At 41.5% G+C, this 68,680-nt stretch overlaps 1 protein-coding gene across 1 annotated transcript; it reads left to right on the top strand.

Annotated features, from left to right (window-relative positions):
- The first annotated feature begins 18,962 nt into the window (after positions 1-18,962).
- LOC128097696 (cholesterol 7-alpha-monooxygenase) lies at positions 18,963-68,314 on the top strand. The gene is made up of 9 exons (XM_052718357.1): positions 18,963-19,071; positions 31,577-31,668; positions 57,810-57,944; positions 58,684-58,821; positions 60,444-60,684; positions 61,447-62,033; positions 63,051-63,181; positions 64,908-65,083; positions 65,625-68,314. The coding sequence occupies exons 5-9, from the start codon at positions 60,577-60,579 to the stop codon at positions 65,922-65,924; spliced, it is 1,302 nt and encodes a 433-aa protein (XP_052574317.1). The 5' UTR covers positions 18,963-19,071; positions 31,577-31,668; positions 57,810-57,944; positions 58,684-58,821; positions 60,444-60,576; the 3' UTR covers positions 65,925-68,314.
- Positions 68,315-68,680: the final 366 nt, after the last annotated feature.

The following is a 68,680-nucleotide window of genomic DNA, read 5'->3' as shown; positions in this document are numbered from 1 at the left end:
GATAGTTATCTTCTCATTACATCTGAAAGAAAGAAAGAAAAATGGGGGGGGGGGGGTGTTAGGGAAGAGAGGAGAGTTCATGAATCACACTGCAGAATGGGCTTCAATGTAGAAATGTGGGGTTAGAGACTCAACCATCCTGCTCAAAGCAGTACTCAACACAAAACTTCCTTTGATGTTGTAGTAATCAAGAGAGTAGATTTGATAGGCAAATGCAGCATAGGAGTAGAACCAACAAATACACTGAATAGATCTTTGACAAAGAAGCAAAATCTTTCAAAGGAAAAAATTAAAAATCTGCTTAGTGGTAGAGCACCTGCTTAGAACGCACACAGCCTGGGGTTGACCCCTACCCACCCACCCCACCCACCCAGTATCATAAAAGAGAAGATGAAGAGAGGAGAATATAACAGCAGCCGTTTCACTTTGGCTATGGGGAGAGGAGGAAGAGTGGAAAGGAGACGGAAGATGGGTGCTTCCTTACCAAGTGGGTTTCCTCAGATAAACCTAGACGTGGACTTTAGATCCTTTATAAAATCCACTTTGAGATGGATTATGATCCTAAATGTAAAATGCAAAACTCTAAAACTCCTAGAAAATAATATAGGAGAAAATCTATGGGAACTTGGGTTTGGGGGAAAGTTTTTAGATGCACATTCTGTGGAAGGAACACCAGACAAACTGGCCTTCATTAGAAGGAAAAGTGCTTTCACTGTGAAACATAGTCCAGAGAAAATGGTACAGACCAAGAGGGTAAAGAAGGTAAGAAACACATCCGAGAAAGGATTTATCTTCCCAAGACGCCAATTACACTTAAACTCAGCAATAAAAAAGTCAATGAGCCGGGTAGTAGTGGTGCAGGCCTCTAATCCCAGTACTCATGAGGCAGGGGCAGGAAGATTTCTGAGTTCAAGGCCAGCCTGGTCTATAGACTGAGTTCCACAACAGCCAGGACTACATGGAGAAACGCTGTCCTGAAATAAACAAACAAACAAATAAATAAATAAAAGTTAAGTCATTAAAAACTTGACAAAAAGTCTGAACAGACATCTCAGCAAAGAAGATATAGATGGAGGCAATTTGTGAAATTCAGAATCCTATTAACAGTAGGAGACTGCAAATTTAAAAATGAGATCACAATACACATCTGGCAGAATGCTGAAAATCCAAAGCGTTGATAATACGGAATGCCAGCTACAATGGAGCAGCATTCAAGGAGCATAGCCACTGGACAGCATAGAACTTTCTTACAAATCTAACTGTAATTTTGTCAAATGTAATAGCCATGCTTCTGGGCACTTAAATTAGCTGAAAACTTAAGTCCACCAAACAGCTGCGCATGAATATTTATATCAGAGTTATTCATAATTACCAAATTTGGCCACTAAGATGGTCTTCAATAAGTGAACAGAGAAACAATGAAGTTTTATCCATCAAACTTAAAAAATGAGCTATTAGGAGAGTGAGATAAATCCATCAGTGAAGTGCTTGCCTTGTAAGCCCAAAGACCTGAGTCCCATCCTCAGAACTCACACAAAGAAGCAAAGAGTGCTGGTGTGGTGATGCACACTTGTAATCTCAGCACTCGGGGGGCAGAGACAGGTAGACTCTTGAGGTTCCCTGGCCAGTCAGCCTAGCCCTAGTCAGTGAGTTCCAGACAGTAAGAGAACCTATCTCAAAAAAAGGAGGAGGATGGTATCTGAGGAAAACAGGGTATCTATGTGTCTTAGTTGGGGGTTCTATTGCTGTGAAGAGACACCATGACCATGGCAACTTTTATAAAGGAAAGCATTTATTTGGGGGCTTTCTTACAGTTCAGAGATTTAGGCCACTGTCATCATGGTGGGGAGCATGATAGCCTGCAGGCAGACATGGTGCTGGCTGCATCTTAACCAGAAGGCAACAGGAAAATGAATTGTGACATTGGGACCCAAAGCCTGCTCCCACAGTGACACACTTCCTCCAACAAGGCCACACCTACTCCAGCAAAGCCACACCTCCTAACAGTGCCGCTCCCTATGAGACTGTAGGGACCAATTACATTCAAACTACCATACTATGGTTGACCTTTGAGCTTCTCATGCATGTACACAAATGTACATATGCACCTGAAAACACAGGTGTATGTGTGCACTCTTGTGTGCACATGCCCATGCATACACACATACTCACACACACAAGCACAAATGAGCTATAAAGCCACACAAAGGTATAAGAGAAGTCACTGTGCAGCACACGGCTATAACACCAGCACCAAGGATGCAAGGATGGGAAGATTATAAGTCGGAGGCCAGACTGGCCCACCAATAAGACCTTGTTTGAAAGGAAGATACTTCAGTTAATTTTAGAAACCAACCTAAAATGACTATAATGTGTGATTCCAACAATACTAAATTTTGGAAACAGCAAAATAATAGATGATTAAAAAATACCAGGGATTACCAGAAGTTGAGGAAGACAGAGAAATGGTTAAATATATGGATTACAGGAGATTTTTAGAGATTTTATGTGATACCATGACAGTAGATACATGATATTATGCATTTGTCAAAGAACATAGGACAGATGAATTGTTTTATGTGTGTGTGCATATATATGTGTGTGATGTGATTGTTTATATATGATATATATGTATGTGTATCTAGGTACCTATGTGCTCTTTTTCCCTAGTTCCTATCACAAATCTTCAAAAACTTTTAAATGTAGTGTTCTGAATGATAAGGGACTTTGTTAACCTAATGAGATGGTTTATGGCTAGACTGTGAAGCGCTCTAAAGAGCTTCAGGCTGAGAGTAGTCACCAGAAACACCAAGTATGTGGTTAGGGCTGAGCTCTCAGCCACAACCAGTGACATCCAAAGAGGAAAGGTCTGAAGTCTGAGTTCGTGCACTTGGTCAGACCATGAAATCCCAAATCAAAAACCTGTAGGCATCAAGGCTCCCGGCTACTTTCCTCAAGCATACAGGCCTTAGCCATTGGAATCTTCCGGATCTTAGCCTCATGTTTTTTCACTTGTTCAGCTGTATCCTCCATTAAAAAAAAAAAAAAAAGCAACCCTACAATCCTAAGTACAGTCCTCTTGGTGAGTTCTGTGAGTCATTCTAGCTAATCATTAAACCTGCGAGGGTAGACAGGTGGCTACCTTCAGATGGATGCCCTAGTTAGAGAACAGTGTGAGCAGCGTGAGGAAGCCAGGGCAAATTTTGTTGGAGATCTTTACCAGATGGGGTCTGTGGTGAACTGGAAGCACTCAATATCAGAGTTGGATTAGATACTAGAACACTCAGTAGATGTCAGAGAACTGTTGACAGAACAGAACATACTGTATAACACAGAGAGGGCTCTGTGAACACTGTGGTTTTCAGTTAATATTATACCCATATTGAGTCATGAATTATACTAAATGTATTACTGTTTATATCATGGAAAGCTGTGTGCTTTCCATGTGTAAAGGGAGTGTATGTGAGCTCTCCATAATATCACGTTAATTTTCATGTAAACACAAAAGACTGGTTTTTGTTTATTTGTTTGTTTGGCTTTTTGTACAGGGTTTTCTTTTTCTGTAGCCATGGCTGTCCTAGAACTCCCTCTGTAGACCAGGCTAGCCTTAAATAGAATAAACTAGTGTCAAGCTCATAGATCAACCAGTCTCTGCCTCCTGAGTGCTGGGATTAAAGGCGTACTCCACTATATCCAGCTCAAAACACTGTTTTAAAGAATAAAAGTAATACAAAACCAAAATAACTGTTCAAAACTCTGATAGAGATTTGAAGAAAAAAAAACTCAGGCACAATAAAATGATATTACAAGGTAATCAATTAGCTTAGGAGTTCACTAATGCTTGCTTGGAGTTGTAGCTTTTAGCCTGATGGGTAGGAATTAGCCAAGTAACTAATGGAGGGAAAGCGTCCCAGGCAGAAGCTTTGCATTTGATGAACTGAACCTTGATACACTCAGAAGCTGAAAGGCCCCTGTGGTTAGAACATCAGGATAAGAGACAAAACAGGCCAGGTGAGGTCAAAGAGTAGGAGTGCTTGCTGAACATAGAGGAGCATGATCGGTTACGTTAAAAGCAACTTGCACTTCTGAGTAGGGGACAGATTAGAGGTGCAGACAAGTCTGCACTAAGACTTTGATGTGGTCTGGCCCCTGAAAGCAAGCCGGTCCCCATATGGTGGTATTAAGACGTGTTTGGAGTCTTTAAGAGATGGGGCTTAGTTAAAGGTGATGGATCATTGTTGGCATTGTCCTGGGAAGAAATTCACATCTGGCTTGTGAAATTAGTTGATTTAAAAGACCAAACTTCTCAATCCTGCACTGGCTTCCTGTCTGCCCATGTGATTTTTCTCTTCTATACTTGGTGACTTCTTTCCATTTTTATGTCAGACTGTGACACAGCCCAGCAAACTCTCATCAGAAGCTGAACAGACAGGACTATCTGATATCTTGGACTTTCAGCCACCAAACTGTGAGCTCAATAAAGTTCTCAATGCCTAGCTTCCAGTATTGCACCATAGCAACTGAAAGATGAACTAGCACAGGGAACTACTGCAGCAGTCTTTATGTTTCAGTTACTGCGAGTGGACATGTAGAAACTCAGAGTTGAAGTAACTCTAAGAAAAGGAGTTAGAAAGACTCAGTGATTGGTCAGGTGTGGATTAATTACAGGGAGATATCCAGATGGCTGCCAGTGTTCTGACATAAGCAAGATGTTGATAGTGGCACAGGTTCTGAGATAAGGAACACTAGGATGAGCACATACAGAAGGAAAGAAGATTAGAATTGTAAAAGGTACTTTGAAGATATGGTTGAGTTTAGCATTTTGAGATGGGCTATTGTTCTGATTTGAGCATACTGAGGGAATCCTTTGTCTAGCAGAAAGCAGAGAGACAGATTAACAATAAGAACTTAACAAAGAATGAAACCACAAACACCCCATTTGGGCTAAGGACACAGCTTAGTGTTACAGTACTTGCCTAGCATGTGCCAAGCCCTGGGCTCAATCCCTAGTACTGGATTAAAACAAGAGGCAGAGAGTGGAGAGGGAGAGACTTAGAATACAAACAGTGTCAGGTCCCAAAGAAAGCCCCTGGACAAAGCTCAGTACCTGTCGCTCTTCCCAGCACTTCTTACTGTGCCCCTACCCTAACCATCTCCAGCCCAAGGGCTTAGCTTCTCTTCCCCCAGCTTCTCATTCCTGTGTAAGCTTGCCCATTTCAGTCGTGCACTGTCTTGATTCTCTCTCTCAAGCCTCAGTCTTGGCCCCTTTGCCCTCCTGGCTTCCTTCTCTTCTTCTCTCAAGCCCCCACCCCCTTTTTCATGGCCCCAGTTCAGTCTGTACTCTTTCAGATGTCTCTGGTTGTACTCTCCCTCATATCCACAATAAAAACCTTCCCCTCAATCATATCTTGGAGCAGCCATGTCCAAATTTTCATTCAAGCAGTAAATAGTAAATGAGGCAAATTGATCAAGAAAAGAAATACCATCATCCTGATATGGGACACATAATCTCAACACTCAGAAGGTTGAGGCAGGAGGATCAGGAGTTCAATTACAGTCTGTGTCACATAGTGAGATTTTGTCTCCAAATTTTTACTATAAATGACTCTTGTATTTGAATAATCTTTATGTAAACACAGTAAGATTAAAGTATTATTATTTTAGGACCCAACATGATTGCATTAGAGTAGCAATGAAGGCCCACTAACAAACACTCCTCTGGTCAAGAGAATAGGATCTCTGGTACTTAGGAAGGTGGAACCCTCCTAGGAAAGTGGATCTACCAAAGCTATGCTGAAGAGGCAGGCAGAACCATTGTCCTTTAGTTGGCTAATATACTTTTAATTTCCCGAGTTCCTGCCCCCAGCACAGATCCTCACAGAGCACAGCCTGCTGCTAAGTCTGCGTGCTTTTCTGAATTGTTCAGAAAAGTGTAACTTTCTTTTCTTCATTCTATCACTTTCCTGAGCATGCTTCCCTAGTTCTTTGGGCTTCCCCCTTTCTTCAGAGCACCCCATCTCCACCATGTGTCTGCCTGCCCCCACGCCAGCTAACCCCCAGCAGCAAAGCAGCATCTTTTCTCCTCCATGCTCCTCCTTTCCGGAGCTTTTGAGGTTTACAGTTTTCCTCACTTGGGTTATTTTTCGTTTAAATTCTAATAAAATTGTCCTAGGCTTCTGCTTGATTCCACCTTAAAATTATTTTATTAACAGAATTAATAGGTGACCCTGATTTCCCTGGTATCATTTACTGACCCAAAAGGATCCCCCCAAACCCAGTAACAACCACAGGTTGGCTACAGATACTAATTTATTTTCCAGAACATGTTCTTATTTAGGATTTTCAAGAGCCTGATATAACAAAAAGTTCATAAATGTGTATATATCCTAGCATTTACCCTGTAGGGCATGACCAACCAAATGTACAGCAGTTTATAAAAACTTCCTTAGCACTCACCTCACACTGTGCCTAAAGTGCATTACTATTTATTTGAACGAGTAAAACTGGAAGTAATTATCATAAAAATCTAATCTTCAGAACTGAGATTTTTCTCGTTTGAAATTGCCTGGAGCCACTAAAATTAGCTTCGCAGCTCAAAAGAGTGGACCATCCGCAGGTCACTTGTTCTGCTAAGGGATGTAACTTCCGCTTTCCAAGAGTCTCAGCCACATGACAAACAGCTTCCCCGAAAGTCCTTAGATCAGCCTTTGTTCCAGAATCTTGACTCCCTGCTCCCCACCCCCGCCCTGGGGTGATGCAGCAAGACTGTCAACTTTGTGTTAAACAGTAAGAACACCTAAACACACTCCCCAGCCACCCTCCTCAGGAAAAAACAAAACAACAACAACAAAATTAACTCTGATTGTGATTTTTCTATAATACATATGTTTTCTGAGAATTCTATCCATTCCCCTCCTAACTTCATGTCCTCTTTTCTGTTTTTTATAACCCAATGAGTCCAATTAGAGCTTCCCATAAGTACATGGGTCCAGGGCCACCAACCTGAGCATGGGCAACTGACCAGGCCACACCCTTTAAGAAAATTGACTCTGCATCTCCCAGCAGTCATCAACTGCCAATAGGTCCTCAGCTAGGGGTGGGGCCTTTTGAGCCCTTCCCCAATTTTTCCTGGAATCGCCACTGACTAGATCTTGGACAGGTCCTACACAGCAACCATAGCTGTGCACTTCCTAGAGAATCTCATGGAGAAGAGAGTATGTGTCTGAACACATTGACTGTTGAATGGCTCCCTGAGTGCACTGGGTAGCTCCATATTTAATAAGAACATTGAAGACAGGCAGGGCTGCTCAGTGGTAGAGTACTTGCCTACCATGTGAGAAGTCATGGATTCAATAAATAAACAACACAAAGAACATTGGAATAAATCATTGTGATTGTGTAAAGCTTAAGAACTTGTGAAGGTGAATAATTATTCCTTAATATTATTGATCACATGGATTTAGCAGAGATGATACCCGGGTAAGTGATAAAGTCCCTGTTGCTAAACTAAACATGTTACAAGGCTATTTTTAAAGCTGTTCTATCACAGCATATTTTTTTCATTGTGAAATATATGTATACAGTCACATGACCCATACCTCTTAAAGGTGGTAAAAACATTGTTAATCAGTGCAATGTATGTTAATCACAATGTAAGTTAATTTATGCAACACGTGACTCCCCAGACCTTTTAATTGAACCCTCTCTCAGAAGTAATGTATTGGCTTCTGTGGCTACCCCTGTACCCACCCACCTCCACCTCAGGCATGTCAAGCACTTTAACCACTAAACTATACCTCTAGTCTGGCTTCTGCTTCTCTAAGAAATTAAAACAAAATTTTCTTAGTTTTGAAATATCTCCCTTGTACAAAATATATTTTTTAACATATGAAAAAGTTTAAGACAGTGCTAAAGTGACTGTGACTTTTTCTACAAAGGGAGTTTCAATTATTGCATAAACCGTTAGTGACTCAGTCATTCACTGTATTTCAAAACTGTCTTCTTGAGTAAGTTGCCATGAATATACTTATAAGGAAAGAAAATGTAAAATGTATTAGCCCATTTGAAACAAGATTCCTATAACAGAAAATAAAAAGAAACGATAAAAAAATGTGCAAGGATATAGTACAATAGCTTTGATATTGCCACTTTAGTGAAGAGGATGGAATGCAACAGTGTTGAGGACAATTTTTACAGGAATGCTACAATGTTTTGTGGACACTTATATTCAGCTTAAATTTTAACACTATCTGGACTATTTAAGAATACCTAAATAAAGTCACTAACAAACCTGATCACATCTGTCCTTTGCCAGGTGTGTGCCATGTTGACATTGGTGCCATCGTTTATCGACATGGTCAGGACTCCTTCAGTATGCTGACCTTTCTGCTTTCAGCTGTGGAATTCTCTCTGGGATGCCACCCTCTGCTGTGAATACACACACCCTTAGGGAAGGTGCCAAAGGCTCATTTCCAAGTTACTCAGAGCAAAATGTGTTCCAGATGCTCAGCCTCACACAGTTATCTACACGTCCAGGGGGATGCACAATTTTTGATCATATTCCTATAGAAAATTGTATATCTCTGTTATTCATTAATTTTCCCACACATAGATAATTAAACAACTATACTACTTTGACCACTGGATCTTAGCCTTACCATTCAGTTCTTGCTATAGTCTTCATACAGTTTTACATTTTATCGGGAGTGGTCTTCTCTTCCCTGCTGTCTCTTGAGTATTAACCATCCATTCCTATCTGCCTGAGAGCTCAGCTGGTTTTACTTCTGCTTATCTTTGACACTGGAGCAGTGCCTGAGGAATTGAATAGCTTCGTGTCTCTAATAACAGTGTTTTCCTTCTTATAAAGTCCATAGTATTTCTTTACATCTTAACACTTTAGAATTTCAAGTTTCTGTCATCATGGTGTCTGGCAAAAAAGTAACTTGAAGATGCTTTTTTTTTTTTTTTTTTTTTTTTTTTTTTTTTTTTTTACCAGTTCAAGTTTATCATAAGCTGTAGTTGTCTCATGAGAAGACTGTCAGCTCCCTTGCAATATTTGCAGTCACAGTATCTAACTGTTAAATCTTTAACTTAAGTTAGGATTCCTTTCATCAATAAAGCTACCTTAAAAAAGTTTGTACAATGAGGTAACTCAAGACCACCAAAGGTTACAAATGGAGGCCAGAGAGTCCTGTGCTGTCAGCTTTGTATAAAGACCTCGTTCCTCTTTCAGGGTTCTGAATTCTTCCCCAATAACTGGCCTGTGAAGGAGCCTTACATCTCAGTGCACATAATTGGCCCGATGCACAGAACATCTATGTGAGAGTCCTAGAGAATCAACAAGTGAATCTTGGGAGCAAGAGGTATGTGGGACTCCAGGAAGTCCTGCCAGCATTTAAAGGCAGAAGTCTCCATGAGCAGTCTCAGTAGTAGCAACATGAACAAAACACAACCAGAACTGTCACTAGGCTTTCTACAAGGAAATGCAGAGATGGGGTCTTGACCATATTAAGGGAAGGTAGATTGATCCTCTGAGCTAGGTCACTGGTATTAAACTGGGCTTGTATTCCCTGTATTTAGCATAAATAAACCTGTTGTAAGTATAAAGCTGGGAGCTGGAGTGAAGAGCCTCTGACTTATGAAGAGCTCAGTACTCTGTCCCCCCCCAGTACTGGTAGAAACCGGAGGATCCTCGCTGCTCGCCTATCAGTTAGCTTAGCCTAACTAGAAACATATAGGTCAACCAATGAGAAACCCCAACTCAAAAACAAACAAATAAACAACAAAATCACAAGGTGATGGCTCCTGAGAAAGAATGATACCTCAGGTTGTCTTCTGGCCTGCACACACACATGTGTGCAAAAGGGCACATGCATACATGTACTCCCCACATACATACACAAAGCATTATTCTTAGGAATAAAGTCCCAAGAGCAATCCCAGGACCCATCATCCATTCTGCATACTGAGGGGATGCAAGTATCATCAACTGTCTTCTTTTGTAAATCAAGTTAGAACTTGCTGTTCATATCCTCACATATTATTTATCTCAGTGTCTACCCAAAAGTTAGATGTCACTTTTCTTATATTCAAAAGTACCCAGGCACATTATGCCTTCCTTTATTATGGTTTTGGTGCCTTCGTTTTCAATTCCTGAGAGTAATAGTAAAAATGTTAATCGAAATTTCTAGAAATAAATAATTTACCAATTTTAAATTGTTCTTTTGAGTGTGAGATGAAATCTCAGACCATCTGCTTTATCCTATTGTGTCCCATCCAAGACATGACTCACTCCTGTTCCAGTATCTGTGCTGCATATGCCACTTACCTACTAATCCTTTGCTCATGTTGATTACCAGACTGACTAAGATACTGCAAAGTGCATGCTTCAGTCACTTTTCCACACTAGTCCAACAAGACATCCATGCCTACAGCATTTACCTCACATCTCACTTCATCTCAGCATGGACAACATGGCACTGGTGTGGGTATCCAGGTAGCTGCTACCAGATATCCAGGGAACCATGAATAAGCAAAAAAATGTGATTGTTATGTAACTCATTATGTAACCAGCTTTGGCAAGACGCCACTTTTGTGTGATTTTTTTAAATAAAATGTCTCTATAAAATGGGACTAAAGGCACATGCTCATATTTTCCAGTGGATCCAGGAATCTTTTTAAATCTCCCAGTTCTTCATGATCTCCACCCCTGACCCCTGAACTGAACCTCACCATTTGGTATAGTGAAGGGCAGGTCCCCAGAAATAAATGAACCATCATCCACAGTGGCTGAAGGAGGCACAAAGGAGTGTGGTGGTCTTTCTTGCCTATTGGGCCCCAAAAGAAAGCTGGATGAGGTGCACAGAGTTTCCTCATCCTGGGGAAAGGTCTGGGGGTCCCAGTGGATGCCCTGACAGGAAAGGAACAGATGGAAGCAGAAAAGATATGCTGACTCGTCATAAAGATGCCCTGTAGTGGGAGGCCAGGGAGTGAGCTAAGATCTATGGAGGAGCTGGAATCCTGGGAATGTGCTTTAGGGACCCACCATCCAAGGTGAAGCAGAGTATGAGGAACTGCCCCACCTACTTTTGCAAGCTCCACTGGTAATTAAGCAGAAGATAGAGGCAGAGCAGCCCCCTGGGTCAGTGTGGTCAGGCCCAAGGCAGAAGTCAGCCAAAGACACACGTCTTACATTCCCTGTAATCTCACAGAGCTGCAGCTGGGAAAGCAGAAGAGTCCAGGGGAGCCAGTCCCTACTTGACTGCTGTACTTCTGCAATGGAGGTGCAGACCGTAAAGTGCAGAGTGGGTGGAGAAACTGGCCTCCATCACCACCCATTCCTCTTAAGGAAATGTTTGTTTGTCCTGAGAACATAGAGTCTGGGAGAACACTTGGCAATGAGCTGGATAACAGCTGGAACTTTTCTGGTATGGTCTGGTGCTGGCAAATTGCCAGGGCCTATGACTAAAAGGGCGTTGTACACTGGCTTTATTCAGATAGTAGGGGCTATGTTTGATGTGAACTCCTGTGGCCTGAGACGTGGCATTTCACCACCAGAATGAGGGATTTGATTGGGTCTTTGAATGCAGTACTATGTGGGCCAGCCTATACAGGAGGTGACCACAGCCCTGGGCAGCATAGAAAGCCAGAATGCTAACATTCTTCCCTTTTTGATTATTATAAAATGGTGAGTTATGGATAGCAAGTGGGGGGGGGGCAAATTCTTGAGACTGCTTCCTGCTGATTTGGGGGCAAAGTGGGGAGGGGGAAGTTGGGAGTTATGCACAGCAGGAGGTATGAGTGAGAAGCATTCAGTAACTGTCATCCTGGAGACCCCTTGAGGGAGCTGAGAAGCAGGTTGCTAGGGAAAAAAATAGATTGTTATCATTGACCTCATGAACAGGGCTAGCCATGGGAAGAGTGATAACTGCCAGAAAGAATGGGACAGAGAAGTGCCCTGGTTGTTCAGAGGAGGCAAGGGTGGATGATCCAGACATAAGAGCAGATATGCCCTTGAGTCTGGAGTGGTAGTACCAGCAGTGAGGTTCCAGGAGCTTGGGGAAGTGGCACACCAAATCAGGAGTACAGGAGCCACTACATCTGCTGTTTCTCTGGAGAAAGGAAATGCCCCCATCCATCCTATAAAAGTGTTAATGAATTAGGAGATAACAGAATTTTATGAGTGGGCATGTGGGTGAAGTTAATCTGTTGGTATTCGCCCAGTTGGTGTCCTTGGTTGGTACAGCGACTGGTGGTGTATCCGGAGGGCCTTTGAGGGTCTGGCCTTGGCATGAGTCAGGCAGGAGGGGTGGATCTGTGCAGGAACCTGTGTATGTAAAACAATTAGAACAGACCTACATCTTGGTGTCATCCCAAAAGCTATGGCCTTGGGCCAAAAGGTCTGAACATTTTCTAGGGCCTGGTTTCAGCCCAGTGAAATATATCTTTAAATCTATAACCAGAGGAAATTTACTGAATGGAAGTGGTTGAGTGAGTGAAAGAAGAGCAGGAAGGCTTCCATACCCTCTCAAATGCTAACCTGTCTCTAAAAGCTGGGACTAGCAAAATCCAAAGAAATTTAAGGACTTCTAAAAACTGTTTGTAATCAGTGATCTATCAGTTTACCAAAACTGCATTTATCAATACTAAAACTTTGAACCTCCGAAGTTACATCTGAAACTGGTTTATCCTGTGCCATGAAGTCTGTGAATGAGGCACACCTGTCTGTACTTTTAATAGGAAACTTACTAAGGAGCTACCAAGGTGCTTGTAGCCTTGGGGTTGGGGAAGAGAGCTGTTAATTGGCAAATCTATTAGTACCCTGGTCACCAAACACCATCAAATCTGAGAAGGGTAAGTAAATGAGCAGAAGTGAGACAGCTTTCCAGCTACATAGGTAGTCCCAGTTTTCTCTTAAAGGGGTCCCATCCACCCCTTTAACAGGAATTGGCAAGGGAACTGTGTTACCCGAGGAAGAAGTTAAAACCGAGTAGGTAGCTCCCAAGTTCAGTAGAAGTTCAATGGGCTTACCCACTATCCTGTAGCAGCACGTCAGGCTTGGAGAGGGAATGGAAGTCACCAAATCTAGATGCTGTGAGTCCTCCACCAGGCTTAGGAGTTCAAAGGCCCAGAGAGTCAGATGCCAGTGTTGATGAAGCTGGACCTCCATGGCATGGCATAAAAGACGAGTCCACACAGGGCATTCTGATCTCCAGTGTCCAGGCTGTCAGCAGACAGGGCATGACCTTAGGTCAGGGCAATACCATGACCAGTGGCCCCCGGCTGCATTTGATGCAGGCTCCTGGCAGAGGTGACTTGGGCTGGGCTCTGGCAGGATGGAGCCTCATAGTGCACTTCCCTGGTGGGTGAGGGGCCCAGTGGCTTTAGGGCAGCTGCCAAGGCATCGGCTGGGAAAGTAGCCTTCTGTTGCAGGTGGGCCTATTGGGAAGGCTGTCTCTTTTTGGGTGTTAAAAAAGGCCATTTTCACCAATTCCTGTATGGGGATTGGAGACCCTCCTCAGCCCCTTTGAAGCTTACCAGTATGTAAGTGAAAGTGAGAAGGTTAGGCATAAATTGGTCTCTGTTAGCCTGAATATACCTTAGATAAGGAGAGACATTTTCTGTAGTTTTGTCATTATTAAGAATCTCAATACAAACATCTGACATGCAGGTGGTCCTAGGCTACTCCTGTAAAAAGAGGCAAGATCATTAAGGGGCTGGGTAGGGCCATGAAGTTTCCAAAGACCCCTGAGCAGTTAACATAAAAATAGCATTGCTCACCTAAGGCCTTGCATAGGCCCCCTTGTTGAAGGAATGATAACCAGGGGGACCATTTGAACAAATTTTAGCTCAAGGCCCCTTCTATCCTGGAGAACTATTTCAACTAGAGAGTAGAGAGATTTCTCTAAATGTGTAACAAATTTTTCTAGGGCAGCAATATCTGCATCTACTGCCATTTTTAAGTCCCTGCAGTTTTGATCTGATCTTTAAGTACAGCCAGATTATAGTCCTGAATGATTTATATAGAAATAACAATTTCTTGTGGCCATATAATACCTCTTTGGTTCTGTATAAGGAAGGCCAAGTGTCTTATCTTATTAAAGAACCATTTTAGCTAATAAGTCCATCAACTGACAATTATGGGCCCAGTCTCCTAGTTTGTAGCCATTTTGTTCCCTTTGTCAGGGAGTTTTTCTTTGACTTAGCCTTTTTAGCCTGTTTCAGGGGTAGGGACAATGTACTCTCTTCTATAGCGGCTCCATGTAGATGGTCAGAATTCAGGAAGTCTGAAAGGCTAAGCAAAAGAAAGGAGGGAATTTCGGCAATGGAGTATTTATCAGAAGCACCTGATTTGACCTAGTTGGAAACAAGGAGCATTTATATCAGCTGGATTGGTTCATATCAGCTTTTAGTAAGTCTGTGGCTCACAGGTTGAAGTCAGCAGGTTGCAGTCAGCAACTGATACTTGGCTGTGTCTGCCAGCCAAGTGGTAACCTGTTGAGACAAGTTTAAACTAGGAACAGAAGTTAAAATTTATAAACTTATTTGGAACTTTTAGGCCCATAGTCTTAGTAATTGGACAGGTGGGGAAAACTCAGGTTGTATCGTGGAAAAGCAGGTAATAAGTATCTGTAAAACAGCAGGGATAGAAGCATACCTTTATATTTAGAAGACAACAACAACAACAACAAAACCTTGAGCTTGTGACCCAAACAGTTCTATTAATGTTAAACTTTGAACTTTTGAAATCTTTATATAACAATATTATAGAAGGGGAAAGTAATCTGAAGAATTTAAATCATCTCTCTCTCTCTCTCTCTCTCTCTATATATATATATATATATATATAAAATCTTTGTAACTGGTATTTATATCCTGAATCATTTTTGAGACCCTTGCATGGACTTCTATATCTTAGAACATTTTTTTATCAAGAGACCTAGTAGCTTTAGAAAAAGTGAGGCTTGACTTTTATATATAAACTGAGCTGACAAGTTGGCCATAGCCTTAAAAATTTAAATGTCTTAAAACTGTTCTTAAGAAAAAGTTTAAAATCTCTCAAATGTCTTCCTGTAATATCAAAAATAAAGCACCCTCTTTTATTTTAAGAGGGAGAAAACATGGCATAATCACAATCTAACTACAATAGTGCAAACAATCTAAACTTTGATGTCTGGGATTTATTCATAATCCTCTTGGACACTTCTTTGAGCCCATCCTTGGCAGCAGATACATAGACTACCTTCTAGATCTCCATTTCACTCTGGCTGGTGCTTCTGGAGGTGCACCTGGCAAAACTGTGAAGGTCCATGTAGGTCTAGTGAAGGAAGAGCCATAATGCAACTCTAGAGCCAGGTTTTTTTTTTTTCTCTAAATGAAGAACAGCATAAAGCAATTTTAACATTATCTATATTAAAAAGACATTTGAACTTGTGTTAGCCCAAATTGTAACAAAACTTACGAATATACCAGAAAACATTTTTTAGAAATAGCTAACTTTTCAACAAGGTAAGGAAAACTTTCGGAATCTCACAAGTATTTCAGTGTTGTCATCCTACCCTGGAATAGGAGAGCCCCTGCTCCCAGCATGGGAGCGGTGGCTCCAGTGGAGGGGCCAGGAAGGCGGGTCTTCTGGGGCCACAGGAGCGTGCTGCCCCACACACAGGGAAATGCAAGCTGGTGACGCCCGTGAGGGAGGGAGAGGATGGTTTTGACAAGGCGGTGTAACCCTCCCCAGGGCAAGGCCTGCCGGAGTCTCCAGGGTCCCCGTCCTTAGGAGAGCATGGGGGGCCACAGAGGAGCACCAGGCTGTGACCAGAGCCCGCAGGGGCCTGCGGAGCTCCAGGCTCAAGTCCTCAACCCGGTAAAACAATGCACGGCATGCCCCGGAGATTTCCTGGGCACCCCACTGACCTCCCGGTGCACAGATGGAAGCACCGCCCCACCCTTCCCGCCAATGCTTGAGCCACAAATAGGAAGTGACTTCCTGCTGCTCTTAGTAAAGATGGTGCCGGAGTCCTGTGGTGATGAGGCCATATGACCTGTCTTTGACCTTAGTCAAGATGGTGCCTGACAAAATGGTCACGTGGGTTTTTTTTTGTTTTTTGTTTTTTGGGTCTTTTTTTGTTTTTTTGTAAGACAAAAGGAACAAATACAGAACATAGAATCTCAAGCGTTCAAAGATCAGTCAGAAACACAGTCACATGGCCACGTCATTCATACATTCACATCCATACAGAAGAAACAGACTTTTTTTTTGACAGAGAGATCCTGGGAAAGTTTCAGCTGACCAAGTTGAAAAATCATAAAATAAGAGTTTACAATATAAAGGCAGCCTGTAAGGAACATAAGACTGAAAGACATTTCCTGCCAAGGTGGTGGAGGCGGTGCCCCTGGGCGCTGCAGCTGGGCATTGTCAGTCCTGGTGCGGCAGCTGAGGCTGCAGCGGCCTCAAGAGTGAGGAGAAAACTGGGAAACACAGTCTTGGAGCGGTGGGAACGAGGGAGTCCCCTGACTGCAGCGTGGTAGAGCCCAGACCAAGGCCGTGGGAGGGTGGGCTGCCGGGGGTGGGGGTGGGGCCTTGGGGTGAGTCATCATGAGGGCAGCCTGGGGTCTTTGGTCCTGGGGCTTTTGGACATATCGAAAAGTTGAGAAACCACAGTCAAGCGGAGACGAATCCTCACTTGTGGAAAACGGCCGGAAGGGAGAGGCTTACCGCTAGGATGAAGGGTCCCAGGGGTCCTCCAGTTGGAAAAGTGATGGTGTTGGGAGGTACAGGGTCCCAGCATTTCTGAGACTGCCACTGGGTAGGAGGAAGTGCCAAGAGGGCCTGCTGATTCACGCAGCACCAAACAGGCCTTGGCAGGTTTGAGCCTAGGTGCCTGATGGGTAAGGGAGGCACACCATGTACAAGAGGAGGGCGGCAGCAGTGTACCTCGGTGGAAAGTTACTCACACCATGCAGACATGGCATCCATGTAGAAAGTGTTATTATTAAAGAGAAAGGAAGAAGGGAAGGGAGGGAAGGGAGAGAGGGAGAGAGAGGGAGGGAAGGAGAGAGGGGGGGCTTTCCTCTTACAGGGGTCTTTAATGACGTCAGGATGCTTGGCAGGTCCCCAAGGGGCAAACCAGAATACTAACAAGAAGGACCCTCAATTGAGAAACTGCCTCCATCAGATTGGTCTATAGGCATTTGTTGTTTTTATCTGTTATTCTATTTACCAATAAAGACTTGGGAGTCAGATGTTGGTGTGAAAACCTGCTAGGTCAGAGAAGTGAAGAGGCAACCAGCTGACCTCCCCTTTTGGCCAGAGACCCAGCAAGAGAGCATCTTTCCTCCCATTCCAAACCCAAAAGGACTGCAAATCTCTAAATCTCTCCCTACTCCTTCCTGCGGATCTATCTATCTGTAACAAGGTCATCTGTACTCTCTATAGCTAATTCTTGTCAACTAGCTGCTGGCTCCATTGATGCTCCTGATCCAAGGTTAATTTTATTAACACAGTCTCAGAGTTTCACGGTGTGATCAAATATCCTGCAACAGGCATTTTTTTTTTGAGGGGGGTCATTCTCTTAATGACTGATATGGGAGAACCCAGCCCATACTGGTAAGGTGATTACCTTGGGCAGGTGATCCTAGGCTGATAGGAAAGAAAACTTAGCAATCCATGGAAAGCAAGCCAGTAAGCAGATTTCCTCTGTGGTTTCTGCTTCAAATTCCTGCCTTGAGTTGCTGCCTTGGTACCCTTCAATGATGGACTATAAAGCATAAGCTGAAATAAACCCTTTCCTCCCCAAGTTTCTGTTGGCCATGGTATTCATTTCAACAACAGAAAGCAAACTGGAACCACAGGGATTATAGAGATGTATAATGGTCTGTTAAAAGACAAATCATGTGTGGAAACAAATGCCCTGTCCCTCAAGGAATGGAATATCTGCCTGAATGGAGCAGTGCATATCCTAAATGAGCTATCTGGGAAGATCAGCCACTCCCATTTGAGGTTCTGCTATAGAGCATGATATTCCTAGAGACTTTCTGTAGGGGGAGGAGGAGGATTGCCTTTTCACCCCATGTTTTGGGCCTCAGAGTCAGTTGTTGCCGGCACATACAGTGATGAGAAAAGAGGAGGGTTATGTATGGAAATGGGACTAAGGGAAGAAAGCTCTGAGCACCAATGGTTGGGGTTTGTGACTCCTCAGGGCGTGGGAGAAAAGTATGGTGTGCAGATACAACCTTTCATAGTTGTGGCACACCAAATATTGTGTGTGTATATATATATATCTCCCAGACAACCAAATACATATAACACCTGCTTTATAACTGCTTTATAAAAAGTAGACAGTGTGGTGCAAACTATCTAGCAGTTCACTGGAGATTCCCTAGAGCAATGCTAGAATAGCATTTCCACTAGCCTAAAGTGGACCGCCCTAGCTTGAGCACACACTGTTTATTGGTCATATGTTGTTCTTCTCTATAGTGTCGCTGTAGACTATGGATCCAAGAAGTGTCCTGGGGCTATTCCAATAAAGTGCCTGGTGTGGCTGAAATGAAGGGAGTAGACATGGCACCAGTGTTGGTTTTATGCGGCAGCGCAGTGTTATTCATTAAGCGGCGCTGTTACCATGCGAGAAAAGTCACGAGGTATGACAGAACCCACTATAAGAGTTTTGTTAGGAGAAGGGAGGGGCAGATGAGAACATGACCAGACCTGTGGAAGACACGTGCAGAGAGAGAAGGTGGGGGAGGGGAGCAGAAGGAGGGAGAGGAGTCTGTGATCTGCTTCTTAGGGATTCCCCTGCACATGTGCATATGGGCTTATGGAGCTGCACCATGCATGCGCACAGATTGCATGATCATGCTGCATGCAAATTACAAGATCTCGTGGAGCACAGATTACGCAGGACGTAAGATCCCTTGCCTAGATACTAAACTGCGCATGTGCTGTCTTGTAGCTGGGGAGTGGCCATGAATTCCAACGTTCCAGACTCTTTGCTTATTATAAAAAAAAAAAAAAAGGCAGGTGAACAGGAATAGGGTCACTCTGTCTCCCAGGAACTGCTTCCAGCTGACTTGGTGGGTATTGGTTGACTCTTGTGGGGGCAGGGGGTAGGGAAGGGGGCTTCTGAGGTAGCCAGGCATCCTAGGATGGAGGATTGTCGTCTACTGCTCTGGAGCAGTCTGACAAGGTGCTGTCCAGGTAGATTCAAGCTGGCTCTGGAGCTTGCTGACATGTCCAGGTAGATTCTATGGAGCTGGGAAGAATTTTTAAACATATTAAGAAGCAGCCATGGGAAATTTAAAATCTTGAGCTGGTGACCATGATATTGTAATGTTTTAGTAATCTGCTGTGTTGGTTAGTGTTAGTGGGGAGGATATTTGGAACATGCTTTTAATTTTTACCTGAAATAAGCCTTATCTGAGACAGATTATTTTAAGGCACCTGTTTCCTTTATTAGTTTAGCATCCAGGAGACACAAGTGATCAATTGCTGAGGGCTAACAGTAATAGATTGTTATATTAAAGTCTGTTTTTTGCAGAGCCCAGACCCTTTTGGGTCAGGGGTGTAAATACCTTTGGACTGTTACTGTTCCTTACCGCCTGGGTATACTTGATAGTCTTGGCCTTCAGCTCTATGGTGATCCTGTAACAATTAGCTGAATAGTTAATTAGAAGATGGAACCAGGGAGGAAGAGCTTGTGGGGTGAGACCTCATTCTTCTGGAATTGGGGACAAGGCAGTGAATCCTGGTGTCCTCTGGAACTTGAGGGAGAGCAGGGCCCTCCCTGTGCATGAGGAGGAGAAGCACTGCTGACAGGTCTGGAGTGAGGCACACGGAGGGAGCAATGCAATGAAAGCTCCTACCTTCCCATTAGGTACCCCTGAAATGGGAAAATCTCTTCCCATTAGGTACCCCTGAAAGTACAACTAAGTGGTGGGGTCTGGTGAGGTGGGTAAGGCTGTCCCCCTACCCCAATGACAGGGAAAGGAGAAGGAGAGGTGGGGCCCCAAAACTCCCTCAGGACTGAGTAAGTGGCTTGGTGTCCAAAAGGAAGGAAATGGTTGCCCCAATATTGCAATGGCTACCCTGGTTCCCTGTGAGCCTGTGACCAAGCCTAGGAGATAGCTGGGGGGTGGTCTTGGTTTGATGCCCCCGTGCCACGAGGTTTGGGGGGGCGCGGGGGGGGGCAGTCAACTGACCAGTGTCCCTCTCAGTGGCACTTCGGACAAGGCTCAGTTGACGGCCTGCATTGGGCAGGACATGCATAAGCCCAGTGGCCTTTTCTAGCCCACTTAAAACAGGGACCTGGAAACCTTCAGGCAGCTGCTCAGATAGCGTGTGGCAGCATTTGGCAACTGTTCACCGGCTTTCTCATCTCTCTCATGGTACCTTAAATGCCACAGCAAGGGCTTGTCTCCTCTTTTTCAACAGATTTGTTTTTAACAGATCAGCATTATAAAAATCAAAAGCTTGAGAAATGGCCATCATCATTTTTTGAAACCAAGAGGCATTCTTTTCTCCTTTTCCTCTCCCCCCTCCCCCATCTCTCTAATCATTCTTTCTTTGTCTTCTGTCAGCTTCCTTCCCGGTCACCACACTTTGCAGACCATTTAAACATCAATACACTCACAAAGTCATAGCAACTCCTGAAACCACCAGCTTAGCCTTTGATTCACTAAAGGAAGGCACCACTTTTAAGGGTTTTCTTATGAGTTGAGGTTTGTTCTTTAATTGTGGAGAAAGGTTGTCACTGATTAATGGAGATGCCACACTGGGAACATCTCATGCATATGACTCAAACTGCTTTGATATTATTACATTGCATCACTTCCCCATTTATTAATTTCTTGTGAGCTAATTCACATGATTAAAACACATGGTTTGCTGTGGTGGTCTCCATTTGCTGTAAAGAAAAGCCTCTTTGATGAGAGTTGGTAGTTGGGAGAGGGGGACTGAGCCTCTCCCGGGGATGAACCCTCTTATTGGTTGTTCAATACAAAGTGTCAGCCCTGAAACCTCATATATACAAACAACAAAAACAGACTCAGCAGGTTGTATTTATACATTTGTGCATAATACACACACACACACACACACACACACACACACACACACACACACACACACGGATATCAAAGAAAAAGAGGCTATACATTTTAGGAGGGACCTGGGAGGAATTAGAGGGAGGGTACCTGGGAGGGGTTGGAGGGAGGAAAGGGAAGGGGGAAAGTGATGTAATTCTGTTTTAATTAAAAAATGACCCCTTCCTTACCTTCAAAGCAAATGATTAAACTCTGCTTTTGTGGTCCTCCACACTCTCCAGGCCCCAGGAATTTAAGAGCCTGGAGATTACACTGATCCCACTCTAGTGATTCAGGATAATAACCCCATCTCATAATTCGTAACTGATCCATGCATTCCAAACTGGCTTAGGTCCAAACCCTGAACTAGGTCCCAAACTCACATGGTCAAGGTGCTCCACTCTTCACCTGCTTCCTCTCTGAGTCTACATCAGAGCTGGCTCCCACTCTGTAGTAATGCTATTTCTAGCTCCTGTTGCCATATCTAACCTCGTATTTTATCTGTGTCATACTGGAAGATTCTGGAAGATATCTATAACTTCAAATCTTAATAAACAAACATTAGGACTTAAGTTCTCTTCCTCCAGGAAGTGTGTGAGCTCGTTAACCAAACTGGTTCTTGATCTTCCTACATGAAAAAAATCTTCCCTGACCCACAAGTGGATGGTAATTAATTACACAGAACAAAATTTGAGCTATACTCTGGATATATACACTACCATGACTGAATCCTTGTCCTACAGCCTTCTGTTCATTCTTGCATGTTTGTGCACGTGTGTGTTTATGTGTAAACTTGGTTACATGTGTACATGTGTGTGCATGCATGTGGAGGCCAGAGAACAACGTTAGGTGTCGGTCCTCAGCTACTGTGCACCTTTTTCCTTTTTGCCAGGGCCTCATTGGCCCAGAGCTCCTCCTGTAGGCTGAGCTGGCCGGCCAGTGGGCTGGGGTTGTTTGTGGGATCTGAGGTAGGACTCAGGAAGCACTTCATCAACTAAGCTGTCCGCCCAGCCCCTCCCATGAGCTTTCATATCACAGGAGATGTGTCTGAAATGGGAGGAGCCAAGTTTGAATTTCCCACCATGTAGGCAGAGCTTCTCTGTGTCCCTACAGCTGCTCCCAAATAACCACATTGAGACTTATTATTAATTATAGATGCTCGGCCAATAGCTCAGGTTTGTTACTAGCTAACTCTTATATTTTAAATTAACTCATATTTCTTATCTATGCTCTGCCATGTGGCCATTCCTTTTTTTCAACATGGAAAGTTCATCATGTTTCTCTCCGTGTTTCCTCAAGACTCCTGAGACTCTTTGTTGCTGGAGTTTTCCTGCCTGGCCCACAGTCAGGACAAATCTCTCTCACCCGCCAGTCCCAAGCCGCTCAAACCCGATCAAGTAAACACAGAGACTTATTTTGGTTACAAACTGTATGGCCGTGGCAGGCTTCTTGCTAACTGTTCTTACAGCTTAAATTAATCCATTTCTATTAATCTATACCTTGCCACGTGGCTTGTGGCTTACCGGTACTTTACATCTTCCTTGTCCTGACGGCGGCTGGCAGTGTCTCCCCCTCCAGCTTCCTGTTCTCTCAATTTTCCTCTCTGTTAGTCCCGCCTATACTTCCTGCCTGGCCACTGCCAATCAGTGATTTATTCATTGACCAATCAGCAACACATTTGACATACAGACCATCCCACAGCACCTCCCCTTTTCTTTTCTTAAAAAGGAAGGTTTTAACCTTTACACATCTCCAAAGTCAGCTTGGTATATTTGGGAATTTGGGCGTAGCTTCTCTTACTACTTCCTGCTGGAGGGGGGCGCTGTATCTTCTGGGGAAACAAAGAAAATTTTAGGATCATGGAGTAGTCCGTGAGGCTGTATCATCTGAGCCAGTTGTCTTGAAACGGTTCTGGATGTTGGATCATCTGGGCCATGGTGTCATCGGAGACCTTTCAGGGGGTCTTGGCTGGTCAAACCTGATGTATCTTACTCTGGAACAAATCCATAGCCTCTTGCTTTCTGTGGAAACAAAAGAGACTCTTTTCCAAAGCAACATATCCTTACATCCAAATTTTGAAGTCAAAGTATCTTTAAAATATACATACTGGTTTAACTCAGCTTCCTTTACAATCAAATATCTCTCTGTAGTTAAGAATCCCAAAGACAACACAATCCAGACTCTCTGTGTAATATTCATCTTCACGTGGCTTATTTTTTATATTAATTTTACTGTCTCTTTAAAGACTTTATTTTTTAAAACCATGTATTTGTTTCTATATTGTATATATCACCTTTTTTTGTCTCTTTCAAGCCTACGTATATTTTACACACATTTTAAACTATTACATCTGAATCTGTCTTATTGTGAATCTATTGCTTTAAGATGCAGGAGCTGTGGCTGCTGGCTCCGCCCACCTCAGCTTCCCAACATGGCGGCTACTGTAGTTTTCCGCCAGCTCTGGGAGCTTTTGTGGGTCTATGCTTTTATCCAAGCAGCGTGTAGCCCAGAAACCTCTTTTTTTGTTTTGTACTAGCAAAGGCTAAATTCACCAAGCAGCTTAATGTGCCACTTGCAGAGGCCTCATTCCCGCCATACTGCAGGTCGAGCGCACACGCCAGCAACCCGCCAGTAGCTCAAACCGGCAGCTGCCGCCCATTTGAGAGAGACCATTAGGAACTGTTTTTAGCTCCGTTTTAGAATCCTTTTTCTCAGTTTTTAGGTGGAAACTCTTGCCCCACGTTGGGCGCCATTTGTTGCTGGAGTTTTCCTGCCTGGCCCACAGTCAGGACAAATCTCTCTCACCCGCCAGTCCCAAGCCGCTCAAACCCGATCAAGTAAACACAGAGACTTATTTTGGTTACAAACTGTATGGCCGTGGCAGGCTTCTTGCTAACTGTTCTTACAGCTTAAATTAATCCATTTCTATTAATCTATACCTTGCCACGTGGCTTGTGGCTTACCGGTACTTTACATCTTCCTTGTCCTGACGGCGGCTGGCAGTGTCTCCCCCTCCAGCTTCCTGTTCTCTCAATTCTCCTCTCTGTTAGTCCCGCCTATACTTCCTGGCTGGCCACTGCCAATCAGTGATTTATTCATTGACCAATCAGCAACACATTTGACATACAGACCATCCCACAGCAACTCTTCCCTCCTTCTTCCCTGCATCCTCTTAGTCTGGTTCTCCCACCTAACCTTATTCTGCCTAGCTATCAGCAAGTCAGTGTCTTTATTAAACTAATCATAGTGACATATATTCACATAGTGTAAAGGAATATTCCAAACCACCGATTCATAGAGCTTATGGTATATGATATTTACACTTTGAATTACAGTATGAAGCAGAGAAAGCCAATTATCCTGCAAACATTTGTTCTCTTTTCTTCCTTAATAGTGGGACCTGGGAACTCTGCTGGGCAAAGCAGAGAGATTTCATACTTTTGGTAGCTAAATGTGGCTGGTGAGACATAACTCAAGTATTTTGAAGCTTCCAGGAGGTTTTGACCTCATTTGCGTTAGCTCCTTCCTGTTATCTGGAATGTGGGTGTGGTGACTAGTGGGCAGGAATTTTTGTATCCTGAGATTTCACTTCTAGATTTCTTCTTGTGTAATAACAACAAAAAATGTTGACCTTGCTTAAGCTACTGTATTTTAGGATTCTGTGTACAACCAAATAAAATCCTAACTAGATCAAACATTGTTTCCCTTCACTTGTTGAAAAAGAAAAAGAAAGATAGAGGGGGAATTAAGAGCATCATGGGAACTCCCCCTCCCCAAATATGCCAATCCAAAATGTGTTGGGAGCATGGGGTGATGTAGCAAAGTAATCCAGGCAACAAAACATCATGTGTCAAGGGATGTATGAAGCTTCTAGAACTAGAAAAAGCAAAGAAACCAATTCTTTTCTACAGTATCCCAAAGGAACCCAGCTCTGGCAAAACCCTTGATTTAGTCCATGGCTCCATTTCAGAGTTCTGATTTTCAGAATGAAAAATAATATACATTTATGTTGTCTTAAGACACTAAAGTTATAGAAATTTCCCACAGCAAGAAGGAACTAGTATGGTACAAATGGTCCTTCTCTCTGTCAATAGTGATGCTGTGGGTTTAGGTCATCTATTCCTCACGTTATGTCCAAGGACATTTCATGCCACCTGAACTCACCAGAGTTCTTCAGATAAGCCCCTGCTTCTCCACATATTCTCAAGTGCCAAGGACATCTTTAGAAGACATCATTCCGTCTGCTCCATCACTGCAGTGCCTGGATCTACTAAACTGCTGTCCACGCCCATGTTCTCCATAGCTGGCAGCCCCTGCAGCTGAGAGCAGTAGGAACCAGTGAAACAAACTGTTTCCAATGACACTCAGAAGCACTCAGTGACATCGGTGGTAGTGAAGTGGCTTCTTTGGAAATTTCTCAAGGCAACCACACTGAAGGGAATTTTAGCCGTAAGCACAGGCAGAAGAATTCTAACTCGGATCATATCTATTTTAGAGCAGTTACAGCCAAAGATTAAGCAGATGAAGTAAGCAAGAAAGTTAGAATATTCAGCAGGATTTGCCTGAGAAACTGGAAGTGGGGCCCACACACCTACCCAGCCTTCCTCTCCTCCCCTTCTTTGGACAACAGGCACAAGCAATCAACTCAGAGATTAAACCCCCAAGTGAGGAAACTACGGCCAGACAAGCTGCAAATTGTTTCTGATGGCCAGTTTCTGGAGAAAAACAGAACAAGCTTAAGAAATCCTCAAAGACACACCAGGAAAAATTATGCCTACACACTCTTTTCTAAAAGAATTGAGGCTACGTCCTACCATAAATAAAATGCAAAGTAAGCAAGTTAAGATGACCACAAGAAGCAGAATAAATGTAAGATTTTTAAAAGTAGTGGGTTTTTTTTTTTTTTTTTTTTTTTTTTTTTTTTTTTTTTTTTTTTTTGGTTTTTCGAGACAGGGTTTCTCTGTGTAGCTTTGCGCCTTTCCTGGAACTCACTTGGTAGTCCAGGCTGGCCTAGAACTCACAGAGATCCGCCTGGCTCTGCCTCCCGAGTGCTGGGATTAAAGGCATGCGCCACCACCGCCCGGCGGGTTTTTTTTAATACTAGTAAAATCTGTAGTTGAATCTAATGGCTGGTATATAATATGGAAAAACAAAAAATTTAAAATAACCATTATATCTACACAGTTTACAGGTGTTGAGAGTGGGGAAATTCAAATCCTGTTCACTTCATCTCATACTAGAGAATGCTTTAAAAGGGAACAGATATGTCTGGTCTACTAGAAGGGTATAAATTAAATACACGTGTTAAAGATGTATGACAAAAAGTCAGGTATGATGGCTCACACTTGTAATTCTAGCATTCTGGAGATTGAAGCAGGAGGATTGCCAAGAGTTCAAGGCCAGCCTCAAGTAAGAAGTTCATAGTGAGTATCAGGTAAGCCATGGCTATATAGCAAGATCCTGTTCCCCAAATCAAGAGGAATATGGGTCTAATCACCATGTTAGTTCCTTTCCTATCGCTGTGAGCAAACACCAAGACAGAAGCACTTAAGGAAGGAAAGCTTGTGTTAAGAACCCTTCATGCATCGCAGCAAGGCAGCAGGCGAGCATGGCAGCCAGAGCAGGAAGCTGAATGCTCACATCTGACTGCAAGCATGAAAAAGAGAGAGAAAACTAGAATAGGGAAGGCTTGTTCATTCAAAAATGGTCCCTAGTGCCATACTTCCTTCAGCAAGGCTAGACTTCCTACACCTCCCCACACAGCACCACCAACTGCAGATCAAATGTTCAGCTGCTCAAGACTATGGGAGACATTTCCCATTCAACACTTATGTTACAGATTGAAAAAAAATGACATATGAATGAGAGTTCCCTAGTCCAACACAGGAAGAAAGAGACAAAACACAGTGGTTTTTGAGAAACAAACAAATAAAAAAGTAGGATGAGCGGGCATGACAATGTTCACTAGCACATGAAAATAATAATTTTTGTTGTTGCTGTTTTTGGTTTTTCAAGACAGGGTCTTACTGTGTAGCTCTGGCTATTTTTTATACTATATCGTATATAAAAGCAAAATAGAGGGACATTCTTACCATTCTGACAGGGTGGACTTGATTTTTATCATCCACCACTTGGGTTAGAATCAAGCTTTTTATTTGTTCACTTTGTCTTTATGAGTTTCTATTTGCACAAGCTGGGGAAACAGTTAGATAGCAGTCTACTGAGTAAGTCAGGATCAGAACTCACAGCTTTTCTATGTGCCCCAAAGATTCAGTTTATCAAGGAAAGTTGACTTTATTCAAATGCGCAACTTAGGAACTAAACTTCAGGCCAGAGTCTCCATGGCAGAGTGGTCAAACCCCCGATGAAGAATGTATGGTGGGTATAGTCTGAGATCCTGTGCTCACTGAGCTGATCATAAAACTGAACTTCTTTTTTAAGTATGCTTACCCCTCCACACACACACACAGTATCTATGCTCCAAAAACTGTAACTCCAAAATAGTATTTGGAATGATATTCTTCTTTCTCTGCTGATAATAAAAGGACTGATAGCTATGTGATAAATCTTCACATTTGGGAAAGTCTTACTGTGTGTACTTCTTCTCTACACATTAGCCTGCGTGGTGGAAAATATCCCAAAACTCTAAATTAAAAAAAAAATACCCAGAATGTAACTCAGTGGTAAAGTGTATACTTAACATATATGAGACTGGGTTTAATTCCCAGCACACACACACACACACACACACACACACACACAGAGGCATACACACAAGATAGACAGATGATAGATAGCACCAGAGGGACACTTGGGAAGTATATGAAGGAAAAGCTGAACTACAGAAGAGCAAGTCCCATTATAGATGTGATCATACTTTTTTAAATAGTTAAATGAGAAAAATGTGTATGTTGAAGTAAACAACAGTCCTCTGAAAGGTTCAACCTGCAGTACCTACATGATGGTTAACGAACATCTGTAACTCCAGTCTTGGGGGAACCTGATATCCTCTTCTGGCCACCATGGGCACTGCATGCATATGGTGTCCAGACAAACATACAGCCAAAACATGCATACATATAAATAATAATAAAGAAAAATTATTTTTAAAAATTTCTGTGGACCAGTGAAACATTCAGAGAAGGAATAAGTGGGTTAGAAAATAACCAGCTTTGACATGTCAAGAATGTATGCAGGACGGGGAAATGGGCAGAAGAAAGCTCTAGGCACATTGCAACTGTGCACTGCTCACAATGCAATGCACAGGAGCCATCAGCAGTACTTAGCTATTTTTATGGGTTCAGTTTTTCAAACTAGCACCTGTGTCCAACCCAGTGACACCACAAACTAAGTAGAGACAAGCCGTGGAATGCTGAAACATCTTCATATAGTTGAAAAGTGGTATTCGTAGGAAGGGATGGTGTGCTAAGGATGTATGCCACAAAGGAAACAACATCAATAAGTGCAGAATAATTGACAAGAGACCTGAGAGTGCCTCAGTTCGGGAAGGTGCTATCAAGAGCTGTGGTATCTAAGCTATGAGATCTGCCCAGGCAGTTTACACCTCTGCTCATGTATCCATTCTCTATTTTTCCCCAATTTCCAATTTTTAACCTCTTCAGCTGATCCATATCCTCCCTTCCTGTGTTCATTTTTCTAGAGGACCATACAGTTTACTGTGAAACACTAGCAATCAGTCTCTACAGTTTCTGGAAAAAACATCTTTCCTTAAAGCCTAGCAGGCAAAGGCAGCCATAGCTTAGGACCACAGTGAAAGGACCTTGCTCCACAGAGCACTAGGGCACCAGGAATGTTAAATACACAGGGGCCTCTCTCCTCAACAGAGGAGATAAAATACCTGTTTTCTTGCCCAGAAGGCTGGGAGTGGATATCGTCAATGACCTGGTGACATTTTTGCTACCTGTGACAGCAGACCTCACACAGCCTTTGCTAACCTTCTAGGTAGATAGGTATTGCATTTCTTCCCTTGAAGAAACAACACTGTGTCTCTGAGCACAAAGACCTCCATGCCTCTACAAAGGAGGAACATTCTGTGGTAAAAGTGGACTATCCTCCATCCATGTTTTATTGAGAAAAGATCCACCGGCCCCTTCTGGCTCTTCTCATGGGCTATTTACAGGAATGCCAACAGGAGGAGCAAAAGACCTCCCCCTAGCTCAGCCAAGTGCAGATCCTTCCAATCACCTAGTAACCATGCACAGGGTCAAGCAATCCTCTAATGCAGTCTGCTGGGTAAAGAAAGCTCAGATCTCACTCGGGAATCTTCGTGGGCCTCCATAGTCCACTGTGAAGATTTTTCTTCACCAGTTGTCCTTCAGGATGGGGCTATACTGTCCTTAGAATGGGGCTATACTGCTGCAGCTGTCAGCTTCTGAGTGGTACCTGCCTAATGTGTAGAACTGTGATGTAAGCCATGCCCTAATCTTCTCTTCCCCAGTCAGTTGGTTATACAGCACACCCGTGAGACCATAGGTACATACTTGGAGACAGAAAGCAAGAGTAGGAACTTCATGTAACTTGATTGTGCCACCATAACCTGCTCAGGCCTGATCTCATCACTGATGATGGATTGCTACTGTGTAAGTGTAATGACTTGATGGGTTAGGTAACACTGCTCATGATGGGCAGCTCATGTCTCATGGTACTCAATGACCCGTTGTCTATTGTGCAGTTTCTACTAAGGCCAGCAAACTGGATGTCACTCAAAGGCAGAATAGTTATCTGTATATGACAATAGGACCTTCTTCTAAAAATCCAAGGTCTTCTACTATGATTCATCTGTAGGAGCCTACCAACAGGTACAGTGTCCCTATCTGCCACCAACACCTCAAGTACCATTGGGTATGCTAAGGTCCATATGGAAGAACAGCCTGCACTAAATCTTCAACCTGTTGGAAAACCTTCTCCTGTTCCAGGCCACACTCAAAACTGGCAGCTTTCTCAGTCTTTCAGTATACAGGCTGCAGTAACACACCCAAGTGAGGAATGTGCTGCCTCCAAAATCCAAATAGGCCCACTACACCATGTGATTCTTTCTTGTTGGTGGGAAGGGCCACATGTACTGTGCTTGTACTAGAAGGAATATCTTCCCATCCCCCATGTCATTGGGCTCTAAGAAATTTCTCTGAGGTAGAAGGCCCTTGAATTTTGGTTGGATTCATTTCTAATCCTCTGATATGCATATATTTTACCAACTTGTCCAGGGTGGTTGCTACTTCATGCTCACTTGCTCCAATCACAGTAATGTCATCAATGCAGTGAACCAGTGTGATACCTTGTGGAAGAGACAGGAAATGACAGCATTGGAGAGCTAACAGACCCTTGAGGCATAACAGTGAGAGCATACTTCTGGCTTTGGCAGCAAACGCAAACTTCTTTTCGTGGTCCTTATGGACAAGTATGGAGCTAAAAGCATTTGCACAATCAATAGCTGCATATTATATTCTAGGAGTATCCTTCCATTGTTCAAGTGAGGACAGCATATCTGGTACAGAAGCTGCTTTGGGAGTAATTATTTTATTAAGTTTGTCATGGTCAGCTGTCATTGTTTATGATCAATTTGTTTTCTGCATAGGCTAAAGAAAAGAGATAAAATGAGATGTTGTAGGAACTACACCTTTGTAACTTTCAAGTCCTTGATAGTGGCACAAATTTCTGTAATGCCACCAGGGAAGCAATATTGTTTTTATTTATTTATTTATTTATTTATTTATTTATTTATTATTTATTTTGTTTTTTTGAGACAGGGTTTCTCTGTGTAGCTTTGTGCCTTTCCTGGAATTTGCTTTGTAGACCAGGCTGGCCTCGAACTCACAGAGATCCACTTGACTCTGCCTCCTGAGTGCTGGGATTAAAGACATGCATCACCACCGCCTGGCTGCGATATTGTTTTTGATAGCCACAGCTCTAGTGCAGTCCATTTTGCCTTTCCAACCATAATAGGCCTCACTCTACAGGCCAGGGAACCAATATGGAGATTTTGCCAACTGTTAAGTACATCTATGCCCATTTTTCATTCTGGGGAAATAAACACTACATGAGTCTGGAAGTCTACCAAACCCACTGTGAGTTCGACTTTGGCTAACACTCCATCATTCACCTGCCTATACTTTAATTGGAGGAAAACGATCTTTTTGGAGTCTCCCTGAATCTGTAACAATTCAGAACCAGTATCAAGTAGGTCACAAAAGGTCTAATTATTTCCTTTCCCCTAATGCACAGTTGTCCTAGTAAAAGTCTATAAATCCTTTTGGGGGAACAATGGAAGAAGGATTAATATTAAACTTTTTTGTATTGTTACAAGGTCCTTCTTCAAGAGGGCATGGCCTCCTTCATTCAAGGGGTTCTGGACCTATAAATTAGCTCAGATCTGGAAGTTGGTTGACAGGCTGTGTTTGCCTATTGTTCTGGCTCAAGGAATCCTTTTTCTTAATTTTTCAGAGTTTTGAAATTTTTTATTTATTTTTTATTATTATAGAGATGAAGCAAGAACCCAGTAGGCTGAGTATTTATGGCACCCCAGGGAATGCCATGATCGAGTAGCCAGAACCAAAGCTCTACAAGATTCAGGTCATTACAGACATTATTTTGCCCATGCTGTAATCTAAGTACATTGGTGACTCAGTATTGACACTTGGTCCCTGCTACTCCAGGATCCAATTAGACCCAAAGCATTTAATTTATTCAATTAGTAGCTGCATCTCTCACAAAAGGTTTGGCACAAGGAGGAGGCCATTACAAAGCTCTTTAAATGTGCCTGTGCTCCTCTCACCAATTTGTGTCTCATAGTACCAGTGAGAGGCCTGTCTTCTGGGCCCTCATCAGGGAGGATTAAGTTTTAAACAGTGAACTCACTCGAACATTCTAATTTCCTTGAGTCTTTGAATACCTTCACTAATGGTAAGCCAAAGTTATCATGCATTTCCAGCTCATTCTTAGTTGGTTATCTTTGATAAATATTTCTAAATACTTCAGCCAGTCAATCAAATAAAATCTTGGAACCTTTTACTATTGTATAAGATGCAGTGTTAAACCTATAAAAAATCTCAGTGGGCCTACATACATTGGGGGAAACATCAGATAGAGGGTTACATCCAAGCCTAAGGTTTTTTTTTTGTTGTACTCACCATCTTAATCGAACATAAATCAATGAAGATTATATCACACCCCTGCTGTAATGCATATTACCAAGAAAACAGACAACAAATGCTGTTAGGACATATGGGAAATATAACTGTCCTGCACTGTTATTGAGAATATAAAATTACCCGGTCACTGTGAAATTCAGAGTGGAAATTTCAAAACAAAATCAAACCCACAAAACATCAAAACCCTAAACATAGAACTCCAATGCGGTCCAGCAGCTATGCTACTCCTGTGCATATATCAGAAAGAATCTATGTGAACATATAGCAAATGTCTGCACACCTATGTCTTTTGTGGCACAAGTCACAAGTTATGCAATCAGCCTAGCTATCCATGAACAGATGAGTGGCTAGAGGAAAACCAATAAACTGACATAAAGAAAAATGAAATTATGTCATTTGCAGAAAAATGGATGGAAATATATATCTGATATCATATTAAGCAAAACAAACCATACCCCAAAAGACATATGCCACATTTCATATTTTGAGTCTATATTCTCTTTATTTTTATTTTTTGTGAATCGTGCTTTGTCTGTATGTGTTGTCTGCATACTGTTAGGGTAGAACAAGGGGCTCTGGGATGATCTGAAAGAAAATGGCCTCCACAGGGAGTGGCACTATTAGGAGATGTGGCCTTGTTGGAGTAGGTGTGGCCTTGTTGGAGGAAATGTGTCACTGTGGGGGTGGGCTTTGAGGTCTTCTATGCTCAAGCTATTCCCAGTGACACAGTTGTTTCTGCTGCCTATGTAGAACTCTCAGCTCCTTCTCCAGTACCATGTCTGCCTGCATGGCACCATGAAGATAATGGACTAAACCTCTGAAACTGTAAGCTAGCCCCAATTACATGTTTTTCTTTATAAGAGTTGTTATGGTCATGGTGTCTCTCCATAGCAATAGAAACCCTAACTATGACAGGCTCCAAATGGCAGTACTGAAAGCGGTATTTTAGGGTTGGGTTTTGCCAGGAAATAGAAGCACTGGTTGGCTGAGCAGTCCTAAGCAAAATGGCCAGCATCTCACCCGTCTGAAAGAGGCCCCACACTAACCGCCTGGCTGTTTTGGCTTTCAAGCTGCCTCCCCTTACCATATACCCATATAACACCTAACAAGCTTTCTCAGCTGTCACTGTCCTTCACTATCTCAGGTAGTTGGCAGACTTTTGCTTTTAATAAACTGCTTCTTCCTCCTCAGAGTGGCTTTGTTTGATGGTTTCTTGCTGTGCCTAATTACTTGCACCATATGCATTTCTGCAGTGCTTACAGAGAGGTCAAAAGAAGGCATCAGGGTCCCTAGGACCAGTGTTACAGACGGATGTGAGCAATGCTGGAGGTGCTTGGAATCAAACCCAGGTCCTATGCAGTAGTAGTTCTTCACTGCTGAGCTTTTTCTCCAAGCCCTAGATTTCTAAGACATATATAAATAGAAGTGAGAGCATTTGGAAAGACAAAAGGACCAGCCAGAGTGCAGGACCAGCAGGAGCCTGGAGAATGCAAAAGAGGGGAGAAGGTGAGAGCCGCTCAAGTGCACCACACATGTGAAAATGTCACAGCAGGCCATTAGTTTGTGCTAATGTATACTAATAAAAGGAGAAAATACAGTACAAATATTAAAGGTAAGTGATAAATACAACTTAGAAAGTAGGCAAAATATCCTCTAGAAGAAATAACTATTTCAAATAACCCCAGAGAAAGGAACTAATAAACATAAGAGAAGTTATTGAAATAGAAAACAAAAATTTAAAAAAAAAAAAAGCAGGGCCAGTGAGCTGACTGAATAGGTAAAGGTTCTTGCTGCCAAGCCTGATGACCTGAGTCCAATCCTTACAATTTACAGGGTAGAAGGATAAAATCAACTCCACACGAGTGCCCTGGCATGTATGATCACACACACACATACTAATTAATAAAAAAAAACTACAAAAATGTGGCAAACATAATCAGATGCTTATTTGATGGAGAGCCCTCTGAAACAGGTGAGCTCACAAAGAAGAAAGAGAATTACATAAATAATATAAGAACAATAAGTGGCTACAACCATGGGCAGAGATTTTCCATTTTAAAACAAAATATCATGTGCAGCTCTATCCAGACATGGGGAGAATGAGGGAAGAGTGGTTACAGAAAATACATTGGCCTGTGTACTGAAGCTGCACTGCTTGAGAGGATCGCTAACTGCTCCTGGATGGCTGAGGTTGCGTGTAGATGTACTGGCTGGCTTTGTGTGTCAACTTAACATACGCTAGAGTCGTCAGAAAGGAAGGAGCGTCAGCTGAGGAAATGCCTCCATGAGATCCAGGTGTAAGGCATTTCCTCAATTAGTGATCAATGGGGGAGGACCCAATCCAGGGTGGGTGGTGCCATCCCTGGGCTGGTGGTCCCGGGTTCTATAAGAAGTCGGGCTGAGCAAGCCATGAGAAGCAAGCCAGTAGGCAGCACCCCTTCTGCTCCTGCCTCCTGGATCCTGCCCTGTTTGAGTTCCTGTTCTGACTTTCTTCAGTGATGAACAGCAACGCAAAAGTGTACGCCAAGTAAACCCTTTCCTCCCCAGCTTGCTTTGTGGTCATAGTGTTTCGTTGCAGCAATAGAACCCTACCTCAGACAGTAGATACCCTAGTTTTGTTGTTGTTTTGTTTTTTTTCCATCTTAGTCCAGATTTGGTCTATTTTCTTGTTTTAAAATTTCAATATCCAATAAAGATTAACCATATCAAAGATGAGTGGGCAACATAAAGCTTCAAATATGTGTATGGTCTGTGGCAGTTATGACAATTTTCAAATCTTCCTACGATGATACAAGATTTTCTCTGATGATGTCCTAGGCTCTGCTTTATGGGTGACCCTCTCCTTCCTGTTACCCTGGCTGCAGTAGGGCTATCAGCTGTGGTGTCAAATGTCAAGAGGCACAAGAAAGCTCCCGGGGTTCTCTCTGGAAACCCCTCTTTTGGATTGAGGAGAAGGGAGAGAGCTTCTCACCCTTCCAGTGTCTGCAGAAGCACAGAGCACACTAACAGCACCCCGAGATGCTCACTGATGCTTTCCTGCCTGCCTGCCTCACTTCTGCGTTCAGGTCCTTCAGGTCTGCAGGAAGTTAAGCTTTCACATGTTTCAGTTTCTTGGCCTGTCTTGTGCAGAACATCTGCTCTCTGTGTTTCTCTGCAAAGAGCTTGAGATTCTGAGCCAGTGGGTAGAGGTCCTGGCTGCCGTGCATGGCAACCGAACTTCTATTTTAGGGCCCACATGGTGGGAGAGAAAAGAGTGCTGCAGGTTGTCCTTTGACCTCCACATGGTACACGAATGCTACCCCACCTCTCTCTCACACACAACTACATGTAATTTTAAAACCTTGAGATTGTAAAGGTGTCATTTAAGATCTTCTTTTATACAAACAGAATTCACTTAGAGGTTAAACATTCAAAGAGACCAACTCAAAAGATTTATCCCTAGCATAGTAACAAATGTGACAATTTCCATGTAAGCGTTATAATTAAAATTCATAATTGAAACTTCATCATCAAAATCTTTAAAACACTAAATGCCCTGGACACTTTTTGACTCACAGATTCAGACAATGATATTGGAAAAGGACACTATCAAGAAAATTATAAAGCTGGAATATGAAAATCTATTAAAATGTTAACAAATAAAATTCAATATTTTAAGCTGTGAGTGTAAAGCACTTGCTTAGCATGCATGAGGCCCTGGCTTTGGTCCTTTCCATAAATAAACCACTATTTTCAAGAATGATGCATCCTGGGAAGGCAGATACACATGGAAGTTTAAGAATCTATTAATATAATTCAATCTATAAATTTCTTGTGAGATTGTAGGCTAAATAACTCAAAAAGCTCACTTATATTCCATGTAAATACTAAGTAAAATACAATAATAATCCTTTTAAGTCTTTAACTGGGCAAGTTTTTTCTTGTCTAGCTTTTCTCTTGTGGGCCTGAAGGTCTCTAAGGACACCGAGGACTGTGGATCCATGTGTCTCCCTGCAGCGCAAATCTAAGAACTCATTCCTGAACCTGGCCACTTTGGTTTGCAGTTTCATTTTGCATTTCACTTTCATCAAATATTTAGAGCCTGTTACGTGCTCTCCATCATTCAGGTGTTCGGGATATAGTTTACCAGTGATTGAAGCCGACCAAAATCACTGATATAGAAGTAAACACAGGGAAGTATATCTTGTTACCAGACTATGCTGGTAAGTTCTTTCCACTTGACACAGCCTAGAGATACCTGGTCAGTCGAGGGTCATCTCAATCAGTGTGTGAGGATAATTTCCTGATTAGTGATTGTGTGGAAGGCCCAGCCACTGTGGGTGTATTACCCCTGAGCAGGTGACCCTGGTTTGTATAAGAAAACAAATTGAGCCAGCCATGGAGAGTAGCCTGTAAGCAATAGTCCTCCATGGCCTCTGCTGCAGTTACTGCCTTGAGTTCACTCTGTGATGGACTGGGAAGTCTAAGATGAAATAAATCCTCCTCCCAGGTTGCTTTGGTCCTCACAGCAAAAGAAAGCGAACTAGAACATGCAGCAAGTTGTAAAAGGTAGATATAAGTTTTCAAATATTTAAATATTTTCAAAGATTTCAAGATTTGACCATATTAAAATACTTGTTCACTAAAAAAAGTCTCCATAGAAACCAAATGAAAAGATGTCTCAAATTAAGTATCATGTGACACATGATTATCGGAAACACAGTGTACTAGTAGACAGGCAACTCAGTAGAAAAGCAAAGACTGATTTGGCAGTTCACTGAGGGCGACCTTCTCATGATATACAAGTACAAAAACGATCCTACACTTCAGTGGTAACCAGCAGCACACACGTGTACTGAAGGCAACCCCTGACAGGCATGAGATTTTAGCCTTATGTGTCTGTGCCGTGCAAAATTTTTGTTCTTGTTTTGGTTTTGGTTTTTTGAGGGGAGAGATTTACATGGAAAGTTTTGATGAGAGCAAAACTTTCTGCAGACCAACAGGACATTCATTTCTTACACTCTGGAGAATAGTTTAGCTGTTCTGAAAAGCCCCAAATGAAATGCCTACAAATTAGCATTCCAGTCCTGGCTTTCAAGCCTGCAACAGTGTTTTTCAAACTGTAGAACCTGCTTGGCACATGAGCAATGGGGTGGAATTAACTTATTTAGCAGTACAATCATGTTTTTTATGAATGGAGATGGGATAAGAAGGGATCGTTAAGAATAAATTTCAGTAGAAAGAACAGTATCAATAGCAAAATCAATTATTATTTGAGTGAACTTTCTTTTTAATTACTCTTCATGAGTGCATATACTGTCATTTCACGTAGTATTTGTTTTGTTTTCTTTGGGACAGGATCTCATTACACAGGCCAGACTTATCTTGAACTCAGGATCTCCTGCTTTGCTGTCCTGAACTCTGGGGTAATAGGCCTGTAATACCATGGCCAGTGCTCATATAGAATTTCTTACTGTGTTCTAAATAAAATTATTGCAGAAATAATGTTTGTGACATATACTTAAAATTATTTTTTTCTGTGAAATTCATTTAATTGTATATCTTTTATCTACTAAATCAAGCAACTCTAAATTGCATATAAATACATAACAATGAAACAGGCAAAATGTAGTGTTGACAATATGAGTGCCCATCACCAGTAGGTAGGTAGAACATTTTTAGTAACTATTCAGTAAACATTAAGTTGTGGTTAAAATAGACTAACACATATTTTGGACAAAGTGGAATCTTAAAGAACAAATGAGGACAAGTAATCCATGGAGCTATACATGTAATGTAAAAATCCTACATAATGTGTTAAAGGCATGAACAGTATTATATATATATTATGGAGAAAAACACACATGACAAAATATGCAAACAATGTCAAAACAGACAAAAATCAAATTCAGGTTAGCAGATGGGGCACAATGTCAGGGGAAAGGATTGAGGGAGGATGCACAGGGGCTTCTGTTATATGTGCTACATCTTACTTAAGTGGTAACTGGGTGTGCTATTTGTTTGGAAATAGTATATCCCTTTCAAAACTCATGTTGGAGATTAATTCCCATTGTGAGGTACTGAGAGAACGGAAATTCGCTATGATTATTGTGTTGTAAGATGTGGTCTTTGGAAAGTGGTTTGGCTGTCATGAGTGGAGTCCTCATGTGGCTTGATAAGAAGAGGGAGAAAGACAGGAAGATACCCACATGTACACCAGCACTGGCTCGTCTTGTAATGCACAGCACTGCTTCAGAACTCTGCAGCAGGGGGCTGTCACCACAGGCGGCCCTCAACCTTGAACCATCTAAGTGAGAGCTAAAACAATCCTCTTTTCTTTCAAATTTACCCATACTAGAGTCTTGTATTATTAGCACAGAAAACACACTAAGACAAGGATCATTTATGTTTTCTTTTCCAATAATGTTACATTTAAAATTAAAATACTATATGGACAACTTAATAGATCCTGAAAAAAACACTTAATAAAAATAAAGTAGACTTTTAGTTTTAAAATTCCTAGTGACCTAGAAATAGAAACTTCTATAATATAAGTACATAATAGAATAATACATTTTGATATATTGATGAATACTCAAATGTTCCTATGTAATACACATTTTATTGCTTCTATGGAGCAATTTCTTCCAAATTGAAACATTCTCTACAGGAGAAAGGAAGTTTCTGAGACTCAGGAACTAAACAATGCACAAGACAGAGAAGTCTGAAATGTTAAAGCTTCACAAGGCCCTTCTCCAAGGTTGTAGAAGAGGGAAACAGTTGCTGGGGAAAGGAGACATCTGACCAGCTCTCCTGCTTGGAGCAGACTTTTCTACCTGTCAAGCTCCCTGCCAGTCTTGCAGAGGGCTCTATAGATACAGCATCTGATTCACCCATGCTCGGTGGGCCTTCTGGAGATGCACCCACAATTGAATCATCTATTCTCTTAAATAAGCCCTGACTATGCTCCTGTAAGTAACCCCAGTGAACTCATGGGCTCACCACATTGGGCATAATCATTATTGTGGTCTGTTCATTTCCTGTCTGGGTTGAGTATTTGCCCATCTCTACCCACCAAAACTTAGCACAATAATTGGAGATTAGAAAAAAAAAAAACTAGGTAAACAAAATTTAAACAAAATCGCACGACGAAAAGAATTCTACTCAATGGCTACCAGCATGTAGGGAATGGCCAGTTGGGAGCCTGTTTTTGAAGGTATTACATTGCAAAATAAATCATAAACCTGCTAAATGCTATTAACTGAGCACTAGGGACACCTTCAAAGCTACCTAACTTGAGAAATCGGTACAGTTCTCACTAAGGCCCTCTTCAAATGTGGATGCAGAGGATCATGGGTAAGAAATATCTGGAAACAGAGGCTCAAAGACTAGATCATTAATTTTGGACAGCAAAATACTATTGATACTCTGGAATTGGTATGTCCCATCAATAGCATTTCCTAATTGTGATACACCCTGATTGCTGTGTTCTACCCTTTCCAAGCTCTATCACAGTTATCTTAGTGCTGTTCAGTTGGAACATGGTCCAAGAATAGAGACGTGTGAGGAGAATTCTGAGTACTTGTGAGAAAACTCCAAGAAAACAAAGCAAGAATCTTGTGACCTCAGTTACTTCAAACCACAGAATTGTTCTTGGAATGTATTTTCATGCTCCTCTCAGGTGTATCCGACAGGAGTGAGTTTACTTCAGTTGTTGTTCATATGCCTCTATGGAAAATCATGTTTTATAGAGGATGAGGCTTGTCCTTGTGATTGTGCATGTTACTCAGGTAAGGGAAAGGATAAGGCTTTGGGCCAGTAACAACCAGCTGACTGTTTCCCCTGAAGCCTTTGAGGAAAAATGTAAGGCAGTATTATCTTTCATATAACCTTGCTTCTAATGCAGCTAAATGTGACCAACTTAATTGTAAATGAGGATGTCTGCTAATAAGACACCTCAAACCATCCTGTAGACAAAGAGATTCATAAGAGGTGACTAGGAAAGTCTGTGGCTAAGTCTTGGTGGCAGGGATAGAGTTAACTCTCTGCCATAGTAGATCTATGAGCTGATCATGTGAATGTGAGAACAAAGATAATTTAGTATAAATAACACACTTGAGACACCTGTGAAGTCAAAGGGTCAAAGAAATTACCAGCTGCCAAACAGCTGTGGTCAAAGACTTTAGAGCCAGAGATGAACAGAGTGGGGCTTCATCTACCCACAACTGGATGGGAAGCACATAAACAATGCATGAGCAGAAAATAAACCAGTCTCAATAGAGATTACCTCACTCTTTGCCCAGTTTCTGCCATGGCCCTATAAAACCCCAGAAAAAGGAAATTCAATGGCCCTTAACCGCTCTTGTTCTTGGAAGTTTCACTTTTTCTTAATTTCTTAATTTCCAACTTTCATGAAATAGTTTATTTATTTATTTATTTATTTATTTATTTATTTATTTATTTATTTATTTATTTATTGAGACAGAGTTTCTTCATATAGCCCTGGATGTCCTGGAACTCACTCTGTAGACCAGGTTGACCTCAAACTCAGAGATCTGCCTGCCTGTGCCTTCTGAGTCCTGGAATTAAAGGTGTATGCCACCACCACCCAGCGGCAATAATTCTTAATAAAGCCTGCTTCCACTTGGTTTACCCCCATGAAAGTCCACATGATTAATCTTCATTTGTGTGAGACAATGAACTTGGAGACATTAAGTAGATCTTTGATCATCATTTCTTATATCTTATTTCTTTAGGTCATGTACAACTGAGGTATGAAAGGGCCCATTGCTCTTAAAGACCTCCCATCAGTTGAACTGGAGAGATGGCTTAGCAGTTAAAAGCATCTACTGCTCTTGCAAAGGACCTGAACTTACTTTCCAACCCCCATATCAGGCAGCTCACAATCACCAATAATTTCAGCTCCAGAAGGACATGACATCCCTTTCTGACCTCTGCAAGCACTGTCAGTTATGAGAACTTACCCCACCCTCACATGCACAGAATTAAAACATAAAACGAACCATAAAAACAAATACAAAAAAAGTCTGCATCAGTCCTATTTTGTGGATAAAATAGGTACTAGCTTTAGATAAGTATAGGGGCAAAGATGACTAGAATATGAGTAATGATGGTAGTGAGTGTCATAAGAGATTACATGGGCAACAACTCAACTGAGCTTCAACATCTGTGCTGTGACACAAAACAGGAGTTAGGCTTACTATTAGGTTCTGTATAGGCTTGGATACTGCCAACACTGTTACTATTGCAGTAGCTATGGATGTCAACAAGGCCAATAAGCTAACATCATCATAATTATATGGGCTAGAGTAATTGATTTTCTATAATTGTCTTAGGGTTTCTATTGCTATGAAGAGACGCCATAACCACAACAACTTTTATGAAGGAGAACATTTAATTGGGGCTGGTTTACACTTTAGAGGTTTAATCTATTATCATCATGGCAGGAAGCATGGTGGTATTCAGGCAGACATGGTACTAGAGAGGTAGCTGAGAGTCCTACATCTGGATCAGAAGGCAGAAAGGAGAGAGTGAAACTGGGCCTGGCTTGAGCATCTGAAACCTCAAAACCCATCCCCAGTAACACACTGTAGTTGGAAGTTTTCTCAGGTCCTGCCTGGCCCTGTGGTCCTGCGTTCCTCTTGTCCTGCCTGGCCCCACAGTCCCTCAGCCTCTTACAAAATAATCATTGAGAGGCTTAATATTAAATATCAATTGTATGGCCTATGGCAGGCTTCTTGCTAGCTAGCTCTTATAACTTAACTTATTTCTATTAATTTATAAGTTGCCATGTGGCCATGGCATTACTGGTCTGTTGGCATCTTGCTGCTCTTTCAGCAGTGGCTGGTGTCTCTCTCTCCTCTCCTTTCTTCTCTTTGTATATCTGCTTGGATTTCCTGCCTGCCTCTAAGCTGCCTTGCCATAGGCCAATGCAGCTTCATTTATCAACTAATCAGAGCAACACATATCCACAGCATACAGAAAGACATTCCACGGCACTTCCTTTATTCTGTATAATCAAAACGGAAGGTTTTTAACTTTAACAGTAAAATTACACATAATAGAACAGTTATCAAGCAAGAATTACAGTTATAATATCTAGTCTCTTTGTATTTAGCAAAATTAAAGAAAATATTCTATCTATCCTATGTTTGTGAGTCTACAGTTTCATATCTAATTTATCTTTTATCATAACCAAGGAAACTTATAATTATAATTATTTAATCTTCAACTACATCAAAGACCCCAGAAGAATATAGTATTACCTAAGTAAACCGGAAGAGCGTTGTAAACAACTTCTAAAAATCTAGAATGACAAAGACAGCTGGCTGCCTGGACAGTTATCCAAAGTCCCTCTGTAACTTTGGGGCATCCATCTTCAACCTATAGGCCTAGAGTTTCTCAGTGGCTTCTCCCTGTGTCCTGCAGAATGTCTGGCAGTCTCCTCTGTGAAGCAGGAATCTGAAGGACCATCTTGCCTTGTTTTGGCAAAATTCAGTGATCATTTTTCCATGGGTCCTGCATGTCCAGTCAATATAACATTTTGTCAAGCAGTCCAGACAAGAACAATTCCTTGCCCAAATTGCTAACTGTTGCCATAAAGAAAGTAAACTCCATATGGAATTTTTTTTGACACCCATCATCTTCTTTGAAGTAATTGGTGCTGTCAGGAGCAGATGTGTCTCACTGTCCAGAAAAGTGCTTAAAAACATTTCAGATGCCATATTCTGTAGGTCTTTGAAGTGTTTTAAGATTACCTATCTATCTGAAATATATCTCTGCATATCTAGAAAACCTAATTAACATGACTATAAGTTTAACTATTATAGATGACTATTAATATATATTTTTAAATATATATTACATTTTTAAATGAGCTGCATAAGCATAATACCCTAAACAAGAGTAGAACTATATATACAGTATAATAAAATTAGCTTTCAATTTGTATCAATAAACTAAAATCCATAGCAATGTAAAACATTTCAAATAAGTTGTTGCTCTTTAAAAGTAGATTCAGCTGGGCAGTGGTGGCGCAAGTCTTTAATCCCAGCACTGGGGAGGCAGAGCCAGGCGGATCTCTGTGAGTTCGAGGCCAGCCTGGGCTACCAAGTGAGTTCCAGGAAAAGGCACAAAGCTACACAGAGAAACCCTGTCTCGAAAAAACCAAAAAAAAAAAAAAAAAGTAGATTCAATAAACTATCCTTTCATCCTATCATATCTGTATCCCCTTATCTTCTTTATAAAGAGATTGCATTTATAGTCACCCTCCTTTAAATAAAAATAAACATTTATAAACAATATTTTGGGAATTTGGGCATAGCTTCTCATACTACTTCCTGCTGGTTGGGACCACTGACAATCTTATGGGGATCCTGAGAAAATTAAGAATTATAGTTAAGTCTCGGCTGTAGTAGTCTGTGAAGGCTGGATCATCTCAGCCAGTCACTTTGAAGCTAATTTTGGATGTTGGATCATCTGGGCCATGGTGTCGTTGGAGACCTTTCAGGGGGCCTTGGCTTATCAAACCATATTAGCCTGGAAGCAATCCATAGGTTCTCATTTTCTGTGAAAACAAAAGCAGAACCTCTTTTCCAAAGCCACATATCCTTAGACACAAATTTTGAAGTCAAGATACCTTTAAAATATATATTGGTTTAACTCAGCAGCCTTTACAATCAAATGTTTTTCTCCAGTTAAAAATCCCAAAGACAATATAGTCCAGACTCTCTGTGTGATTTCCATCTTCATGTGGCTTTCTTTTATATTGTTTTTACTGTCTCATTAAAGACTTTATTTTTAAAAATTATCTATTTCTTTATATAACTGCCTATCCTCCTTTCCTCTCTCTTCCAAGCCTATGTACATTTTTACACATAATATAAACCATTTAAAGGTTTATTTCAACTGAATCTGTCTCTTGTGTATCTATAATCCTTTTCTGATCATTACAAACTGCAGTGTGGCTAAGACTGAAGTGGCAGCCCTGGCTGCTGACTCTGCCCACTGAAGCTTTTCAATATGGTGGAGGGATCCAGGAGATTCATGCTTACCCTGCCAACTCTGGGGTCCATGCTGCCATCAGGTAGCATGCAGCTGGCACATAAACCCTTTTGGTCTATATGAGTAAAGGCTAAATCCACCATGTAGTGTGCTGCTCAGCTTGGAGACACCTTCGTGTACTGAAGCGGGAATCTGCCATGCTGTGCTCAAGCCCGAGTACTGTGGCGTCTGGTGGAAGGCATCCCACAGCAACATACTTCCTCCAACAAGTCCACACTTATTCCAACAAGGCCACACCTTCTAATAGTGCCACTCCTTAAGACCTATAAAGGCCATTTTCGTTCAAACCAGCACAGTAGTCTTGGGTGTCCCTCTACTCTGTTTTCCAGTACATATTGCCATGTCCTGCTGCCATGATTTGCCAGAGATTGGGATGAATATTTTATCCTTAGTTTTAACAAAACATTTTGTAAGATAACACATTATGTATTCTGGTTCCTTTTTTTCTACAGTGTGAATTGGTTTAATTTAATAGGGTGAGCCTCTCTTTTTCTCTTGGATTTGAATTCATTTGCTTAAATCAGTTAGAGCTGAAAATTTGAGGATTCTAGACCCAAGTCTCATCATTTAAAATAGCAAGTGCTGCATCTCATTGAACCATCTAGGATTACAAAATAAACATCTAACTAAAGTTATGCTCAAATGGTAAGAAACAGCTGTTACCTAAATCCTGAGTCATTAGCTCAGTTCTGGGCAAATCACTGTGGCCAGCAAGATTCAATGCTCTGTTTACTTTTGTATGAACCAATGACTCAATCTCTGGAGGTATACAAGTTATCTGCATTGCAAGCTTCCCAAAGCCCTAGTCTGAACTGTCTCAGAGCACATTAAAAAGGCATCCAGATACAAGAAGAGTAGAATTTGTCTTCTGTTTTAACCAGAAAAGAGACAAGTTGTCATGTCCTTCTTTGCCTGGCTTCCAGGGACTTGACCTTAGTAGGGATGAAGAAGGAATGAAGAAATAACAAAGACAGACACACAGAAACATCTGGGAACAGATGGACTGGACTCTTTGATGGAGACACTCAAGCACCTCAGAAGCTCAGCTACATTTATTATATATAGTAGAACAGATAGGTGGGGTGTGTTGGCTAGTTTTATGTCAACTTGACACTACCTAGAGTTATGTGAAGGGAGGGAACCTCAACTGAGAAAATGCCTCCATAAGATCCAGCTATAAGGCATTTTTCTTAATTAGTGATTGATGGAGGAAGGCTCAACCCATGGTGGGTAGTGCTATCCCTGGGCTAGTGGTCCAGCATTCTACAATAAAGCAGGCTGAACAAAAGCATGAGAGCAAGTCAATAAGAAGCACCCCTCCATGGCCTCTACATCAGCTCCTGACTCTAGGATCCGGTCCTGTTTGAGTTCTTGTCCTGACTTCCTTCCATGATGAACAGTGCTGTAGAAGTGTAAGCTGAATAAACCCTTTCCTTCTCAACTTGTTTTTTGGTCATGGCATTTAATCACAGAAATAGAACCCCTAAGACATGGTGGGGGTTTAATTGCATACAGTTGAAGCAAGGAGGCAGTGTTTATGGTGTACAATTGTTCCAAGTTAAGCTACCCTAACTAGGGGCATTCCCTCTAGGGGCATTCCCTCTAGGGGAGCAGTCTTTAGCTGTAAATTCCCAGGAGGAGAAAACTATGGTGAACATTTTCTGCACACACTGTCAACACTTCGTACCCAGGACAGAGGAAGGCTTTGCCATCGAGTGTGGGTGCTTTGCCACTTTCCCATGGGTCTTAATATGGTGGGACCCATCTGAACAACACATTCACTCAGGACTTCACTCACTCAGGGCTTCCTTCATTCCCCACAATAAATAATTGGAAACCATTAAAAATATGAATTTTTGTTTAGAGATCTCTACAGGACCCCCTTGGACAGAAGGTCACTCTCCAAAAACTGATAGCAGGGCCCCATTCTGAGGAGGACAACATCCACACAGCTCTTTGAATGTAGAGAGGTCAAGCTGGTGCCTGCATCGAGCCTTCATCCCCTATATTCTAGAGTCTTTGGTGCAGGAAGGCACTCTCAAAACTGCAGGAAGAGAAATCTGGACACCAACCCAGCCACAAAACTCTTCACCTACAATTTGTACAATTTGTCCTGTCTGGAAGATGTGCTGGGGCAATGATGGCATAGAACTTGTGGGAGTGGCCAATAAATGTTTGGTTTGACTTTAGGCCTACAGTACCACAAGAGGGAGCCCGTGCCCTACACTGCTTCCGTGGCCAGGAACCAGAGAGGCTGGCCCAGAGACCTAGGACAGAACTAAACAAGACAGGCCCAAACAAGCAAGCAAGCAAACAAACAAATAAATTTTTAAAAATTAATAAAATGTCCCTAATGATATTCTGCTATACCCATAGATCAGTGCCTTGTCCAGTTGTCATAAGAAAGACTTCCTCTGGCAGCAGATGCGAGTGAGTACGGATACCCACAGCCAGATTCTATGCAGTGTTTAAATTGGAGGTCTCCATCGGGTCTCTCCACTCAGGGATGGGCAGCCCTGCGGAAGTGGAGAAGGAAATATTGTAGGAGACAGAGAGTATGGAGGACACCAGGAGAACATGGCTCACCAAACCAACTAAGCAGGGCTCCCAAAGACTGAAGCTGCAAGCCTGGGGCCTGCACGGGTCTTCCTCAGGCCCTCTGTGTACATGTTACTGTTGTCGGCTTGGTGTTCTTGTGGGACTCCTAACAGTGGGAGCAGGTGTATCTCTGCCTCTTCTGCCTGTTCTTGTGATTTTTTTCCTCCTATTGGGCTGCCTTGTCCAGCCTCAATATGAGGGCTTCTGCCTTGTCTTACTATATTTTGTTTTGTGTTTGGTTGTTGTCTCTTGGAAGCCTGCTCTTTTCTGATCGAAATGGAGGATAAGTGGATCTGGGGGAGAGGGGAGGTTGGGGAGGAGCTGAGGAAATGGAAACCGTGGTTAGGGTGTGTTTATATGGAGAATAATCTATTTTCTTTCTTTTAAAAATGACACCACCAATTCTTTCTTTCCTTTAGATTTTATTTTCTTGTTTTTTGTGTGTATGAATGTTTCACCTGTATATATGTGTGTGCACCACATGAGGATCTGGTGCCTGAAGAGGTGGTGAGCCTCTGTGTGAGTACTGGAAATGAATTCAGGTAATTTGCAAGAACAACAAGTGTGCTTACTGATTGAGCCAACTCTTCAGCCCTGAGAAGAGTCTATTTTCAATAAAAATATTAATTTTTTATGCAATATAATTTGATGATATTTTTTCCTTTTCCCTCTGCTCCTCCCAGATCCTTCCCACCTCCCTATGCACCCAACTTCATGTTCTTCTCTCTACTCCCAAAAAGCTCTAGGAAAAAACAGAAACAATAATAAAAACAAACTAAATAAAAGAAATACTAATAAAATAAAAATAAACAACAAAACAAAACAAAAAGCACACAAGAAACACGAAGTCCATTTTGTGTTGCTCAGTCTACTCCTGGGCAGAGAGCATGCCCTGGAGTGTTGTGGTTGACATATCCAGTGATAATCAATCTATTGGAGAAAACTGATTTCCTGTTACCCAGCAGCTATCAATTGCAAATAGTTTAAGGGTGGAATTTGGTTTTTCCTTCCCCTTCAGTGCTGGGGTTTTGTCTGGTTTGAACCTGTACAGGGACTGTGCATGCTGTCTCTGTCTATGTGAGTGCATATGTGCACTGGTCCTGTTGTCTCTAGAAGACACTGTTTCCTTGGAGCTATTCACCACATCCAGATCTTACAATCTTTCCTCCTCCTCTTCTGCATGGATCTCTGAGTCTTGCAGGGAGAGGTTTGATAAAAACATCCCATTTAGGGCAGAGTGCTCCAAAGTCTCTGATTCTTTACAAATTGTCTAGATATGGATTTCTTGTTAATTCCCATCTACTACAAGAAGCAGCTCCTCTGATGAGGGTAGAGTGGAGCACTGATCTATAGGTATAGCAGAATGTCATTAGAGGTCATTTTATTGCTATGTTCCTTTAGCAAAATAATATGTTTCCCCCATGACCAATCTTTTCTCAGAGTCTTGGCCACTTTAGCAGTGTTAAGGATGGATTCCATATCTTAGAGTGGGCCTTACATCCAATAATAAAAAAAAATGGTTAGTTACTCCCATAACATTTGTGCCACTATTGTACTAGTATATCTTTCAGGCAAGTCTCTGTTGTAGGTCATAGGGTTTGCAGCTGGGTGAAACTGATGACTGCTTTTATCCTCTGACAGCATATTTAAAGTACCTTCCAGCAGCAAGAATACTAGTGAGTAGGGGTGAAGTTTCTAGTTGGGCACCAGTTCAATTTCTCAATGTCTGATGATATAAGAAAGTTGTGTCTTAAGCAGAAGGGCCTTACCATCAAAGATCAATAAACAAATGACAGTACATGCCGGTGTGTGGTGGAATTGTGTTCCCCAAAATATTGTACACTCTAATAAACTTATCTGGGGTCAGAGAACAGAACAGTCACAATATTAAACATAGAGGTTAAGCAGTGGTAGCACACACCTTTAATCCTAGCATTCCAGAGGCAGAGATCCATCTGGATCTCTGTGAGTTCAAAGCCAAGCATGGTGACTCAGGCCTTTAACCCCAGGAAGTAATGGCAGAAGGCAGAAAGGTATTTAAGGTGTGAGGACGAGGAACTATAGCCTGGCTAAGCTTTTAGGCTTTTAGCAGCAGTCAGCTGAGACCCATTCTGATGAGGACACAGAGACTTCCAGTCTGAGGAAACAGGATCAGCTAAGGAATTGGCAAGGTGAGGCAGAAGCAAGCAGATCTCTGAGTTCAAGACCAGCCTGATCTCCAGAGTGAGTTTCAGTACAGCCAGAGCTACATAGTGAGACCCTGTCTCAAAAACAAACAAAAACAAAACAAAAAGCTCAAAACATTAAGTACAAAAAGCAAAACCTTGCCGGGCGGTGGTGGCGCACGCCTTTAATCCCAGCACTCGGGAGGCAGAGGCAGGCGGATCTCTGTGAGTTCGAGGCCAGCCTGGTCTACAGAGCGAGATCCAGGAAAGGCGCAAAGCTACACAGAGAAACCCTGTCTCGAAAAACCAAAAAAAAAAAAAAAAAAAAAAAAAAAAAAAAAAAAAAAAAAAAAAAAAAAGCAAAACCTTACAGTAAGCAGCAACAATGCTCAGAATGAAACTTTAACCAAGATGCCTGTACTAACCAGTCAACATAATGATGCCTAACGATATTCTGCTATACTCATACACTGGTGCCTACCCCAAGAGTCACAGACAGCCTTCATCCAATAACTGGTGGAAACAGATGCAGCCACTCCCAGGCCCAGCTTGGGGCAATCCTGCTGATGAGAGGGAGGAAGGGTTGTAGGAGCCAGAGGGGTCAAGGACATCACAAGAAAACTCACAAAAACAGCTAACCTGAACTCATAGGGCCTCACAGAGCCTGAACCAACAACCAGGGAGCCTGCATGGAACTGACCAAGGCCCTCTGCATATATGTTACATCTGTGTGGCTTGGTCTACTCATGGGACTCCTAACAGTGGGAGCATGGGCTGTCTTTGACTCTTTTGCTATCTTTTGGAACCCTATTCTTCATACTGGGCTGCCTTGTCCAGCCTTAATATGAAGGGAGGGGCTAGTCTTACTGCAGCCTGATATGCCATGCTTCGTTGCTATGCATGGGAGGCCTGCCCTTTTCTAAACAGAAACAGAGGAGTGGATGGGGGTGTGCAGAGGGGAGGTAGGGGGAGGAAATGGGAGTAGAAGAGGGAGGAAAAAACTGTGGTTGATATGTAAAATAAGTAAATAAACTTAATTAGTTAAAGAGAGAGAAAGAAAGGAAGGAAGAAAGGAAGAAGGGAAGGAAAAAAAGAGAAAGAAAGAGGGTGAGCAAGCCGCTTGGCCACCTGAGTTCAATCCCTAGAACAACATAAAGGGGAAAGGAAAGAAAGGGCTTCACAAAATTTCAGGAAATCCAAGAAAGAGACAAGAAGAAAAAAAACAGAGGCAGGTGAGATTCCAGACTGCTGCCCAAGGAACAGCATACCAGCAGACCGTTAAGCCACAGAACACATGATAAAACCTAGACTAATAGAAATGGGTTAATGTAAGATATAAGAGCTAGCTAGCAAGAGGCCTGCCATAGACCACACCTCTTGTAAATAATATTAAGCCACTGAGTGATTATTTTGTAAGCAGCTGTGGGACTGTGAAGCTGGGCAGGACTGGAGAACCTTCTGTCTACATTTAGCATCCAATGTGGGCCAAGAATGTCCACCTAAAACCTGAGAAAGCTTTTAAAAAAGATTCTTAAACAGAGCTGAAACAGCTTCCTAGTTGGGTCTATTAGGCAAGCTATGAGCTACTGTATGGCAGGTTTGTGGTGTGCAGGCTTGACCTACAGCACAGCAGACTCCTGCCACAGTACACAGAGGTTTCTCCAAGCCACACAGCACACCGCTTGGCAGATTTAGCTTTTGCTAGCACAGACCAAAAAAAAAAATTAGTTTCTGGGCTACATGCTCCTTGATAGAGGCATAGACCCACTGCCTCCCAGAATCGGCCAAAAGAATGGCTCCCAGAACTGGTGGTCAATTACTTCCACCATGTTGGGAAGCTGAGGTGGGTGGAGTCAGCAGCCAAGGCTGCCATTTCAGTTCTAGCCATGTTGCAGTTTAAAGCAATAGATTCATAAAAAGACAGATTCAGATGGAATAAACCTCTAAATGGTATGGTTTATATTATGTGTAAAAATGCAAGTAGGCTTGGAAGAGAGAGGAAAAGGGGGATAGAACAATTATATAAAAATAGATAGTTTTAAAACAAAGTCTTTAAAGAGACAATAAAAATAATATAAAAGTTAAGCAACATAAAGATAGACACAGAGAGTCTGGACTATACTGTCTTAGGGATTTTTAATTGGAGAGAGACATTTGATTACAAATGCTGCTGAGTTAAACCAATCTGCATATTTAACCTTTTTTTCTTGTTGTTTGTTTTTTTGAGACAGGGTTTCTCTGTGTAGCTTTGGTGCCTGTCCTGGATCTTGCTCTGTAGGCCAGGTTGGCCTCAAACTCACAAAGATCTGCCTGGCTCTGCCTCCCAAGTGCTGGATTAAAGGCATGCACCACTACTGGGCTTCCAATATATATATTTTAAAGGTATCTTGACTTAAAATTTGTGTCTAAGCAATGGAAAAAAGAAAGCATCTTCAACAAATGGTGCTGGCAAAACTGGATATCAACATGTAGAAGGTTGCAAATAGATCCATATCTATCACCGTGCACAAAACTTAAGTCCAAGTGGATCAAGGACCTCAACATAAATCCAGCTACTCTGAACCTGCTAGAAGAGAAAGTAGGAAGTAGTCTTGAACGCATTGGCATAGGAGACCACTTCCTAAATAGAACACCAGTAGCACAGACTCTGAGAGAAACAATCAATCAATGGGACCTCTTGAAACTGAGAAGCTTTTGTAGCACAAAGGATACGGTCAACAAGGCAAAGCGACAGCCTACAGAATGGGAAAAGATCTTCACCAACCCCACATCTGACAGAGGACTGATATCCAGAATATATAAGGAACTCAAGAAATTAGACATCAAAATGCCCATCCGTCCAATTAAGAAATGGGCTATAGAACTAAACAGAAAATTCTCAACAGAGGAAACTCAAATGGCTGAAAGACATTTAAGGAATTGCTCAACATCCCTAATCATCAGGGAAATGCAAATCAAAACAACTCTGAGATACCACCTTACACCTGTCAGAATGGCTAAGATCAAAAACACTGAAGACACCTTATGCTGGAGAGGATGTGGAGCTAGGGGAACTCTCCTCCACTGCTGGTGGGAATGCAAGCTTGTACAACCACTTTGGAAATCAATATGGCGCTTTCTTAGAAAATTGGGAATCCATCTCCCCCAAGATCCAGCTATACCACTCTTGGGCATATACCCAAGGAATGCTCAATCACACCATAAGAGCACTTGTTCAGCTATGTTCATATCAGCATTGTTTGTAATAGCCAGAACATGGAAACAACCTAGATGCCCTTCAACTGAAGAATGGATAAATAAAATGTGGTACATATACACAATGGAATACTACTCAGCAGAGAAAAACAATGACATCATGAGGTTTGCAGACAAATGGATGGATCTAGAAAAAATCATCCTGAGTGAGGTAACCCAGACTCAGAAAGACAAACATGGTATGTACTCACTCATAGCAGGATACTAGATGTGGAACAAGGATGACTTGTCTGCTACTCACATCACCAGGGAGGCTACCTGGAAAACAGGACCCCAAGAAAGACACAGGGATCACCCAATGACAGAGAAATGGAATGAGATCTACATGAACAGCCTGGACATGAGTGGGGGTAGTGAAAGGCGAGGGTCGAGGGAAAGAGAGCTTGGGGGAGCGGGAGATCCGAGCTGGATCAACAACAGAGAGGGAGAACAAGGAATAGGAGACCATGGTAAATGAAGACCATTTGAGAATAGGAAGAAGCAAAGTGCTAGAGAGGCCCACAGAAATCCACAAAGATATCCACACAACAGACTGCTGGCAATGGTCGAGAGACAGCCCGAATTGACCTACTCTGGTGATGGGATGGCCAAACACCCTAATTGTCGTGCTAGAAACCTCATCCAACTACTGAGGGATCTGGATGCAGAGATCCATGACTAGGCCCTGGGTGGATCTCTGGGAGTCCAATTAGTGAGAATGAGGAGGGTTTATATGAGCGAGAATTGTTGAGACCAAGGTTGGATAAAGCACAGGGACAAATAGCCAAATGAATGGAAACACATGAACTATGAACCAATGGCTGAGGGGTCCCCACTGGATCAGGCCCTCCGAATGGGTGAGACAGTTGATTGGCTTGATCTGTTTGGGAGGCATCCAGGCAGTGGGACCAGGTCCTGTGCTCATTGCATGAGTTGGCTGTTTGAAACCTGGGGCCTATGCAGGATTGCTTGGCTCGGCCTGGGAGGAGGGGACTGAATCTACCTGGACTGAGTCTACCAGGTTGATCTCAGTCTGTGGGGAAGGTTTTGCCCTGGAGGAGATGGGAATGGGGGGGGGCTGGGGGGAAGGTGAGGGGGACGGGAGGGGGGGAGAACAAGGGAATCCGTGGCTGATATGTAGAACTGAATTGTATTGCAAAATAAAAATAAAAAAAAAATTTGTGTCTAAGGATATGTTGTTTTGGAAAAGATGAGAACCTATGGATTGCTTCCAGGGTAATATGTTTTGATCACCCAAGACCCCATGAAAGGTCTCTAATGACACCATGGCCCAGATGATCCAACATCCAAAATCAACTTCAAAGCAACTGGCTGAGATGATCCAGCCTTCACAGACTACTACAGCCAAGACTTAACTATAATTCTTAATTTTCTCAGGATCCCCATAAGATTGCCAGCACCTCCAACCAGCAGGAAGTAGTATGAGAAGCTATGCCCAAATTCCCAAAATATTGTTTATAAATGTTTATTTGTATTTAAAGGAGGTTGATTATAAATGCAATCTCTTTCTAAAAAAGTAAAGGGGATAGTACAGATTTGATAGGATGAAAGGGTAGATTGTTGAATCTCCTTTTAAAGAGCAAAAACTTGTTTACATTGCTATGGATTTTAGTTTATTGATACAAATTTAAAGTTAATTTTGTTATACTGTATGTATATTACTGCTCTTGTTTAAGGTATTATGTTTGTACAGCTCATTTGAAATTGTAATTTATAATTAAGAAATACAGATTACCCACCCTCACCCTCCCTGGTGAGGCCGACTTGGTTCCATTAGCTGATGGCATAGTTGAGCTTTATAGACTAGGCTGAGATGGAGGTGGAATTATAAAAGCAAAGCAAAGACTTAGCCTTGACTCCAGTAGCTTGGGCAATAGAGTTTTCCCTGAACGCAGCACAATACAGCAGAGACTGATGGGGCCTTGGTGCCAGGGCTTGGATCAGGTCATTTGCACATAGGGACAACAGTGTTCATCTCATACTGCTATCATGTGGTTTAGTGAGGCAAGACAGTGAAGGGTTTCACACCAAACATTAATGCATTGGCTTAACCTTCCCTAATAACAGAAATAGTGCCAGAAGCCAAACAGTGTCTCTCCTAACTTTTGATTGGCTGTATCCTCATGAGAAGCAGAGGCGCCTTTTGTCTGTTTATCTCTGTATCTTCAGCACATAAGAAATGCCTTTTACAAAGCAGGTGATACGTAATGTGAACAAAATACATGAAATAAGTACTAATTAGTACGTAGCTAGATGGTGGCATGTTACACTTTCCCTCTGTAATAAGGTGTCCTTTACTACCCTTAAACTTAAGAAGTTGCCGATGACTTACACATGTCTTTTTATATCTGAGTTTTACTAGGTACTTATAATTCTAAAACGAGGAATTCAGGATTCAAAATGATGTGTTTTTTTTTTCCAGACAGATTCTTGCTATATAGTCCTGACTGACTACATACTCACTATGTAGTCCAGGCTGTCCTTGAAGTCATGGCAATCCTCCTGCTTCAGCATCCCAAGTACTGGGTTTACAGCCATGTGCTTCCCTGCCTAGGTAAAATTTTCTTGAAAATCAGACAATCTATTTTATCATGACATAGGTAGTTCTGTTCTACAGCTTCATAAAGCTTTAGCTCAAAAGTGAATAGATGCATTTCCCAAGAATTTACTATGAAAGCCCCAAGTAATCACAGGACACTTTACCACCCCATTCCAGCATGCCCATGTGCTAACTGACTCTGAGATACATACCTCAAACAGAGTTTTGATTTTGAAGACCTGAAAAAGGCAAAGAATCATCTTAATTCAAATCAGCTGTGCTCCTCCATAATGACTTGTGAGCTCAGAAAAGCAATTAGTCACCAAAAGACTTGTGGCATAGTTGTTTGGCCACATTGACAGTTCACTTCATTTAAAGCAATCAACTTGTTTGTGCAGTCTTCGCTTATTGCATTTCTCTTTTTCTTCAGTGCTGGGAGTTGAGCTTAGGGACCCACATGTTTCTTCTTCATTTGTGTAGGATATTATAGAAGAGCAAGGCAAGCCTTCCTACCATTGAGCTCTACCCCCAGCTCTGCTAGCATGTTTCCAAATAGGCAGTACAGTGCCACCAGTGTTTATATGCTGACAGCTCTGGGGTTTCATTTTCATTTCTACTCTTCTGGTGTAAGATCCCATGTTTTATCGATGTCTTTTTAAAAAAATATTTCTCTTTTTATGCATATGTATTTGTTTCTGAATGAGTCTGTATGCACCACTTGTGTGAAGGTGTCCACAGAGGCTAGGAGGCATCAGGTTTCCTGGCTAGAGTTACATTACAGGCAGTTGTAGCTTTCCTGTGTGGGTCCGAGGAACCAAACAGGGCTTCTCTGCAATGCTTTTAACTGCTGAGCCATCTCTCCAGCCTGTTTTGTCCATTTTTATGTATGATAATGGGGCACTGGGCCTTGTAATCTCTGAGGCCAAGATCAAATTCTTCCAAACAACAGGACTTATGCTCTTCTATAATATCCTACACAAATGAAGAAAAAACTGACATACAAAAGAAGCATTGGGGTTAAAATAAACTCAACTTGACATGTCAGGTCTCCTGGCAACAATAACCCTGTCTTTTCAGGGCACCTGCTGACTGACACTGCTGTAACAGAAACTCCATAGGTCAGGGTCACTGTTGTGTTTACTCTGTGTCCCAGCACTAGCTCAGTGCTGGGCATGCAATAGGTGCCACTCTGTGTGTGTGTGGGGGGGGGGGGCAGGCACAGACAGAGACAGCAACAGGGAGACAGAGAGAGACACATACAGAGAATAATAAAAATTTACCACCTGAAACAGGGAATTAAGGAAAAGAGTTGTGCATTGAGGCAGAATTCATTGAACACTGCAGAGTACCAGTACTATGCTAAAAACACACCAAGAAGTCACTAAACCCAGGCATAAAACTTCGTGCACTGTATTTATCAAAAAAAAATTGTTTAGATATTTCCTTGAAGTCTGCTAGTAGTTTCGACTGTAGTGAGCATTAGAATTTCCAGCCCCAGATTAGAAGCTCTGCTAGATGTTGTTTGTGAATACACAGCAGCAACAATTGGGCTTCGTAGAAGGAAAGACATAGCCTGTGCTTAACAAAGAACAGTGCCAAAGTCTGACTCATCGTCTCCACTGTCGTGTGAACCTGTCTCTGTATGTGTGCATCTCCAAGTCTCCACTGTCCCGTGTACATGTCTCATGTGTGTGCTCAGGTGTTGACATAGAGAAGGTGCTACAAGTGAGGGGGTAAAAAGAAAAGGACAGGATAAGAGACATCAAGATAAGCAGCAGCCAGGCCCCACTGGAAAGAGTTCTGAGTGGGGGTAAAGAAACCGGCCTGCAGGAAGCTTGCCTAGGCTATGAGATTACTTTTCCCTTCTCGTTTTGAAACCTCCTTATCTCCAGAGAATTACAGATTCTTGGGAAGTTGTAAAGACAGTACTAAGAGACTACCTATGGCTTCTCTTGTCTATTTTTTGTCTGCTGTGATTTAGGAGACAGGTGACTTTGAAGAGATGGTTTGTTTGGATCTGAGATTGTTGTTTCCCCCATTTAATCTGTGGTGATTGGATGCCTAAGGGTTAGGCTCCTCAAGAGCCATGTGAGAAGAAAATATGTCATCGTATAAAAGCAATATAAACATACTTAATGTGCAGAAAGCATTAGGAGGTCTCATAGATTCTGAGAAAAAAATCTATCCTGCTGCATAGCAACTGATGTTAATGATTATGGTCATAAACCACATAATAAAGGATCTGTGGGCTCTGTTTAGGGAGGCAAAAACTATCAAGTGTGGAGTCCACAGCAAAAACTAGAAAGGACTCAAATATTTACCAATAGGGAACTAGTTGAATAAGTTGTCCTGTAGAATAACTTTATGTTGTAGAATTCTAAGCACACACTAATAGAAATGACTTAACATGTGTATATATACCTCATATAGATATGTATCTGGAGACATATATGTATGTACTTTTTATCTATCTTCCTTTCATCCTTTCTTCTCCTCCCCTTCCCCCTGCTCCCGACTGACACTGAGGAATAGAATGCACTGTGGCCTGGTGTCACCTGGCCTGGTGTCACATGGCCTGTTGTGTGTCATGTAGCCTGGTATCATACTCTAATTACTGCATCTGCTTCACTTTCTTCTAGGGAGGGCTGAGGGTCTCTTGGCTTTAACTATCAATCCAATGCTGATGGCTTGAGATTTACATCTCCATTGCTCTCCCTTCACCTAACCGCAGATACTTACATTCAGTTGTCAATTTGACATTGTCCCGTGGATTTTTAAATGTTCACAACAGTATACTGACCTATTGCCTTCCAAGATCCTCTCCCTTCTCTGAGGCATCCCTGTAGGAATCAGCTTTTGCTTATCTTTTTGTCTCTTATTTTAACCTAACCCCATTTCCTATCACTCTTCTCTAATTGATGCTACCTTCTTTCTGGTTTTTAGCAAGTCAAGTTCACCCTCCACTCAGGAACTCTGCCTTTGCTGTTTCATCTCAAGTGTCCTCTCTTTGGGAAGAGTTCTCTGTTCAGTCTGCTCAAGCCTCCTTTACCCTCAACGGGTCTCTCCACCTCGTTTTATGTATGTACAACACATATTTTACCACCAGTCTCCCCACTAGAATGCAATCTTCATGAGAGTCATGAACTTCCCTATCTTGTTAATACCTGAAACCAGAATATCTTTAAAGAGTTCCTGGAACATAAAAAAAAAAAGCTCAGTTAATATGTGTGTTAAACAGGGAGCTCAGGTGTAACTCAGTGGTAGAGTGCTTGCCGTGGAGAAGTAGAGCCATAGGTTCAACTTCCAGAACAGAATAAAAGAGTATGCTGAATCAAGTTTGGGAGGATGTATAGCAGTTTATAGTGCAAGTGGCATAAGAGGTAAATCATGAATTCGTATTTATGTTTCTACCAAGAAGTGTTTTAGTCTTTACTTGAAGTAAACTACATCTTAATTACAAGTAAAGTTTGGTAAAGACTGTATTCTCAAAACAAGCTATGGCTACCCAGAAGATGAGGTACCGAGAGAAGTTTTCTTTTTGGATGATGAGAGTAACATGTCACAGTGCACATGAAACACCTGTGAATTTGTAAATACACCAGGCAATCAAACAAGAAAATTGTTCCACCCAGTTCTCATTCTTTTGGATTGGTTGCTGTATATTTCTGGAAAATTATTTAAATTAATGCCCCCAAAGGTCACAACATAACTGACCATGATGAAAAGCTTCTGCCTGTTTTGTTGTACATCATGCTCAATATTTTTTAACAGATGCACTCATTTGTGGCATGTTTACTTCTACTCTTTACATACGCAGAAGCACAATGTTAGCTGCTGTCCCTGGGCCTGAATGTTATGTCAGCACACGAGGGACAGATCTTTGGCTTATCGAGTATTGCAGCCCTCTGCTTGTTTTGGAACCTCTTCTGATACTATGGACTTAGTTCAAGGCCAGGTAATACTATTTTTTCTTTTTTCTAACAGGAGGACAAATAGCTGTTTGCTTTGGTCACCCAAGTTCAAGTTATTGGACCATGGTCCTATGCATATAAAAAGTCTAGTTTGAGCCACTGTTTGGGGGCAGCCTTACCTGGCTAAGCAAAGACCTTGGGAATTTTTCCTGCTTTGCAAAATGATGACCATCTCTTTGATTTGGGGGATTGCTGTGGTAGTGTGTTGCTGCATATGGGTTATCTTTGGCATAAGGAGAAGGTATGGAAAGAATTTCTTTAATTTGTCTTTTAGCTTGTTTCTATCATTCTTTACCTTCACTATTATACAGTTTTTAAAAATACTGGTACATTAGTATTTTTATCTAAAATTTAAAGCCATTCTTCTTTGACTAAACCTGACAAGATGTAGACAGTTTCCCTTTGAATATTCACATACACTGATGGTCATGCAGATCTTGTTAAACATAACTAAAAAATGTATAAGTTATTGATTCATGTTTGTGTGAGCATGTGTGAAAAAAACCTAAGCTGGGAAGAGTGCATTTAGCAAGGGTGGTATTTGGAAGGGTTCTTTCTGTCATATGAACTGAATAGATGCTCTGGCTAAGCATGTGTTCATTTCGTTTTTTTTGTTACGTCAACATTAAAATATGGGAATACCCCAGCATATCTTCAGTGAGGTACACTGCTGTCTGTTGTCTTAGTTTTAAAATTTTCTTTGCCCTTTGAGTTATTTTAAGTCATGTCTGATAGTTTCCAGTTTTAATTAAATAGCTTATCTTAATGCTAAGAAAGGAAAAATCAATTATATTCAGTTATTCTAACAAGAGATAAGTAGTTCATGTTGGAAAATAAGTAAGCTTATAATTTCTAATAAAACATTTAAGAGAGCTAAATATCAGTAAATTATAGTTGACAATCTGCCAATGCTTATCTCCCCCAACTTCATTTTATAATATTCTATTTTTTCAAATGGGATTCCTATTCTCTTCAAATATCATCACAGAATAATAATGCCCTTCTTTTCAGAGCTGGGAATCAAGTGGAAGGTTTCATATATGCTAGGCAAGAGTTCCACCCTTGAGCCACACCTCCAGACCCCAGAATGCCAATATTTTTAAGTTGTGTAGATTTTAAAAATTTCATTCCTGTAGCCTTTTCTGTTATTTGGTGTTTCACATCTTCAAAGAAAGGGAACAAATGAAACATTTTAGGCATTTGGACAAATGATTCATTGAATAGGTCTAAGCATTAGATAATAGCTTCATTGCTACAACAAGAGCAAGAATCTTGTTGGTTATATTGACACTATTGACATAGACATAGTAAACAATTTAATGAATGCTTGATGAATGTAGGTATGTACGTATTTATAGTGGTGGATATACCGATGGATGGGTTGGTAGATGGATTGATAAGTGGGTAGATTTAGTAATCACTTTCACCAATATCTTAGTAGGCTAAAAAACCCACTGTTTTAGTAAAAGAATGGAGTAACTATCACAAGAAGTATCAACGAACTGTAGTTATGAAGCTTGAAATAAGTGGTAGAAACCAGTAAAAACCTGGCTTTCATAAAAATGCCAAACATGTGGTTTTCCAAATCTCTCAAATCTGTTTACAGGAAAGTAGGGGAACCTCCACTGGAGAATGGGCTGATTCCATACCTGGGCTGTGCTCTGAAATTTGGGTCCAATCCTCTTGAGTTCCTGAGAGCCAATCAAAGGAAGCATGGTCATGTTTTTACCTGCAAACTAATGGGGAAATATGTCCACTTCATCACAAACTCCTTGTCATACCATAAGGTGTTATGTCATGGAAAATATTTTGACTGGAAAAAATTTCATTACACTACTTCTGCAAAGGTAACTAGTTTATACAGATTTGGTTTGTTTCCTAGTCTGTTAATGCATTAGTTTATTTAGTTGTTCCAGTGTTATTAGATTGTAAGATAGAGGGAACATAAAATCAGGAAGTCTCTTGGTACTAAGTATTAAAAATTCAAGGTAGATGTAAATTTGAAATTGATGATGACATACACAAATTAAGCATTCTGTAAGTACTTCCTTAGCCAGATGACACTGTGAATAAGGAAGGTACAGATTCATAACCTCAATGCTGTCTATACAACACTCAGAGTAGAGTGCTGGTAGACTTAACATTCAATACAACTGTTACCACATCCATGCACACAAATATTTCATTAATTTAAGAAGTAGACTGTATATTTAAGCATCATTTAGATGTTATCAAGAATCTCTATTGTAGAGAAAACAACTTACTGAATTTTTACAAGAAAATATCAGACAGTCTCTGTCATCAAGTAGATTGAAGTCTGGTTAAAATGTGTCTACAGAGAATAAAAAGGTAAAGATAAAATTAACATCAAGTTAGTCTTACATCAAAGATGATGGGGTAGTCCAGAGAAGCTTCTCTGAGAAGCTGGGATTAAACTCAACCTTAAAGGAAGAGTATATCTTACTCTGCCTTTGGAAAGTGCTGTGAATCGATATGGGAAAGCCAGACAGAGAAGTATGAATGTATTGAATCTATCTTCCAGACATTTCTTAACAGTGACTAGCTCAGGTTTAGCCCCTCCCCCTTTGATGGATTTTATTTTCTGCCAGGCATTTGGACACAGAAGCATTGACCCAAATGATGGAAATACCACGGAAAACATAAACAACACTTTTACAAAAACCCTCCAGGGAGAAGCTTTGCATTCACTCTCTGAAGCCATGATGCAAAACCTGCATTCTGTCATGAGGCGTCCTGGCCTTCCTAAATCAAAGAGTACTGCCTGGGTCACCGAAGGAATGTACGCCTTCTGCTACCGAGTGATGTTTGAAGCCGGATATCTAACTCTGTTTGGCAGAGATACTTCAAAGCCAGACGCACAAAGAGCGTTTATTCTCAACAACCTTGACAACTTCAAGCAATTTGATCACGTCTTTCCAGCGCTGGCAGCAGGCCTTCCTATTCACTTGTTCAAGACGGCGCATAAGGCCCGGGAAAAGCTGGCTGAGAGCTTGAAGCATGAGAACCTCTCTGTGAGGGACCAGGTCTCTGAACTGATCCGTCTGCGCATGTTTCTCAACGACACTCTCTCCACCTTTGACGACATGGAGAAGGCCAAGACGCACCTCGTTATCCTCTGGGCATCTCAAGCAAACACCATTCCTGCAACTTTCTGGAGCTTATTTCAAATGATCAGGTGACTAGCAATTTAAGTGTTTATTATTCATAGTGACAGAAGTTACAATTTTAGCTAAAAGTCCCAAAAGAATAGTAGAACTTTCTTTGCTATTGGTCAAGAACGTGATACTCAGTGCCCATGTTTAACATATGCATAACAAAAGCAGCATTTTGTAGGAACACAATCCCACTGAAAGGGATGTCCCAGAAGCCACAGGATGGATCAGCCAGCACTTGTTAAGATCCAGTCTTGCTCTTTAACCCCACAGCCTTCCTCTTAAGGTCAAATTAAATCCGTGACTGCAATCTTCATCATGATAAAAACATTTTAAATGATGACTGACTTGCAGACGTCCTAAGGACAGAGGCCACTCCTTATTAATTTGAACATTCCTGTTTTCCTGCTGTCTCACAGATTTACAGAGTTGCAACATCAATTTCATATCACCTATGAACTGCAGCCATATTTTAAGTTAAACAGCTATGTGTTAGTCAAACATTTCTGAGGCTCAGTTCACTGTAATCAGGTAAAGTGGATTTCAAACAGCCACCAACAAATTTCCATGCATTGATGGAAGTATCCTTTATCTCACAATTCAAAAATAGTAACATAAGTGTAAATAACATAAGTGTTCTGAAGCCATGATATGAATTTTAAGAGTAAATTTGAATTTCTACTTGGGAAGTAACCAATACCCTGTAATTGTTTGTTAGGTGAAATATTCCTTTTGAGTTACTATATTCATCGCATGAATGTCTAGCCCTTATTAGACTCATTGGTTCATACAGACCTGACCAAAGCTTTGCTTTTACATAGCAAAGACCCTTTAATGCCCCTTCATGAATTCAAGGACACGAATACAGTTCAGAATACAGCAGAAGTAAATGGCAATGCCACTTTGCATACTCCCTGGTACCGTGACCACCTCCCCTTGCATACTTCCTGGTAACATGGTAACCTCATTGAGAGAAATGGAGTTCTTATTTACTTGCATATTTCTGAATAAGGAAATATTTTCCATGTCTCTTTTCATAGGAGTCCTGAAGCATTGAAAGCAGCCTCTGAAGAAGTGATTGGAGCATTACAGAGTGCTGGCCAAAAGCCCAGCCCTGGAGGGAATGCCATTTATTTGGATCAAATGCAACTGAACGACCTGCCAGTACTAGGTGTGTTTCCCATGCTACCCCTCAGTCACATCACCAGTAACGATGCTCAACATATATTGTACTATGTTCTTGATATTATGCTAACCCCACAGTAGTCTGATAACTAGGGACATTTCCGTTTTTATCTAACAAGCAAGGAACTGAGTCCCAGGGGGTGGGATGATGCCGGAATCAAAGGCTGGAACAGTGGCAACACTGGAATAGGACTTTTGATACTCAGTTGCACTGTGTCCTTTGCCTCCTTGTTAGTGCTCCAAAACCATGAACTCAGGATTAAGGAAGCATGGAATTAAGTGTAAACAAGGTACAATCAGGAAAGCATGATCAGCTTGGGTGGTGTGACTGAGGCTTTTCTTCCCTTGTTTCTGTATTTTCTAAGATACAGAAGTGCCACATGTTTATAGTAAAACAATCTTCTTTTCATGTCCTCTTCTGTGAAGGACAGAAGCCCACATATGCTTTGAGGGCAGTTTAGCTTATTAGCAACAAAGCCTCGATCCAGCGCTGCCTGGTTTGGGAGTTGGACTTGTCACTTTGCTTTGGACGCGTCCCTTCTCTCACAAGAGCTAAGCATTTGTGACTGCACACATGGTGTTCACAATCATGGTGTGAACCCTGGGAACAGGGCAGCTGACACTAGAGGTGGGAAGGCAGGACTGGACCTCTCCTAGACTCCAGCGATTCTGAGGTTTAGTTTGCGCCTACATTCCTTTACCTAGATGCAGGGTGTCATTTCACACCATCAGATCCTGAATGGCTGAAAATGGGATTTTCTAAACACTGAATGGTAGATTCAGGAAATGCTTGGAAAGATATTTCTCTATCAGTATGCTTAATCCCCAAAATAGTCAACAATAATTCACACAAAATTGATTACCAGTTTTTCCAATTTTCTTAGCTGTTTAGTGTCCTACAGAAATAAGATTAATATTCTACAAAGTAAGAGATGTTTATCTAGTTCCCATTGATGGTGAAGAACATGGCATCGTACCAAAAGATTATTAACTTAGTGCTTCTCAACCTTTCTAATGTTGCACTCCTTTAATACAGTTCCTCATGTTGTGGTGAACCCCAACCATAAAATAATTTTCATTGCTACTTCATAACTGTAATTTTGCTACTGTTCTGAATCATAATGCAGATATCTGTGTCTTCTGATGGTCTTGGGTGACCCCTGCAAAGGGGTCATTTGACCTCAAAGGGGTTAAGACCCACAGGTTGAGAAATAATGACTTAACTATTTAGTTTGAAAGTATCTTTCAGAACAGCTGAGTCACAAATAACAGCACAGTGGTAACAGAATCAGCTTTGGGAAGTTTTTATTTGTTAACTTTAAGTTGTTATTGTTAACAAGTTTTATTTGTTTATTTTGTATATAGGTTGTCAGAAGTATTTCAGACATTATGTTATGTAGCCTTTAAATGCATAAATTCAGGGCTGGAGAGATTGCTCAGTGGTTAAGAGCACTTCATGTTTTTTCAGAGGACCTAGGTTTGACTCACAACACCCACATGGTGGCTCACAACCATCATAACTCCAGTTCGAAAGGATCTGATACCATATTCTGACCTCTGCAAACACTGAGCAGGTGCATAGTGCACATACATACATGCGGGCAAAACACCCATCAACATGAAAATAAATAACTTGAAAATGTGTTTAATATGCAAATTCTCTCCACCCTCTTTCCTTCCTTCCTCTCTTACTTTTATTTGAAAATATTTAGATAGCATCATCAAGGAGGCTCTGAGGCTTTCCAGTGCATCCTTGAATATCCGGACTGCTAAGGAGGATTTCACTCTACATCTTGAGGATGGTTCCTATAACATCCGAAAAGACGACATCATAGCTCTTTATCCACAGTTAATGCACTTGGATCCTGAAATCTACCCAGACCCTCTGGTAAGTTTCTGCTCATTGAAGTTCAGTATCGAGGTGAATTACAGCTTTGATCTGCTCATTGAAGCCATAGGGACTGTCCCCTTTATTATAGTAAATATTCATATGTTTTGGAAACTTTGGATAGAGGCAAGAGTTTTGAAATTGTAGTACTGATAGTCTTCATTTCATAGTTTCTGTTAGTTTAAGTTTTCAGTCAGAGCAAAGCTACCATTTTTCTTTTTCCTTAAAAAGTACCTTCTTCCAAGTCCATACTAATGGAGGGTAATGTATTTGATTTGCTCCTTCTATCATCTGTTTAGAACCCTTTGCTTCTTTTGCCTAACTGAGGAATGAGTCCAGGCAGAACAGGAGGCACCTAGAGCTTCTTGGTCTATCAGCTCTTGATAAGATTTTTCCAGTACCACCTAGTTCAGCATTGGGTGTACACTAACTTGCCGAGGATGGAGCTATTAGTAGAAAATTACTCTTTGGGTCTTCCAGGTCAAGAGTGAGACAACTTTCTATCAAAACAGTTCATTGGCTTCTTGTCTCTTTATTGCAGACTTTTAAATATGATCGGTACCTTGATGAGAAGAGGAAGACAAAGACCTCCTTCTACAAAAATGGGAACAAACTGAAGTATTTCTACATGCCATTTGGATCAGGAGCTACAATATGTCCAGGAAGACTATTTGCTGTCCAAGAAATCAAGCAATTTTTGATTCTAATGCTTTCATACTTTGAACTGGAACTTGTGGAGAGCCAAGTCAAGTGTCCCCCTCTAGACCAGTCCAGGGCAGGCTTGGGAATTTTGCCACCATTAAATGATATTCAGTTTAAATATAAACTGAAACATCTGTGACATGCAGTTGGAAGAAGAGGGCACTGGATGATGTTGCTGGACTGCAGAGAGCCATCACTGAACAGGCCCTTGGGACAAGTGCTCATGGATGCTTCCCAGTGACTGACTGTGCCCATGAAAAGAACTGTTCCCAGGGTACCACTTTCTGCTCTCACTGCCTGAGTTCCTGGGTGCTCAGATCACTGAGGCCTGAGTTTCACCACTCTCTGAAAGCAATGTCTTATGTTTTTATTTTCAAAATGAAGATATTCCAATTGGCAGGATTTTTTCCTAAGGAAATTGCTTTATACTGTTATGAAAACTACTGATTAATTATGAAAAGGCTTCAAATTCACGTTTTAGTGATAATACTTTTTTTCACTAGTTAAGTTCTTCATGTGTGAGCATATTATAAAAACATTTTAAAGGGTCATATCATGCTTTACATCAAGGAAAAGAAAAATATTATTCAATTTTATATATGTCTAGTGCTGAGAGTTTGAAAATGATGGTACTCTTCTGGAAACACTACACGAAGTATTGACACTTTCCTGTTATATTTTAATTTATTGTTCCTGGAAATTCTCATTCCAGTTTTCATCTGCCTTATCTCTGTTCTTTTTTGACATTCACACCAATGAGAAGAGTGCTTTTCAGAGACTGAACAGCACCTCCCCAGAACCCCACTTCTGACATCTTCAAGGCTCTAATCCCAGCACTCACACTCAGGAGGCAGAGGCAGGCAGATCCCTGTGAGTTCGAGGCCAGTCTGGTCTACAGAGCGAGATCCAGGCAAGGCAGGGCTACAGAATGAGACCTTGTCTCAAAAAAAAGGGTCAATTTTTATGTCATAATTGATTATGAATCAATGCAAAAAAATTTTTTTTTCATAGTAGGAAAATGCATTTATTACGTACACTGCAAGAACATGGCAGACAGGACAGTGAGAGAGCTGACTGCAGAGGAGGGTGGGCAGTGACAGCTTTCACTTAGGGTCTGTTGTTCTCTTTAGTTAGAAAAGTCCAACACGTAATTCCTGCAATACAAATGAAGGCTGTCCTCACCAGTCAGTATTCGATTCTGCATGACGGCCAGGTTGACAGGGGGGCAGCCCTGTGGTACCCAATGGCAGCTTATTTTGGTTGGCTGTAGCCTTGTCATGCCATTCTGCCACTTGAAGTTTGGCTGATTCAGGCTTTCCAGAAGGCTGAAGAAATTTAAAAACAGAACTCTTAAGGAAATGACCATTTAAAATGGTCTATTTTAGCTACTACAAAGTATGTGGAGTTCACTAAGTGCAAGTTGACATTATATGTTCTTTTAAAATGTCTTATGTTTATCTCTAAATGCCTTGTAGATGAAGAATAATAGTAGTGTTTAAATACTGACTACAATAATGCTTTGGTAATGTACTTTAAGAGAGTTACCAGCTGTGCCATTTTTACTGAAATACAAACATATTTATATGTAAATTATATTTATCTTTTTTTCTTGTACTATGAATATATGACAATATTGTAACATCTAGTAATTTTAAAACTACCTACCTTTCAGAAATGAACATATGAATGTTTGTGTTTTAAACTTTGAAATAGAATGTTTAAATTATTCATCTACTGATAAGTTAAAATACTTTCATCTGATTTATCTAAAATATTCATAATTTCAAGAAACCAAAAAATATTTAAAGTAATCATTCACTCAAAAGTCTCCCTAATATTACAGAAAATTCAATAAAATATTTTTGTGTGGGGGGATGGAACCAGGGTCTAATGGGTGCTCCCACAGTGAGCTGTATCTATGACTCCTTAAACTTCTAAAATCTTACCACTAAGTATTACCATGGAGTTACTACCTAAGTAGGATATTTTTCTTTTCTTTCTCATTTGACAGAGTCCCACAGCAATGCAGCTGGCCGGAACTCTCCACAAAGCTTGGGCAGGCTTCGAATTCACTCTACTCCTGCCTTTCCCTTTCTAGGAAGTTACTTTCCACACAAAGAAAATAAATTATTTGTATGAGGCAGAAGAGTAAGAAAATTCTGCTAGATTCTAATATGTATTAAACTGAATTTCCAATGTGTCTTTTTAAACAAGTTTTATGACTCTCTGAATTGAATGCATCTACACACCTTCCCATGGCTTTCTAAAAGCATATATTTCATACACAAAATGATGCATGTCACAATGATGCCTTGTTTCCACGTCTTTATTCTTGTGCAATGATAGTTGGAAATTAGTAGCCCATAGACCAAAGTTACTCTTCCTGTTTTTGTGCAGTTTAAGTGTTGAGAATGGTTTTTACATTCTAAATGCTTAGAACAAAATGCAAAAGATTATTTTATGTCATATGTGAAGTATATGAAATGCAGACTGGCATACCCATGAATAAATTTTTATTGGAATACCATATGTCTACTTCTTTGCATTATGTATATGATTCCCTTTTTTGGCTTGTGTATGTATGTGTGTGTGGTATGCATTTGTGTAGAGGCATGTGTGTAGTGAATGCATGTACACATGTGTGTGCAAGTGTATGGAGGCCAGAGATTGATGTTGACTGTTTTCCTCATTACTCCCCATCTTATATTGAGGCACGGTTACCCCCGTGAGCCAGAGTTCAATGCATAGGCTAGCGTAGCCAGCCAGCTTGCTGCACTGCCCTTGTCTCTGCCTCCTGAGCACCGAGCACCTGAATTTGCAGGTGGTTACCATACCCTGGTTACATGAGTGCTGGGGATGTGGCAAGTGCTTGGCCTGCTGGGCCCAGTGTCTATG

Source organism: Peromyscus californicus, unplaced genomic scaffold, assembly GCF_007827085.1.
Source record: "Peromyscus californicus insignis strain IS unplaced genomic scaffold, ASM782708v3 Scaffold_5__1_contigs__length_169319896, whole genome shotgun sequence".
Lineage (NCBI taxonomy): Eukaryota > Metazoa > Chordata > Mammalia > Rodentia > Cricetidae > Peromyscus > Peromyscus californicus.
Note: the sequence above shows the minus strand (reverse complement) of the source record. Positions and strands in the feature narration are given on the sequence as shown.

What these genes read in the sequence shown, in the direction of transcription:
- LOC128097696 (XM_052718357.1), top strand. Translation starts at nt 60,577, where the DNA reads ATGGGGAAATATGTCCACTTCATCACAAACTCCTTGTCATACCATAAG. An exon ending in AGCTTATTTCAAATGATCAG is followed by an intron (nt 62,034 to 63,050) that starts GTGACTAGCAAT and finishes CTCTTTTCATAG; the next exon opens with GAGTCCTGAAGCATTGAAAG. An exon ending in GAACGACCTGCCAGTACTAG is followed by an intron (nt 63,182 to 64,907) that starts GTGTGTTTCCCA and finishes GAAAATATTTAG; the next exon opens with ATAGCATCATCAAGGAGGCT.